Genomic DNA, 72,089 nt, shown 5'->3' with positions numbered 1-72,089 from the left:
ACTCGACCTGAATATATGTGATTATTCCCAACCTCTGGACTGCATTTGCTCAACTGGAACCCTAACTCAATTTCAAATCAGGTAGGAGTTTTTCAAACCTAAGCCGACACATTTGGTTTGACCTGAACCCAAGTTGCAGCCCTATTTGGTCTAGTCCCAGCCAAAACCATGCGGAAATAGGTCTTTAGCACATGGTCTGGAGGATGAAATGCTTCGGCCATGCCCATTTGCCACCATAGGAAGGGTGTCACATGGTCAGTGCTTTAGGGCGTGGCCTACTGTGTGCCATTTGTAGACTGAAACGTTAATTATGTAGGCTTTTCTGGGCCTAAAATTAGGGCTTGAAATCGGCCAGGTTTCGGCCAGACTAGCTTAGGCCCACCTCAGCCCCTAGACCAGTTCACCAGGTTCTACCACTGCAGGGTCCAATCACACTCAAAATCAGGGTTTGATCCTGGCTCAGAACGAACGCTAGCTATATGCTTAACAGATGCAAATCGAACGTTGTTGTCAGAGTGCAAGGCAAAAGGAAAAGAGGCTCCAAGCTAAGGGTAGCTTGTCTCGCCTGGCTTCAAAATGAAAGGGTGCGTTAGTGCGCTCAGACCTTTTGAAGCTTGGAACAATTGAGAACAAAGTGGCGAACAGGTGCGTAATGCGTGGGAATTCGCCAGACAGCTCGGGCCAAATCCTAAAGAAAGCTAAAAGGCATTGTTTGTTGAGAAAGTTTATTAAAGTACCTATTTTCCACTTGAATGTTCCTAATCTATTTGTTGACACATCAAAGTCAAGTTGGTTAGATAGGGTTAAAATGACTTAAAGTCCAAGTCCGAGAAATTTGAATGGGCCTTGGTGCGAGGCCCAACTCTGCAAACGGGACAAGCTAGTAGCTTTAGGCCCAGCCCGTATTGGGCTCATCTGGTGGGGGGCTACCTGGCCCGTTCTACCTTACCTGACATCTCATCCATATCTTGGAACCCAACCAAACTGGCCCCTGTAGGATTTCGAGGACATTTTTTGGTCATATACAGTACAATTAATGCATGGTGGGGCATTAAGGAACGGCTCAGATCTTGCACAAAAGTGGACAGCTGGGCTCGAGTTTGGCCAGACTCGGGCTTGGATCGTGTGTAACTATCATAGACGGGCCCGGTTGGAAAGACCTCAGCTGGCCCATTGACTAACCGAAATTCAAGATGTTTATTTTTGAGTACTCTCAATCACCTTGGGGCCCATCAAATAAACGGTCTAGATCATTGAAATGTGACCTGGATCAAACATCAAATAAAGTGTTGTTTTCCCATGACCGTTTATCCATAGGACGCACGTTGAAAGATTACCATCAAGCCTCAGATGACCAACTTAAAACCTCTGGATAATGTCCACGTAGGCACTTTGATCAGCACCATATGCAGTGAGAAACGGAGACGGATTGGCTACTCCCCCTGCCACCAGCCGGTCTGATGGTCGGTGCTCTGTGGGCCCCACCATGATGTATGTGCTTCATCCATTCCGTTCATCCATTTTTACAGATGATTTTAGTGCCTCATCCCAAAAATGAGAGAAATATAAATCTCAGTGAACCACACCACAGGAAAACAATAGTGATTGGATATCCACCATTAAAATCATCCTAAGGCCCACTGTAATTTTTATTTGACATCCAATCTGTTGATTAGGTCATACAGACCCAGATGAAGGTAAAAAACAAAGATCATCTTGATCCAAAACTTTTATGGACCCCAAAATTTTTTTAATGGTCGACGTTCATTCGACACTGTTTCCTGTAATGTGGTCCACTTGAGATTGGGATATAACTCATTTTTAGTCTCGTACCATAAAATGATCTAAAAAAATAGATGGACGTCATGGATGAAACACATACATAATAATGGGGTCCACAGAGCACCGACCACTAGCCATTGGCTGGTGGCAGGGGGAGTAGCCGAGTAGCCAATCCGTTTCGGTGAGAAACCATCAAAGCATGTACCAGCCTTTTCACTGGCATACACGTGTGAGACCAATCTCTCAGTCGGGCTGTAAATGGGAACTGGACCCGCAGGTAACCCGACTCAATTTGGATGGATCTGGGTTCAAATTTTTAGACCCATTAAGAATTTGAGTCGGGTAAAGGTTGGGTCTAGTCGGATTCGGGTCGGTTCACCAACTTAAATTAGGTTAAAATTAGGTCGAATCATACTAGAAAGGTTTGAGTTAGTTTTAATACTAACGTTATATATATTAGATGTATATTAGGTATTCTAGCAACTGAATTAGGTGTGCCAAGTCACGCACATGTAAGATGACCCATTTAGATATATGTCAAAGTGGCACACGTGTTTGTAATCTAATCCATTTATCTGATGGGCTCCAACATGCAAATGCTCTTATTTGACGTGGACCTGACTCGAAGTTCATGTACAAAGATGAGATGGGTAACAATGGATACTTGAGTCATGATCTGGCCGAGACCTAAGAAAGAGACTCGGACCTGTCAGGACCAGGAAACAGCTAGGATAGGAACCGATACTTTAGGACCTGAGCCAAACTCAACCCATTGATAGCCTTTAGCCCTGATTGTTAACTGATTACTCTTTGTTTAATGTTAGTTTTGGATGGGGTTGTACACGAGTCAGTTGCCCTATCCTACGGAGAATTTCTATGTGTGGTCATATAGTTACTAGTCCTGGAGTGATCAGTTGAAGCAGTCTGAAGCGGTTATATAAGATGCTCGGGATGAAAATTTGGAAGAGGGTGGGGTTGGGTGGAAGGAAATTGAGGCTAAGAGAAGGGTTGAAGATAGAATCATACTTTTTATTATAGATAGCCTCTCCCGATGCTTAAGCCCGCCTTTACATAATAAAAGTTAGGATACGGAATGCAATTCAGATCATAATGAGACATTTCTCTGGTTTCATTCGAAAAGGGAGGAGATAGGACGAAAAAAGAAGAAGAATAAATATCAACTATTCCAGTATTCCCAATTGCACAGGGAAAATGAGAGGGAGAGGGACATGTATATGTGGGATATATCCATCCATATTGACTTGTAGATACATCAATGATAGAATCATTTCCGATTGGACCAAATACTGGCCCACTGATAGAGATGAAAGAAGATAAGTAAGAAATAGGAGCAGACACTATTTCGATATAGGAACCAGTCGGCCACTGGCTACCCCAGTTTGAACTTGGCTCGGCTTGGTCTTCGAGCTTGAGGATAGCTTGGCTCAGCTCAATCAACATCTCGAGCCAGCTTGAGCTGAGTTCGAGCTGAGTTTGAGTTCATTCTTCCGAGCTGAGTTCGAGTTTAGATTTTATAGTTTTAATATATATAATATAAATGATATATAATATATATTATAATATAAATAATATATAATTTATTTAAATATATAAATATATATAAATTATTTATACTAAGTGAACCCGATCCAAGTCAAATTAATTTGAACCAAGTCAAGTTCGAGTCAAATTCTGAGCCGAGTCAAGTCCAATGATTTAAACGAGCTAACTCGGTTTGTGTACAGCTCTAGGTCTGAATAATAATCTCTAGGCAGCCAATGGGCTGGCCGAAGTACCACCTGTCTTGGGCTGGATTTAGGCTGAGGCTTTCTGCCATGGGTTTGACTTTGCCTGACTTTTAGGCAAATTATGGGCCCCACCTAAACCAACTTATTTAACATTCTTGATGGTGGGTCCAAACCCAAGTCAGGCCGGGTTTAGCCTAGGTTTGGGTTCTTTCATGCTTTTGTTTAGTCTCACTTGCCCATTTCCCACCCTAAATATTTCCTTTTCTTTAATGACTGTTACAAGATTCCTTTTGTGCTCACATGCCAATCTTGCATGAAAGTAGAAATAGGTTTTTTGCATGACGCCCATCAACTCATATTTTTACAATGATTTTCTCCAATAAAGGTTTTATGTGCCATTGGGTTTACCCCATATAATAACTTAAAAATGCGCCATATTCAACTATCATATTTTCTTAGAAGGTAATTAATTTTTTTATAGATTTTTTTTTCCTTTTTTTGTGAAAAATTTCTTCCGTGTGTTAATAATGCACCTTTTTTTTTATCTCTATAATTAAGTGAATTAAAAAAAAAAAGATTTACAATGAAAATTTAATTAAAGAAATTACGAAGTTTTTTTTCCCCTTTCAAAAACATCATCTTAAGACACCTTTGCCTATTTTGTATCTTTATAATTAAGTGAATAAAAAAAGATTTACAGTGAAAATTTAATTAAAAGAAATTACCATGTTTTTTTTATTCCTTTCAAAAACATTATCTTGAGATACTTTTGCATTTCACATTACATGGGATCATGGACCGGTTAGCTGTTGTGCACACATTACATGGGCCACACATCCACTTGGTACGACCATAACCTACAACTAGAGCAGACCCATTGCAATATCTTCGCTGGGAAGGAAATGCAGCAACAATTCATGCTAGTATGATTCATGACCGGCAGTGTCAGCTTGGGCTTTATATTAATGCTCCATTCCAATGCAGTCTATGAATCTCTTGCAGCGTATCACAGCTAATGATTCATTCTTTAAAATCCCAAAATAAAATTCAAAGTCTGGATGGGCTGTACGCTAATTTGGAATCATTTTTTTTAGACATGTTATATCTACAAAGGCCTTACCTTATCAACAGCCTGAATCACAAACCATGAACTTAGTCTACATTGTGGGATTGGATTGTCTCTGTGTGCTGTTTGCCTATGGTACAGCTAGCTGCATATAAGCAAATTAGATAAAATTTGAATGGATGGTGCACATCTGAACTTCGTATGAAATAAACAAAAAAATAATAATAATAAATCATCTAATTGAATTGAATAAGAAGAAATTTAGAGCCTTGCTAGTTATTTAAGACAATAATCTTTGCAATGTGTTGTATCGATCACAGCATCAGCTTCCCAAACTATTGCCTTTGCGGCGTTGAAATATTATCAAAAATAACTTAGAAAATCGTAATATTTAAAGTTAAATGGATTATCATTTTTTAAGGGCATATTAATATTTTCTTGGGTGTTGGAGAAAAATATGAAATAAAGTTAAAAATAGAAAATAATAAAATGTAAGAAAGCTATTTAAATACCTGAAACATTGATGAAATATGCTTTTAGAAGGGCATCTAAGTATTTTGGTTTAAGGAGTAGTATTGATTTGTGTTTAGTAGTTTTCAGATAAGTATGCAATAATAATATTAAATTAGAATTCTTTATTTTTCTACTATCACTTACATATTCTGAAAATTGTATACTTTTATTTCTATCATAGGGATACATATCAAAATATTTGGCATTAATTGGGATATTGAATTAAATTGAAAAAGGTAATATATTTGTCCTTCAAAATTTTATCTAAATATTTCTTTAAATTTTATGTATAAGTTTAAAATTACTTAGGTTTGAAGATTTTGGCTATTGAGGTTTGGCCTTTGGTGTGTGTGCACTTCTTTCTTTTTTTCGTTCATCCAATGTTCTATTTTCTTTGCTGAAACTTGCTTTTTAAGCTTGCGTGTACAAGGAATGTCATGTACACACTTCTACATATGCAATGTGACTAACATGTGTAACATCCAGGCATCCATCAAGTGGGTCCAACCAACCAAATAGATGTTTTTCACTTAAAATTATTTTGTAAGTAGATACACCATGTTAGAAACAGCTGGATGGATAATAAAACTTAAATGAAGTTTTTTTCTATTGTACATTCGTAAAAAACTCTATCAACTGAATAAATATCTCCTTAACATATATTTACTCGCACTAAAGAAATATGTTACTTTCTTTGAAAGACGAAGTCACTAATTCCACTGTTGAATTTTTCAGGTCATGATTATATAGGATATGAGTAACCTTCGAGGTGACCCTGCTAACATTCATACAAAGGTGGGTGAAAGTATAGAAGCTGTTGGTGCCAGGTTGGAGGTGGAAGCAAGTACGATTAGACCCGGATGCTTAAAGAGTATGACACCAATCTGACAAAGCTGGCGGAGGAGGTATTTGTGCTATGATATTGATGCGGGATGAACGTGATGTGTCCTATCACCATCTTCTTCAATGGGATAACTACTCCGGATCCACTGAGCTTCTTTGAACTCCTCAAAGAAATACCTCCAATCCACGAGGGAAAATAAAAAAAATAGAAATAAATTTTAGAAACTTGAAATTTATTTGATAATTGTCTAATGTCTATATATCTATTATACCATTAATATAGAAAGAAAAAAAAACCAATATTCATAATTAATAAAACTCTTTTAAAGTCTAATTTCTAAAAATAAAAATTCTAAATAAACTTTTGTTAGAAGAGTCCTAGCATGATTACAATATGTTTATATATATATAATCTAAAACTCTAAAAGTAAGAAAATATTAAAAAACTCAGAATTACTAAAAATAGTAAATTATCCTTAAAAATTCATTTTGAGTTGAAAGTGTGCGTTTTCTAATGAAACAGATGGATGTGACCCACTATGTGGGTTGGTTAACCTCGGATGGCCCATTTTCAGTAATTATTGATAGGTTACGCTCCCCAAACCGATACTCGAATCAAAAGTTATGATGAATTTACCATGCATGTTCTTTTGGTCCAACCATGCTGGGAATGTATTTGTGTCATGCTCTACATCAGACCCTTCCACTTGGAAAAAAACTCGTCCTCGAGTAACTCAAGGAATTTTGCTTATGGTACTAAAATAATTTTTGACGCCGGTGTTTTTCAGTATTTTCCTTGTACTTTGCATTAAGCTTTTGAGCTGACACAATAAATGTACGTAGAGTTGTACATGAACTAAGTTAGCTCAGTTAACTCGATCGACTAGACTAGAAAAAGCTCGATTTGACTCGGTTTGAAACTGAGCTTGAGCCGAGTCAAGTTGATTTTTGGAGCTTGAAAAAGTTTCAAGTCGAGTTTGAGCTTGTCAGTGCTCGAATCGACTCGAATCAAACCCCAACTCGAATCGAACTCAGATTGAACAAGTTCGGTGACTTGGTTATTTTGATATTGATGTTGCTCACCAAGTGTTTGATGAAATGACTTAACGAAGTTTTGGCTGGTGACTCGGTTATTTTGATATTGATGTTGCTCACCAGAGGAAGTAGGGGTGATCATATGGTTGACTACTCAGATTTGCATATATTTGGTTGTGAGACTTAGGCCCCGTTTGTTAAATCTGAAGTCTAAAGCCTGAATCTGAAATCTGAAGCTAAATCTGAAATCCGAAACCTGAATCTGAAATCTGAAGTCAAAAAACTTGTTTGGTAATTATGGCTGAAGTCTGAAAATTAAGTACTGAATTTGAAACAATCTGTTTGTTAACAAATTTATGAAATGTCTGAAATATGTTAATTTAACACATTTGCCCCTATTTCCTGTTTGGAAATATTTTATCTGTCGGGATACATGCAGAAAATAATGTTGAATGAGCTTTGTCCATTGAAAACATTTTGGGGGCCATAAAAGTTTTGAATGAAGTTGATTTTTGTTTTTTCACTTCATCTGGGCACATGTATGAACTAATCTACATATTGGAAGTCAAATAAACAGTACGGTGGGCCTTAGGAGGATTTTAATGGTGGATATCCAATCACTATTATTTTCCTATGGTGGGGTCCACCTGAGATTTATACCCATCTTATTTTTTGGATAGAGAAAAAAAATGATATATAAAAATGGATGAAATACATCCATCATGGGGCTACATAGCACTAACCATCACCCACTAGGCTGGGGAGTAGCCAATCCGTTTACGTATCACACACCAGCTATATCACTGGTGTAGATATGTGTCGTGCGCAAGACGCTCCTTGAGGTCTCAGTTTTAGGAATCAAAGGAGATCAAAGTTACATGGGCCCATAATAATGTATTTATAATATCTACACTGTTTATAAATTTTTTGAGATTATTTTAGAGCATTTTCCAAAAAAATGAATCATATCCGAAACTCAAATGGGCCACACCAAAAATAGCAGCGGGTAATGATTTTCACCGTTAAAAAATTTGCAGGCCCACTGTAACGTTTATTTTGCACCTAATCTATTCATAAGGTCAAAACTATCTGAATAAAGAGGAAAAACAAATTTTATATTGATCCGAAACTTTTGTGACCCCAAAAGGGTTTCAATGGTAGATGTTCAATCCCCTACTGCTTTTTGCAGTACTGTGGTCCAATTTATCTTTAGATCTATTTTATTTTTTGGCTCAAGTCTTACTACAAGCTCTCAAGATGAATGGACCGTTTGGATATAACAAATACATCATGATGCGACCCAAGTAACTTGCTGACGTCAATACACCAGCCAATCCACTGCCAATCCCGTCCCTGACTTGGAGACAGATTGGCTACTCCACGCTACACTAGCCGGCTGGTGGGTGGTGCTCTGTGGGCCCCACTATGATATACGTGTTTCATCCATTCCGTTCATCCATTTTTATAGATAATTTTAGGGCTTTTTACAAAAAATGATAGGGATATAAATCTTAGGTGGGCTACACCACAGGAAAAAAAAATGAATGGATATCCACCATTAAAATCCTTCTAAGGCCCACTGCACTGTTTATTTGACATCCAATCTGTTGATTAGTTCATAAAGACCCAAATGAAGGGAAATAATAAATATCAATCTTATCCAAAACTTTTATGGCCACTAAAACGTTTTTAATGGTCAATGTTCATTCAACACTATTTCTTGTAATGTGGTCCACCTGAGATCGATATATAGTTCATTTTTTCTTTAATACCATAACATGATATATAAAAATAGATGGATGGCATGGATGAAACACATACATCATGGTGGGGCCCACATAGCACCGATCAGAAGCCATTGGCCAGTGGCAGTGGGAGTAACCAATCCGTTGCCGTCTTCTGTCCAGGACGCGGATTGCGTACTGCCCCCACCCGTCCCTTGCTCTGAACGGGCAGTTCTGTGGGTGGGCCCACCGTGATGTATCTGTACATCCAAACCATCAATCCATTTTCTCATATTATTTTAAAGCATGAACACAAAAATGATGCGGATCGAATGCTCAAGTGGACCACACCAAAAATAGCAGCGGGATAATGATTTTCACCGTTAAAAAATTCTTGTATACATCCATTGTTGAAACCTTTCTAAGGGCCACTGAGATGTTTTTTTACCATCCAACCTATTCATTAGGTCATGTATACATGGATGAAGTGAAAACACAAATATCGGCTTGATCTGAAACCTCTACATCTCTTAAGAAGTTTTTAACGGTGGACGTTCAATCCCCAACTTATGGTCCAATTAATCATGGTGGGGCATAAAGAAGTTTCACAGGTTAAAGGTTGCCGTAGTAACTTGAGAAGGGATATTTTTGGAAGCAAAAAATTTTTGTTTAATGAAAAATCACGGAGCGTATTCCGCGTTCACCATTAAGCTAGACTCCTATCACGGAAAGAATTCAGTGAAAAACCACTTAGCGCATTCCGTCTTCCGCGTTAATAATGCGTTAACAAATACCACTAAACACGAAAAAATTTTCTCATTCCGTGTTAAGTGCAAAAATTCAGCGTTAACAAACACGGCCTTAATCTCATGTACCATCAGTTGAAAGAGATAAGCTTGACCATAGAGCCAAGAAGTACATCTTTATTAGTTATGGTGTTGGTGTGAAAAGTTACAAATAATATAACAAGATCACATATAAAATCATCACTAGCCATAACGTTAAGTTCGACAAAAGCTCCATATTCCACAAGAATAATTAAGAGGTGCAAAAAGAAGCAGAAAGGTTGGTTGTAGGTGTTCAGATTGATACAGGTGATACTCAGTAGAGATAAATGCATAGATAGATGTATATGTGTAATGACCCAGAATTTTGGTACACGTGCGTACACATACATGTATGTACAATTGCCTTCATTGGAGTATACACACATAGACCCATGCATACATCCACACACCCATGCACACATGCATCTATCGGCTCATGTAAATCGTGACAGTTGATGTGTGATCATTTTGCTTGGTGTGAACTATTAATTAATGTCATTAATGATTACATGATTTTGGTAGAATATATATAAGTTTATTTATAATGCACTCTCTCAACTCATATACTTAAGAACACGTGTTTAATTATTAACTAATCCAAATTTGGCCAACATCAACTATTAACTGTGCACTGAGATTAATTTGATCTTAACCACTAGATTGTTGTTAAAAAAAATAAAATAAAAATCGAGAACAACCCATTTTTTGTGGGAATCAACCCCACCGTCCGCTTGTGTGTGGCTCACCTGACTTTCGGATCAGCCTCATTTTTTGCCTTATATCTTCTCTTGGGCAGGCCGAGATGATGGACGGATTAGATCTAAATTATTGTTAGTGGGACCCACTATATCTTAAAAAAATAAAAAATAAAAAATAAAAAATGAAAGTTATATCTTCCGCACGACTAAACCACTTTCTCCACTTTCCTTCCGTTTTGTACGGTAATGGCCGCCGAACCTCCCACTAAATAAAACCGTCCCATAATTTTCACTCCTTCATTCCATTACGCATTCATTTATAAAAGAAAAAAAAAAGAGAGAGAGAATCGAAAGAATCAATCAAAAAAAAAAATGAGTGAAGGAGAGAAAGATCTCTGTAAATCAAGAGAGAGAGATTAAAGCGGGGCCGTATCATCAAACTTTAAGGTAGGTGATCTTAACATGAAATTTATCATTTTCAGTTATTATTATATTTATTTAATCCAAATTTTCATAGAAATATTATTGTTAGTTAAATTTTTTTATGTAGGGAATCTACTCATTTAGGAATTTCTATTTTACCTTTTTTTTTTAAAAAATATTTAATAATGAAATAAAATAAATTTACAAAATAAAATAAATGGTTTATTTAAGATTATTTTATTAATTCTTAAATTTTTTTGTTGAAAAAAAAAAATTATTAAACTAAATCTCAAATAAATTATAATATCTTATAATATTTTACAGTACAACAGAATATATAATTAATTATTTAAAGTATTGATGATTCATTATGGAAAATTGTGAATATAAGTGATGTAAGATTGATAAGTATATATAAGCAAATATGATTATGAAAAGAAAATAAAAATATATAATAATAATAACAAATTATAAATTATATAATTGTAATATGTAATCAGTATTAACATGATATATAATAAGATATATAATAAAATAAAATAAAATAAAAAGGTTTATAAGATCATTAAGGTATAGTAAAATATAAATGTTATGTTTTATAATAATATAGTAGTAATACAATATAATTATAGGTTACAAAAAAAAAAAAAAATAATGACAAAATATATAACATAATTAAAGTAAACATGTATAAGATAATATTATATTACATAATTAATACATAAGTATTTAATATTATTTATATGATTATGTTATAAGTAAAAAGGTTTTATCTGATAATATATATAAAAGTTGTAATAAATATAATTTATTATTTTAAAAAAAATTATGTAAATGATGATATTAACAATTTAACATAAAAGTAATATAATAATTATATTAAATGTATCAAACAAAAGTAAATTTATTAATTTAGATAGTCAATTATAAAATAAGGTTAATCATACTGACATAATATTGTAACAAATAATTTATATAATAATAATAGTACCTAAAGTCCAAATTAATATCTTCCTTAACTTTATTCAATTTAAATTTAAAAATAAATAATAATAAAATTCTGAATTTAGATTTAAATAGTTAGATAAAAAAATAATAATAATAATAAAATTTTAAATTATCAAATAATAATTTAATTACATTATTAATGTTATAATATAGAAATCAGTGTAATAATTTTTGTTCTGTAAGGATTAAAATCCAAATTTTAATTTTAAAATTTGAAGAGTTAATTAAATTAAATTTAAATGAACTTAAGTTTAAGAAAATTTTTAAAATTTTGGAATTAAAACTAAATTGATTAGATTTCTATATTTTGGAATTCTAATAATTAATGTGTATTTAAAACTTTATTAAATTAAAATTTTAATAAAATATAATATTATATTTTTAAACTTAAAATATATATATGTATATATATATTTTCCTTGTAGTTCAAAATTTTTGTTTAAATTAAAATTTAAATAATTTATCGATTAAACCTAGATATACATTCTCAATGAATTATCAAAAAGAAATTAAAATTTGTTATAAAATAATCAAGTTATTTCAATATGTGTGTGTATGCGTGTGTGTGTGTGTGTGTATTTGTTAAGTTGATGTGATAAATAAAATAAAAATTTTACTTTGAGAATTTAGTGAATAAAAATAATAAATATTTTTATGCTAATATTTAACATTATTTAAGTAAAAAAATTAATTTAATTAAAGTTAGAATTTAAATAAAATTTCTTGTACATTATTTCATTATAATTCATAAATTAAATAATAGTAAAAATAATATTTTATTTAAGTATTTGAATTATTAAAGTTTTAACAAAATGATATGTAGAATTATTAATTAGAAATAAAATTTATATTGTTGATATTTTCGATTGTAAAACAGTGATTCATCTTACATACCTTATCAGCCCAACAATACGGACAGTAGAAAACCTTAATTGGAAACAGCCATAACTAAATAGACTAACCTGAAATTCAAACCATTCATTAAATAGACCACTTAGGTGTTATTTTCTTTTGATAGATGGTGTCTTGAAACTCAACTTCTCACGCATCCAGCGAGTGTAGACAGCAAGTTAATGCTATGTGTTGCGTCAGCGGGAGAAACTCGCTAAGAGCGTAAGCGTGGGTCAGGTCTAGCATGCGACGCTAAGTAGGTCGTGGGCATATGGTTTAGTCCAGAAATTGACGGTCCAAATATCAGGTGGGTGATTCTCCTCCATTTATGAACTTTCTAATTTTATGTATTTTAGAAAATTTATTTATTTATTTATTTATTTATTTGACATAATGACTTTAAATTAATATTGTCAAATTCCTTTATACATAATATCTACTTTTCTAAATTTTAGCATTTACTGAATCTGATTAACTTGTAGAGTTAGATTTTGATCTAACTTTTATTTCTGAAATTTGGTGTTAAGATTTATACCTTAAATCTGTGTTAAAGTAATTGATTTAAATTAATTGGTTTAAAATAATATTAATTAATTTGATTCTAAATTTTGGTTTTCTTTTTAAAAAAAAAATGGGCAAAGAAAATAGCTTGATGTTTCAGTAAATTTCAGGAATTGAATTTCCACGGCATCGAATTTCAGCACATTTGTATAGAACTTGCATTGTTGTATCGGGATTTAAATAATTAAATTTGTTCACTACTGATTTTGGAATAATTCATGACATGCATTCATCTTTAATGATTACGGAATTATGGAAAAAGAAAGAAAAATGAGGAAATGATTGTGATATTAGCAAGTAGGGCAATCGTGTCCCTTGGGTGAGAGACCCTAAAGCTAGCAAGTAAGGCAATCGTGTCCCTTGGGTGAAAGACCCTAGAACCCGTTGGATCCTTCGGAGTCTCCTTTGTGTACGGCGTGTGAGTACAATTGCGTGCGCGGACATACGTCAGAGGTACAACTGGAGCAGTAGTCTGACTAGCTAACGTATAAATGAGTCCCTCACCATGAGGTACTGGTGTGTGGGCGTTAATGCAACGTGGTCATACACCTAGGTACGGTGTTGTAAGATGTGGTGATTATTTGATTTTATTCTTGAATTCATGATAGTGTGGCATTCAGTACGTCTTTATGATTCCAACATCACATTCATGTCATATGAAATATTTAATATTTTGATTCATGTTTTGAAATTTCAGAAAGTACTTTTATTATTTATTCGTTTGATATAAATTTAGAAATTTCAGATTTGGTTGGATAAGATCCCACGAGCGGTTGTGCTCATACCCAAAATAACAGTGTTTCAGGGCATCAGAGTTTAGTCAAGGGCAAAGTGGAGTGAAGATCCAATCATCAATTTATTTATCTTTTATTTGTACCGATGAAAAAAAAATGTATAATAAGAATTTAGAAGTGAGTTTAGGTTGTAATAGTTAAAGGTTGTATTTGATGAATGTTGTTATTGCAATGAGATTAATTAAGTGTGGTTGTGAATGTTTAATATTAAATCATGACCTGGGATTCGGAGTCGGGTCTGGCCAACTCGGGCACCGAATTTCAGGGCGTGACAATATGAGTGGTGGAATAGCCACATGTGAGAAGAAATCATCCATAAGATTACAAGTTATCGGCAAGATATATGGATGACTTTAATATCGCATATGCCTTCAATACAGATGAATGAGACCCATCTACTATTCAGGAAGCTCTTGATGAGCTTGATGTATAAAAGTGAAAGGCGATAATGGATGATGAGATAGACTCTTTGTACAAGAACAACACATCGGAGTTGGTGGAACTTCCAGTGGGCTGAAAAGTTATCGGATGCAAGTGGTTATTTAAAAGGAAATATGATAAATACAAAGCGAGGTTGATAGCAAAGAGTTATGCTCAGAGAGAAGGCATTGACTTCATAGAGATATTCGTGCCGGTTACAAAGCAAGTGTCTGTCATATTCGTGTTGGTACTGGTTGCTCAATACAATCTCGAGCTGCAACAGATGGACGTGAATACTGTATTCCTACATGAAAAATTGGAAGAGCATATATACATGAAGCAACTAGAAGGCTATGAAGTTAATTAGCCAAAGAACAAAGTTTACAGGTTAATAAGGTCGTTGTACCGCTTAAAACAATCGCCTAAGGTATGGTATAAAAAAATTTGATTCTTTCATATTGAGTAAAAAATTACTAGGAGTGAATACGATTAATGTGTCTATTACAAGAAACTGCGTGATGGTAAGTTCATCATCCTGTTATTCTATATTAATGATATTTTGATCATCAGTCATAACATGTCTGATATTGATGTACTGAAAACTTAGTTACTAGGAACATTCAAAATGAAAGATCTGAGGGCTTAAAAGAGAATTATCGGCATAAATATTCATCGAGACAGGAAGATGTAACACCCTGAACTTTTTAATACTTGAGTATTGAAAGTTTTCGAGTGTTATCAAGAAATTTAACTTAGCATGTATATATGTATGTTACCAATTTAGCTATCATAATCCTACATCTATTCTTCAACTTGAATCTGACCATTGTGAGTAATCTTCATCCATAAATCAAGTTATCCGATCGTTGATTTTCAAGAGCGAATCATTAAATAATTAAGTATTCTCACCTGTCCATCATAGTCAACCGTTCAATCAACTATTCGCCATTAGATAAATATATATGACCATCCATTTTGATTTTAGATCATTCAATCATAGTAAACTAACTATCTAATCTTTACATCTGTTCGTACATATATCGAACCGAGATTCGAATTTGTTCATATTATTTACCACTTATGAATATACTTAACGAACCATCAAAACTATAATCTGAGAAACTTACACATATGAACAAGTCACTTAAATCTAATGATAAATATATTATATTATATACACGATCAGAATACTAAGTATAAAGTTTTCTTATTTTTAACATGTCAGCTAACCGTCCATCAAGCTTGGATCCGCCAAACAGACTATCCAAATAATAGAACAACTGCCCACTGCAGATATTGTAAGGAACACACCAACGCTACCCGTTAACCTCTCCTTTAAATGTATAAAAATGACGTCTTAGGCCTTTGAACAATATGAACCATTGTGGACAAATCTTGATCATCCTTGGAAGATCAGGGTTCAAACTAGACCAATAGAAAGGGGATGAAAAATAAGAGATACCCACCAAATTTTGAGACATTTGGACGGTACACCCCAATGTACCAGATATCAAACTTCAATTGAAAAACAGATGGCAAATCTGTAAATAACAAGTGCATGGCAACATACGTGGAATTGTTTCAACGAGTGAACACCATCGAATGCTTCAGCTGTTCGTGTGGCCCGCTCAGAGGTCGGATCTACTTCAAACTTAAAACCATAGGCCCACACTGCGAGCTGAAGTAGGTGAAGGGGGCAGATTTCCTAAAATATCACCATAGTGGACCCCACCTATCACATGCGAAGAGAACCCAAAAAAAAAACCCGCAGTATGATAACGTCCGAAGCTATCGACCGCAATAAAACCTCCCAAAACTGAAATCGGACTGCGTACTCAATAGGCTTTCATCTTACTGAATAAACTTAATTGGGCCCACTGTGAATGTATGTGGTTTATCCACACTGTACATCCATTTTTTCGGCTAAATTTAGGGGTTGATCCAAATATTGGAGTAAATACAATGCTCAAGTGGACCATTCCATAGTAAACATTGCGGAATAATGATTTCCACGGTTGAAACCTTCCTAGGGCCCACAGTAATGTTTATTTGTCATCCAACCTGTTCATAAGATCACAAAGATATGGATTAAGAGAAACCACAAACATCATCTTGATCCAAAATTTCTGTAGCCAAAAAGAATTTTTCAATGGTAGAGGTTCAATCACACTGTTTCCTGTGGTGTGATCTACTTGAGCTTTGGATATGCTTCCGTTTTGAGATCAAGCCCTAATTTTATCTGTTAACATGTATGAACGGAGTGAATAAAATAAATAAATAACTGTGGACCCCACAGAGTTTACTCTGTACGCTAATGGTACTGAGTTACTCGGCACGCAATCCGCTATCCCAAAACTCTCGGACGCGGATTTCCTGCGAATGCCAGCGGAAGTTCCCGCGCGGGGCGCGGGGGGGTGGGGAAATTAGATGTTCGTGAGAAATCCAACCGCTCTATCTGTTTCAGCAATGCGGAGCTTAGGAAGGTTTCAACGGTGGGCATTCCTTTCCCCACTGTTTCATCTCATATGGTATACTTAAGTTTTGGATCCTCCTAGATTTTGGTAGCATGTCTGAAAATGAAGTCGAAAAACGGATGGACGGGTTTGATTTCTAACAAACATTGCAGTAGGACCCAGCCAGAATCCTTGCGTAGGAACTTCGGCTCTATCAGGAAATAACGAAATCCCCGTCCAAAACTCTCCTCAAAAATCTTGGAAACGAAATTGGCTACTCACTGACACGATCTGGTGGTCGGTGCTCTGTGGACTCCACCATGATCTATATATTTCATCCATTCCGTTCATCCATTTTTAAAGATCATTTTAGGGATTGATCCCAAAAATTAGAGGGATATATATCTCAGGTAGACCACACCACAGGAAAAAAAATATTGATTGGATATCCATCATTTAAATACTCCTAAGGCCCAATGTACTGTTTATTTGACATCCAATCTGTTGATTAGGTCATAAAGACCCAGATGAAGGGAAAAAACAAAGATCATCTTGATTCAATATTTTTATGGGCCTCAGAAAGTTTTTAATGGCCGACATTCATTTAACAATGTTTCCTTTAATGTGTACCACTTTGTGGATATAACTCATTTTTTGTTTAATACCATAAAATGATCTCGAAAAATAGATAAACGGCATGAATGAAACACATACATCAGGGTGGGGCCCACAGAGCACCGACCACCACCAGCGGGGGAGTAGCCAATCCGTTTCCAAAAATCTTCCACCGGAGGATTCCTGAGAGGACTGGAATCGGTGCGCCCTGCCCCGGCAATCCGTCCGGGCAGGGCTCTGTGGGGCCCAAAGTGATGTAATACTTTTATCAATGCCGTTCATCGTTTTTATCAGATCATTTTCAGATATTACCCAAAAAATTAGGTAGGTAAAGATCTTAAGCGGACCACAAAGTAGGGATTGAACGTACAACATTAAAAACTTCTTTAGAGCTGGAGAAGTTTCGGATCAATCTGATATTTGTGTTTTCACTTCATCCGTCTAAATGACCTTATGAATAGGTTGGCTAGTAAAAAAAACATCACGGTGGCGCTTAGAAAAATTTCAACGGTGGGTGTCATTATCACTACAGCCTCCTTTAGTGTGGTCCACTGGAGCTGTATACGTACTTCATTTTTAATGTAAAATATTAAAATTATCTGAGAAAAGTGATGAGCGGAGTGGATAAAAAAAATTACATCATGGTGGACCCACAGAGCCCTGCCCGGTAGGACGTAATCCGCCTCGTACAGAACCACCAAGAAGCGTGGAAATCCTATAAAATCCCACTGCTACCAGGAGAGGGAGAAACGAGAGAGAGAGAGAGAAACGAGAGAAAAAGAGAGAGAAAGAAAGAGGGATCAGAGACGTACGGGCATTGAGAACAGCGGCCAGACCCGCGGCCAGACCCGCTGAACTCCAGCAAAAGTGTGAAATTCCACCAATTTGTAGTTGTCGATGCTGGGGTTGGAGGCGGAAGCAGCGGCAATAAGATGCCGACGCTTGAGAAGTATGGCACCAATCTTACAAAGCTGGTGAAGGAGGTATTTGTGCTATAATATGATGTTTATAATCATATTATTGTGAAATGTCTTTTCTAAGCATGTTTCTCTTCTTTTCAGGGTAAATTAGATCCTGTTGTTGGAAGGAAACAACAAATAGAGCGGGTGACCCAAATTTTGGGCAGGCGGAGAAAGAACAACCCTCTCCTTATTGGAGAGCCTGGTGTTGGGAAGACAGCGATTGCAGAAGGGCTAGCTCAGCGCATTGCTAATGGGGATGTACCAGAGATTATTGAAGGAAAGAATGTGAGGGATAAAGTTCATTTGACAAATCAACTCGATCATAAATCAATTCTTCCATAATAAACTGAGCTTGCAGTATTTGCTTTTGATTCATAATTTCCCATGTTCATGAAATTGTTTCACGAGATGTACCCATGGTCTGCTGAATTGCTTTATTCTTTCAAAGGATCCCCTGGTTTAAATTTTTTATTTCCTCTTCATGGTCTTTTTACTTTGAAAACTTGCAATTACTCTTCATATAGATACAATGCTATATGTTTTGCAGTCTTACCTTCATTTTTTATTTCTTTGCAATCCAGGTGATTACCCTGGATATGGGGCTTCTTGTTGCTGGAACAAAATATCGTGGAGAGTTTGAGGAGAGATTAAAGAAGCTGATGGAGGAAATCAAACAAAGTGATGAGATAATACTATTTATTGATGAGGTACATACTCTGATTGGAGCAGGAAGAGGTCAGGGTGCAATTGATGCTGCAAACATCTTGAAACCAGCTCTCGCAAGAGGTGAACTTCAGGTAAATTAGGATTAATACATCCATGTGGGATTACCAGATCCCTTTGATCTTAAACATGTATTGACTTGTATTTGGGACTCTGATTCAACCTCAGCCCTCACCTTTGATCTTAAACATGTATTGACTTGTAAGGATCCACTTGTATTTTGCTAAGATCCTGATTTAATGTGGTGCAGTGTATTGGTGCCACGACACTTCATGAATACCGGAAGCACTTTGAGAAAGACCCAGCTCTGGAACGGCGATTCCAGCCAGTAAAAGTGCCTGAACCATCTGTAGATGAGACAATACAGATTCTGAAGGGGCTACGAGAAAGATATGAACTTCACCACAGACTCCGTTACACAGATGATGCTCTAGTTGCTGCTGCGCAGTTGTCATATCAATACATAAGGTTTGTGGTATCCTTTGTAGATCCCTCTGTTATCCTGGTTGTGTGCTTTTTTAATTCCTAAATGTCTTATTTCAGCTCGTCTGTTTGTATGCATTCAGTATCTTTTACTTCTAATAGATGTTTCCATGTGCTTCAGTGACCGTTTCCTCCCCGATAAAGCAATTGACTTGGTTGATGAGGCTGGTTCTCTTGTTCGTCTTCGTCATGCACAGGTATTGGTTCAATTTCTTTATCAAAATGCGTTTACACTGTTGCTACCATTTTATTTTATTTTTTGAAGGATTACAACTTTATTAAAGAATGGCAAAGCCTAAAAAACAGAAAAGCAACAGAACATAGCAAAAATTGCGAACAAGAAAACAAAAGAAAATTACACGGGCAATGCCCCCACCCCATTCAGCTACCATACATTAAGTTATTTACTTTCTTGGTGGCAGCTCCCTGAGGATGCTAGAGAGCTTGACAAAGAGCTGAGACAGATTACCAAGGAGAAAAATGAAGCTGTCCGCAGTCAAGACTTTAGAAAGGTACACTGCATTTTGTTGCTTATGCATCTGCAATTTACTTGATCTAATTTTAGAGAAGTGTCTGGTTGTATAATCTGGAACAGTTTCTTGATCCTTTCCTGTAAAATCCCTGCTATAGCTCCTAACAAAAGTAGGAACTCAAGTTCTATTCCCTACTCGTGCTGATATGAAATGTGTGTGGGATCCTGGCTGTTCATCAGATGTCCCCACCATGTGCCTGAAAAAATCAGGTCGATCCAGGGGGGATGCATCAACATGGATACATTATATGGACAGGTGGGATCCTGGCTGTTCATTAGACTATGGTTCAATCATCTGAGTCTGGTTTTTGGGCAATGGCACATACACACTGCCACTCATTTGATGCATGCCACATCTTGTATGTGGGGCACTATGTACTGTGGCCTGTGGGGGATAGTAAGATTCATAGTCCCATTATCATGTGTAGCCATCGCATTTCTCTTGAAGCAGCAAAACCACAATTACCATGTAGAACTATGGCAAGAAAACCACATTTATAATAACATCTCTTGGATATCCATGGTTAGATTGTCTGCCATCCTCTTGCATATCCATTATATGCTTACACTGGAGAATTTTTGGCAGGCTGGGGAACTGCGGGATCGGGAAATGGAACTGAAGACCCAGATCTCAGCCTTAATCAAGAAAGGCAAAGAGAAGAGTAAAGCAGAAAGCGAGGCAGGTAATGCAGGTCTAATTGTGACAGAAGTGGATATCCAGCATATTGTCTCTTCTTGGACTGGAATCCCTGTCGAGAAAGTCTCAAGCGACGAGTCGGACCGCCTCCTCAAAATGGAAGAGACTCTCCACAAGCGAGTCATCGGTCAGGACGAAGCTGTCAAAGCCATCAGCCGTGCCATCCGCCGCGCCCGTGTTGGCCTCAAGAACCCCAACCGCCCAATTGCCAGCTTTATCTTTTCTGGCCCGACTGGTGTTGGAAAATCGGAATTGGCAAAGGCACTAGCTGCTTGTTATTTCGGCTCTGAGGGAGCCATGATCACTCTCGACATGAGTGAGTTCATGGAGAGGCATACAGTCTCGAAGCTCATTGGTTCACCACCTGGCTATGTTGGGTACACAGAAGGTGGACAGCTGACAGAGGCTGTTAGCCGCCGTCCCTACACTGTTGTGCTCTTTGATGAGATTGAGAAGGCCCATCCAGATGTTTTTAATATGATGCTCCAGATTTTGGAAGATGGGAGGCTGACGGATAGCAAGGGCCGTACTGTGGATTTTAAGAACACCCTGTTGATCATGACATCCAACGTCGGAAGCAGTGTGATTGAAAAGGGTGGCTGTCGGATTGGATTCGACCTCAACTATGACGAGAAGGACAGCAGTTATAACCGGATAAAGAGCCTGGTAACTGAGGAGCTGAAGCAGTACTTCCGACCAGAGTTCCTGAACAGGCTGGACGAGATGATTGTCTTCCGGCAGCTGACGAAGCTTGAGGTGAAGGAGATTGCAGATATCATGCTAAAGGAGGTGTTCGAGAGGCTGAAGTCAAAGGATATCAAGCTTCAGGTGACGAAGAGATTCAGGGACCAGGTTGTCAATGAAGGTTACAGCCCAAGTTATGGGGCGCGTTCACTTAGGAGGGCGATCATGAGGCTTCTGGAGGACAGCTTGGCAGAGAAGATGCTTGCAGGGGAGATCAAAGAGGGGGATTCTGCAATTGTGGACGTTGATGCGGATGGGAATGTGACTGTGCTCAATGGAAGCAGTGGCATTCCACAGCCAGTGTCACAACGGTGCCATTCCACAGCTAGACCCATTGTGATGTGGACATTACTGACTGTTCCTTTAGAGTATACCAGAGGAGGGAAGTGGCTCCGACCAGAGAAGATGCTTGCAAGGGAGATCAAAGAGGAGGATTCTGCAATTGTGGACGTTGATGCTGATCGGAATGTGACTGTGCTCAATGGAAGCAGTGGCATTCCACGGCTAGTGCCACAATGGTGCCATTCCACAGCTAGAGCCATTGTGATATGGACATTAATGGCGCTTCCTTTAGAGTATACTAGAGGAGGGAAGTGGCTCCGACAAAGTACCGGGGCGGAGGAGTTGATGTGGATGTACGCCGGGTAAATCGGACTCATTTTTGGATGGATGCCGGGTATATCGGACTCATTTTCTGACACGTGCAGGGCGGTCATGGTACGCGGGTGTTTTAGTTTTAGGCATTTTTTTTTCTTTTCCTTATTTTTCTTTGTTATTTTTCTTGTTTTTAGGAGCTTTAGTGCAATTTTACTTTTTCCATGGCTTATATATACATTATAAGAAACTCCATTTTGTTATTATTGAATGAATAAAAATTTGTCTTTTATTTCTCTTTTATCAAAAGATTAGGTTTGAAGATTGTCCCTTGGGTATTGAGCATTACACCTTAGTTTTAGGTTTCATTCTTCCCAAGAAAAGGTAAGAAATTCACATTCTTTTCTTTTGATGATAAAGAACCCATAATTTCTTCATCTCAAAACCTCAATTTCTTCATCTCAAAACTTTCATTCTTTATCCCTTTTGTTCTTCTGGATATTCATTTTTTATTTAAACGGAAAATAGGGATGGCTAGTCACTAGAATCGGATTCAAACTTGTTTATTCTTTATCCCTTTTTCTTCTAGATATTCCTTTTTTTTTATTTAAACTGCTATATCCCTAGGTCCTCTCTTTTTACTATTTTTGTGATTTTATGCTAAGGGCGTGATCCTTACAGAATGATCTCATGTGTTGAAATTTACCACTAAAAAAAAAAAAAAAAAAAAAGGGCTACACCGACAGTTAAAAACCGCCGGTGATAGCTTTCTTTGACGGCCTTTAGCCGTCTGTCGGTTTAAGTCCATCGCCGACGGTTAAAAGCCGCCGGCGTTTATAATTTCCTACAACATGTCCGTAGCTTGGAATTATACATTACATTAATCTGAATATGCCTCTCCTTCTTTATACCAATCAAATATAATTTAAAAATCTAAAAAAAAAAAATGAATGAGAAAATGCACCGAGTTATGGAATTGAAAATCACAGAATGAGAAAAATATAAATAAAGTGTAGTTGGGCAAATTAGTGCATTAATATCTATCTCCAATCACTCTACAATCTTGCCATAAAGCTTCACTATTTCTCTATCCGCCTTACCTCCATGCCTCTAGACGAAGGCAACTCCTGAGCAGAATTAGTTTTCCCCAAGTATATGATACTCATTGTTATGCTCTTCATAATCTCTCCCCCTAATTTGTAATTTCTGGTTATCAGAATCAAAGCCAAAAGACTGAAAATGTAGTGTTTATATACAATACATATGAGCTCTAAGGAATTGAAGGATTTTTATCTTTCTAATCTGGGTTTGCCTGCATCTATGTAATTAAGTACTCATGGGGGGCATGTGGCAGATGGGTAAAAGATCTGGAGCAATCATTTTAAAGGTCATTCCATATACATGAACCACCACCTAAAAAAGTCATGCAAAATGCACAATACCAAGTTCTTAATTTGAGCTGAGAAATGGCCACATTGCATTTTTTGGGCTCAAATGGTGAGGAATGTCTAGTCTGCCTGATTTTGGGTCATAGCCCATCGGATGACTGGTCCAGATCTTATCTTATGCATGTCTTCCACCATGTGTTCCGCAGAAAATCACACAACTACCATTCCACATGTAAGATATCACTAGAAAGTATTAATTCTTGTTCTCTTCAATGATACTATGTCAGTTTTTAATCACTTATCTTATTAATCTCAACTTCCTGTTAAACAGAAAATCACACAACTACCATTCCACATGTAACATAACACTAGAAAGCTTTCATTTTGTTCTCTTCAATGATATTTTTCTAGTTTTTAATCACTTATCCTGTCCTATCGTGGTCTTTAAAAAATAGATGGACTGGGTGGATTTGTCAAGGACAGCTCTGTGGACCCCAAACAGCCCCAGGCACAGGTATATATATTTGTGTCTGGGTAACAAGCCATCCCAGCTTCCCAATTTAGACGGGTCTGGGTCCAAATTTTATAGACCCATTAAGAATTTGAGTCGGGTAAAGGTCTCACCTTTTTGGACCCGACTAAAATCATGTCTAAACCAAATCCAACCCGTTGACAGCCCCAGTGCTGAGTGTTGATTACTTACTTTACTGTCAGTTTCCTATAATAATCTCTAGGTAGATAATGGGCCTGGCCCAAGCACGGCCTACATTGGGCAGGATTTGGGCCAGGGCTCTATCCCCATGGATTTGACTGGGCCTGACATCTGGGCCTGAAATCAATTGCCTTGGATGTGGACCTACGTCTGCCTAAAGGCAAATTGCGGCCCCACCCAGACCAACTTATTTAACATTGTTGAGCTTGCATTTCAATGGTGGGCCTGAGCACTCCAAACCAGTTGAGCCTAGCACTACAACAAAGTGCGGCATTGCCGACCGATTTTTTTCGGCCGCCCAACATGCACTGCTGGCAAAGGGGGCCAAATATATCAATAACCCTAACCAGCCCCCTCATTTGCTCTCTCTCCACCCCTGTTCCCCTCTCTCCCTCTCCCCCCTCTCTCTCTCTCTCTCTCCCAATCTCTGCTCCCGATTCTCCTCTTTCCCTCTCTTTATCTCTCCCGATCTCCATTTCCCTCTCCTCTCTCTCTCTCTCTCACCTGCTCCATCTCTCTCATTCACCTCCCTCTCTCTCTGTCCAACGCATCTCCACCATCTCTTCTATCTCGCGTCATCTTTTTACTCGGATCTCCATTGGAGCAGCCGCCCGAAGGAGGCGTTTGAGCGTGAGATTCTTTTCAGATCTCTCTCTCTCTCTCTCTCTCTCTCTCTCTCTCTCTCATTTTCCCTACTCTGCATTTCATATTTTAAGGTCCGATTCTTTTAAGACATCTATCTCTCTCATTGTCCCTACTCTGCATTTTGTATTTCAAGATCCGATTCTTTTTAGATCTCTCTCTCTCTCTCTCTCTCTCTCTCTCTCTCTCTCTCTCTCTCTCTCTCAGATAATCCAAATGCACGATTTCATCAAACTACACAACCGTCCCAAGGTAAAAGAAAGATCTCTCCTTCCATCTATCCCTTTTCTGTAGTTATCATTTTCTTCATCATCAACATCATCATAATCACTCAGAAAGATCTACTGGACACGTTGAACTCAATCTGGTATTTTGGTTATTTTTATTCTCTCATTAACATAGTTACCCCATTTGTGCGCAGGTGGAAATCAGCTCTCCTCTTTTCTGGTTTCCGTGACTTTCTCCCTCGAAGGGTAAAATCCTCTCTGAAAGCCCTAAATTTCACTTTTTTGAATCCCTAGATCCATTATCTTGGATCTTCTTCTAAAGTTTCGAACCTTATAATCATCAGTCTTCGATACTCTGTGCTAGAATTCGTGTTTAATCTTATGGTAACTTGATGAAATTTCTGCTTCTTTTCGTTTGATTGTCGCATGCACTCATTTCCAACTGGAATTTTGACAGAAGTGCTATCCAGATGATCGATGAAATGCCAGATGATGATTTAGAGCCCCTAACTGCCCCCTCCAATGCAGTTAGGGGCTTTGTTTTAAGAGAGACCATCCTGGTAGAAAAATAACGCTCTTAGGATGCTACTGTTTAAATTCGTGACATCTTTGCTATTACAATCAGGCCCATATTGCATAGATGGGCATGCAATCAATTTTATCTCTAAGTTAACCAAAAAAAAAAACTAAACATTTGCTTCAAACTTTGAACCTTTAAAAGCTCTCCAAAAAGTTGGACTCGTAACTCTACCTCGTCAACTTCCAAGATCGGACACACATACCACCCTGAATCTCATTTTTCTACTTATTATTAAACACACACAAACACACACACACACACACCAAGGCTCAAAAGCTTAAAACCTATTTTCGTGAAAGATAAGCTGCCACTGGGGAACCATCACAAAATGGGTTCATCTCATTAACTAAAATAAGAACAAACCCATCTTGTGGCATCTACCAAACAGGCCCTGAACACAATGAGTTTTCAAAATCTGTGGATAGGTGGACTGTGTAAAGCTTTTAATACACTTCAGTTGTAAGAAATGGGAAATGCATCCACTTGCCTGGCATTTATCCTTTTTAAAATATTAACTTAGATCTATATTCTGAACATCTTTTGCAAGAAACCTTCTAATAAGTTAGCAAGCTTAGTTCAAAAGGGTACAATTACAAACTTCTTCGTTCTGTCTCTCTCTTACACTATGAAATCAGCCCTGCTGGTCATTTCCCCCATGACAAGGTTCCTGAGGTACATATTCAATCCTTAGTGAGGATTTAGGAATTGATGATTTGCTCCATATTGCTTTTAAGGTTTTCAGAAAAAATTTCTCGCAATTTTTTTCCTCGACTTCTCATCTAAAATTTATTGCTCATAGTGTTTGTAGATTTCATCTAATTCGCTTTGATTTGCGGCCTTGTTGTAGATTCCATCTTTGATAAGAGCCTTTTGCAGCCAGCTTCTGTTGGATGATTTTAGACTGACCCCATCTTGTGTGCAATATCAAACTGCAGGTTTTTGCCCACAAAAGATAACCTGAGGAGAAGGGAAATGGACAAAGAAGTGAAAGCTATTATGAGAAGAGGGAGACGGCCTCTTTTCTAAACTGAAAACACAAATACTAGCCTGGTCCAAAATTTATGTCCTCATGAATGTTTCAATGGTGGGTGTTCATTCTCCATTTTTGTTTTTTCCTGTTATGTGGCTTACTTGCATTTTGTATCTGCTCCATCAGCTAGACATCATCATGATTAGGAACTCAAATGGACCTTCATCAGTATGATGTAAGTATCCGTTCTTCCATTGTTTCTATTATTGTTTTTTAGTCTAGTCTATTAATCAGTAATAATTTTTCTAATTACTCTTGTTGATGAGGATGATGGTCAAGGTGGTCCTAGGTCCTTTTACAAGCATTTCCATATATACATTATATAATTTGGCATATCTATGCATCAATCTCTCTTTCATAACAATGTTCACTGACATGTGCTGCAGAAGATGTTCTCACTTTATGGGACCTAGACACAAATGTTCTTGTAGCTGTAATTGGAGATACTCTTACAGTGATTGTCTGAATATCATTATCTAATTGTGTTGTGTGTGTAAAGTAGACATTTGACGTGGATCATTGCTGAAAAATGATTGATGGTTATCATGCACATTAATTTGACATGGAAGCTTACCGAAAGAGATGAGGCCTTGGTGCAAAGCAAGAGTGCCATAGAAAAAGGTTTATTTTTTATTGTTTTTTTTTTTTTTTCATGCAGAATTCTCTGTTTTCATTGGCGATTTCATTGAATTGAAGTTGGGTTTCTTTGGAAATTGGTTTGGGATCTGTTTGCTAGTATTTTTATGTTTGTTGAGTTGAATTCTTGAAGAAACGATGACCAAGAAAAGGAGGCGGTTGATTGATAAACAGCCCGATGGCAGTAGTGGAGGTTATTCGCGTGGGATCCGTGATCTTGAAACACAACTCAAGCTTTATGGTACGGATTCCAAAGAACTCAAGTGGATTTTTCTTTTCTTTTCCTTTTTTCCTTCTTTCTGGAAGATGACTTTGAAATGGCATTTGGTTGTTTTTTTCCTTTGAATTTGGCTCTCCAATGTTAGAAAACGGTAACTTTCATTTTGGGTTTTTAAATTCCTAGGGCCTCAATTGCAGAAATTCAAAACCCAAATCCAATTTTTGATTTTTGGATTCAAAATTGTTTGGCATTTAGAGAGCCAATGTTTCTATGGCCTAAACATAGATGACTTGACCTTTTGTTGTGCAGATGTAGAAAGAAATAAAAGAGCTAATTCAACAATGAGATCTTGCTCAGTCTCCTCTCAAGGGCTCGTCTCTTTTCTCAACACTTTTCAGGTAAATTGGAACAAATGGTGAGATTGATGAATGAATGGTGGCCCACTTCATGTTATCTTTATATCGAAATTCTCACTAGTTACTTATGGCGGAGGATGATGATCCAGCCAAGTTTTCAATGGTGACTTTAAGATGGTCTATCAAGGCCAGATTGTGATCACTGGGTTTGTCATGTTCGCTTCTGACTCACTGCATCATGCTGGAGCCCAATTATGATTAAATTATGACAATATTCACCTGCCTAGAAAATTCCTGATGTTGGTTTTTTTTTTTTGGGTACCTAATATCTTACAATTTACGAAATATGGAATGATAAAGCTGTGGAATGAATATTCCTGCTTGCTGCATTAGTTGTGCTGGTAGTTCTAGTGCTTCTTTTCTGTTGATTTTAGGGTGACACTGCATGATTTTTTATTTTTTATTTTTGGCCATGAGAGATGATGCAAAGATGCTTGTGAAGCAGTTGCATGAGGATGCCAAGTGAACTCCTGCCCTTTGGAGAATATTGTGCGCCCTCTGGGTCCTCTAAAAGTATTGCATGATGATTGACCAATAGAATTAGAAAGGGCAAAGTTTCGGTGCGCCCAAGGATGGACACAAGGGATGTCCTTATTGTAAATCCTACCAATTCCAATCAAGTGGATCCTGATTACTCAGAATCTCAAAAGAGACTTGACAAGTGGATCCTGATTACTCAGATCGTCTGGTCAGTGTGATTTCAAGCTATGATCCATCCACAATGGGGACCTTCATTTGTCATTATACAGAATTCACAACAGCATGGCTTCTCAACTGCTAATTTCATTTCCTCAGGCGCATGCTTCATGAGGATATATAGTTGTTGCCATGGATTCCCGCTACCATGGTAAACAGGTCAGAAATACAACCACATACAGAGATGTATGTAATCATTTGCAAGTATCATGTGTTAGTTGAATAAGGAGATTTTCTTTTCATGCAGTCACAATCTTTAAAAAAAATAAAATCATAGAGGATAAACCAGTAAGTTCCTCAGACTTTTTACTCTTGGATGTCATAAGACAAAAATCATACCATCTGCTCATTGGCATGGAAATAAGTTTTATGTAGAATATTTTTAGTATCATTAATATTGAGGTATACATAAAGCTGGGATCTCAGCTTGTGGGGGCAGTTGAATCATACAAGCTGGGATGTTATACTTGGTTATGTGAAAAGTAGGACCCACCATTTTATAATCAATTCAGAAATCTGAGAATCGCTGATCTTAATTGGGCTCACATTTCTACCCAACTACAAGAATTTCATAGATTTTTTACTACCCAAAAAAAGGGTTTTTCATTCAAAGTTTCAAACTTTTCGATTCTTCAGGTCATGCTCTTATATAGCTTAGTGATGTTTTTGTGCCTGAAGTTTTTCAGCTTAGTTTCACTACTGGATATCTAACTGTAATCTCTGTTACATCTGAAACAAAGGTTTTAAATGCATGAGATGGTACAATCAAAAGAGTGATCTATGGATAATATTCTATTTTGAAGAAATTAACAAACAATAGTCATTTCCTTTCAGGGAAATATAATCCATGTGACTTGGGTTTGGCTTTGTTGGTATTTAGGACAAGCCAACCTCTCAAAAGGACACTTGATTGTTCAAAGTCCAAACTATACACAGATTAAAAGAGGAGATGATTATATGCAAGTAGGAGATTATTAAAAAAAAAAAATCCTCATAGGTTATTAACATAATTAATAGAACCAAATAAATGGGTTGGAATCATTTATACAGGTTGTGAGATTCAATAGCATTCTTGAGTTATTTATTATCACCATTATGTTAGCTCAACTTGCTTGCTTTTTCTACCTCAGCAATCACTACGGCCGTCACAATTGCAGAGATTCCGAAGAAAGAGGGCTGGCTATTAGAAGAGTAAGTCCAACTTGGGTTGTTGCCTATCATGTTCCCTTGTCGACGCTTGTGAATTAATAATAAGAATCTATTTTTCCATCATGAGCAGGGATTTTGATGTTACAGTTGACATGAAGGATGAATCCAAGGGCTGTCTCATTCCAAAAGCAAAGGTGGGAACTGTTAATGCTAGTTTTTAATATTTATCACGTCAGATTAATCATCCTTACAACCTTCTTTTTTTTTTCTCTTTTCTTTCTTTTTTCTCATTGGAAGTGATCAATTTTCTTTCTTCTTTCTTATTTGAAGTGATCAAAATCAAATACCCATGCTTTTTTAACCAGCATGGTTGATTATTTCTGTGATTTTATCAAACTGCCTCCATTTATTTCAGAAAGACACAAGCATATGCAATTCTTTTTTTTTGCCTACACTAGTTACATGATCTTTGAATCCAGACTCCCGTTTACTTTTTATTTTTGGGAGGTATACATATGCTTTTTTACTGTTTGTGTAGTATGTGGAAATCTCATTTTCTTCTTACAATACTCACCTTGTTTCTAGTGTCAAGAATCTAAGTTATGGAAAAGCAGAGTCCAATCCATCCTGTTTTGTGCTATCCAAACAACAAAAATCATCACATCAAAGGAAAACCCTCCAATCCATCTTGTTTTGTGCAGCTTAGGAAATGTGTGATTGGCCAAGATGATGCCGTCAATGCCATCTCTCCCGCATTGGGCTGAAGGACCCTGATAGACCCATTGCAGCAATGCTATTCTGTGGCCCAACTGGAGTTTCCATTTCAACCAGACCTCACTAACTAAACTTTGGTTTCCAAATTCCAAGCATACCATGAGAATTCCACTCACTCTCATGATTCTCTGCTGCTTCTAGACATGTCTCTATATAACAAGAAATGGGCTCAAATGGCCAAAACCATAATTTTAAAACTCGGAAGAAATCAACTCATTTGGCTGAGTCAACTTGACTAGACCAGATTTACCAAGACTTGGAAAAACTAGATCCAGTCACACCTTGGTTAAAACTTGAGAAAAACAGTAAAAATTCAGCAACACTGAACAAAAAATTTGACTCAACTCAGGCAACTCGACATTATTTATATATTCTTTAGACTCTTAATGTTGATGTTCATGGTAGTGTTATTTTGGATGGCAGTAATCCGTTTCCTTTCTATTCTTTCTTTCTTCCTTTGGCCTATGAAATATATGCTGAACCTAGTAGATCTTCAACAACATAGGGAAGACAAAAACCTTTAAACTAATGGAGTTTCAATGGTCCCATAGTCTCTCTAAATCAGCAGTCTTATATGTAGAGATAAAGGCAAGCAATTAGTTTTAAACCAAACACCATGTCACAATAGAACCAAACACCACTTCATTAAGAACATCAACAATATGCAGAAATCCTCTCAAATGACAGAGACTTGCTAATTAGATTAACCCTTAATGTTGGCTTTCCATTAAACCATCATCAAGATTCAGGCACCATTCTCAAAGTTCTACTTTGATATCATTCTCATTGCCTTCATTATCTTGATTGTTGATTGCCAGATTGAGCTTGCAAAAATGTTGTTGGCGGAGGGACAAAGTCATCTTTTTGTACATTGGCCTGAACAAGGTGTTGATGATGAAGAAAAGAAAAGTTTCTTTGATTAGGTTCATTTTCATGGCACTTTTTTTTTTTTGTTATTATTATTTTGGTTCTTACGAGTACAAGAACCTTGTATTCCATGCATTCTCAGTATATTTTTACAGCTCAGCTAACTATTAAATGGTCTCTGTTGATTTCCAAGTCCAAGCAACAAAAGTTTAACATCGGTTTCAACTTTTAACCTTCCATTTTCCTCACTCAAACATTTATTTTTGTTATTATTATGATTATTTTGAAATTTATCTTTGGAGGCCTTGCTGACCACAAATTTCTGGTAGAAGACCAAATTAATTTTGATGGGTTTTTGGAAACCTACATTGCTTTGTACCTGTCAGTAAGATTGTTACTACTCTTCACATATCTGCTTATTGATGTCAAGTAGCTTTTTCTATAGGTAACTCGGCTTAATTCAAGCTATCCAGTTGGGTTTGGTATCATATATTCGAAATGCTAGGAATCTATTAGCAGATTCAAAAGCAGGGAAAAATCCATTTAATGGCTTTACTCCTTCGGTAAGTGAATCCATTATTTTTGTTTTGCAATCTGTGTTTCTTGTACATTTCTGCCAGATTTTTGTCTTCAATTTCACTTCTTTTTTTAATGAGAAAGATTTGCTCTATGGCCACCGTTGCACTATGCTGCTAGTCATATTTAGCTACGGATTTTAACCGTAGCTTTTTACCAATTTTCGGGTAGTGTAGCAAAAACTGGAGATTTAGCGGCGTCCAGCACAATCATCAGTAAAGGTCCTGACCGCCGGTAAAACCTTTACCGACTGAGGCTTTACCGGCTGTTAGCTGACCGCGGGCAAAGGATTTTCCGGCAGTTTTCTGAGATTTTGCCGGCGGTTTTGACCGCCGGTAAATTCCAGTTTTCTTGTAGTGTAGCCTTGGGACCTTTCATGCTTCTTTGGTCTCACCCATTTCTCATCCTATATATATATACTGTTACAAGATTCCTCTTGCAGTCACAAGCCAATCTTGCATGGAAGTAGAAATAGTCTTTTTTCATGACACCCATCTACTCATATTTTTACAATGATTTTCTCCTATAAAGGTTTCATGTGCCATTGGATTAAACCCATGTAATAACTTTAAAATGAATCATATTCAACTTTCATGTTTTCCTAGAAGGTAATTATTTTTTGTGAAACATTTATTTTGTATGTTAATACGCCTTTTTTGTATCTCTATAATTAAGTGAACAAAAAAAAGATTTACATTGAAATTTTAATTAAAAGAAATTATTATGTTTGTTTTTGTCCTTTCAAAAACATTATCTTAAGATACTTTTGCCTTTTTTGTATCTCTATAATTAAATGAATAAAAAAATTTACATAGAAAATTTAATTAAAAGAAATTACCATGTTTTTCTCCTTTCAAAAACGTTATCTTAGGATACTTTTGCATTTCACATTACATGGGATATTAGACCCTTTAGCTGTTGTGCGCACATTACATGGGCCCCACATCTGCTTGGTACAAGCATAATCTACAAGTAGAGCACACCCATTGTAATATCTTCACTAGGAAGGAAATGCAGTAACAATTCATGCTTGTATGATTCACTGGCAGTGTCAGCTTTGGCTTGGTATTAATGCCCCCTTCCAATGCAGTCTATGAATCTCCTGCAGAGCGCACTACGGTCCATGATTCATTCTTTAAAATCCCAAAATGAAATTCAAAGTCTGAATGGGTTGTACTCTAATTTGGAATAATTTTTTAGACATGTTATATCTACAGAGGGCTTACCTTATCAATGGCCTAAATCACAAACCATGAGCTTGGACAGTTTACATCATGGGATTGGATTGTCTGTGTACAATGCAATAATTAGTACTGTTTGCCTACAGTACAACTAGCTGCATATAAGCAAATTAGATAAAATTTGAATGGATGGTCCACATCTAAACTTGGTATGAAATAAACAAAATAATAATAATAATAATAAATCATCTAACTGAATTGAATAAGAAGAAATTTAGAGCCTTGCCGGTTCATTGAGAGAGTAATGTTTGCAATATGTTGTATTGATCACAACATCAGTTTCTAAAATTATTGCCTCTCTGGACGTTGAAAAAATGATTAAAAAATAAATAACTTAGAAAATCGTAATATTTAAAGTTAAAGGGATTATCAGTTTTTAAGGGCATATTAATATTTTGATGGGTGTAGGAGAAAAATATGAAATAAAGTTAAAAATAGAAAATAATAAAATGTAAGAAAGATATTTAAATACCTGAAACATTGATGAAATATGCTTTTAGAAGGGCATCTAATTAGTATTTTGGTTTGAGTAGTATAGATTTGTGTTTGGTAGTTTTCAGATAAGTATATAATAATAATATTAAATTAGATTTCTTTTTCTACTATCACTCAGATATTCTAATTTTTATATACTTTTATTTCTATTGTAGGGATACATATCAAAATATTTGTCATTAATTGAGATATTGAAGTAAATTGAAAAAGGTAATATACTTGTCCTTCAAAATTTTATATAAATATTTCTTTAAATTTTATATATAAGTTTAAAATTACTCGGAATTGAAGATTTTGGCTATTAAGGTTTGGCCTTGGGTATGTGTGTGCCTTTTCTTTTCTTTTTTTTCTTCCCTTCATCCAGTGTTCTGTTTTCTTTGTTGTAACATGACTCTTTTTAAAGTTTGCATGTACAAGGAATTTCATGTACGTACACACCTCTACATGTGCAATGTGACTAACATGTGTAACATCCAAGCATCCATCAAGTGGGTCCAACCAACCAAATATATGTTTTTCACTTAAATTTAAAATTATTCTGTAAGTAGATACACCGTGTTAGAAACAGCTGGATGGATAATAAAACTTAAATGAAGTATTTTTTCTACTGTACATTCACCAACAAAAAAACTCTATCAATTGAATAAATATCTCCTTAACATTTATTTACTCGCGCTAAAGAAATTAGTTAATTTCTTTGAAAGACAAACTCACTAATTCGATCCACTGTTGAATTTTTCAGGTAATAATTATATAGGATCTGAGCACTTGCTCCTTGGCATGCAACATGAAGGTGAAGGTGTAGCGGCCAGATTACTTGATAACCTTAGAGGTGACTTTGCTAACATTCTTACAAAGGCAAGTTTGCAATATATATTCGTATCTGTTCACTCCCCAAGTATAGGGTTGTGATGTAGTAATAAACTCGGTAAGAACGAGGTCGAATCCACAGGGACCGATACCTGTACGTTATCTGAAACCAAGTAGAACTAGAACTAGACTAAGATGTGATCTAAACCAAATAAAATTTAAGAAATAATTGTGAAAGAATTATCTAAGACTTTAAGTAATTCAGAGGAAGGAAACTAGGGATTCAGAGGATCCACTTGTAGAGATCAGGGAGAAATTATGCCTGCATTAATATTTATGAAAATCAAACTGAACCTACCTGATCTGATTTTCAAGAGATGAAAGGTATATGAATTAGAATGGATTCCATCATCTAACCATGCCCAGGAGACAAAGCAAACAACAGAATTAAACTAATTACCAACCAATCAACCATGTATGAGGATCAGGAAGGGTACTGTCATCCGACCATGCCCATGGAGCAATGATGAACAACAGGGCTTCCTGACTTCATAAACATAAAAAGGGGAAAGGAACACTCAAGGCCATTGCAGATCCATTGTAATTTTAGTCATAACAGACCATTAAAGACAAAAAGAACATTCCCCGAATAAAATTAAATCAAAATCAATTCAGTCTAAACAAAGGCGCAAGCGAAGACTTATCCCATCACGCTACAAGCTTCACCTCTTAGCCCTAGCTAAGAAGTTTTAGCCTGACATGGATGGATTAATCTCCATATGATCCATCAGAAGATAAAAACTCAAAAAGAAAAAGCCCGGAAGGAAATAAGGAAATCCAGATTGAACATGTCAGCCTCCAGTCCAGCCAAACTGTCGACCTTCACGTTTCTTCTCCTCCCTTTCTTCTTTTCCTTCCTTCTTCTTTTCCTCTCCCAGCAGCAACCCACGTTGCAACCTCAAGACCCAGCCATGCACAGCAGCTGCACTCCTTCCTCCTTTTATCTTTCTTCTCATCTCCTGCTGTGAAGTCCTGGCCGGACTCTACTGCGAAAGCTGGAGCGGTTTGTGATAGGACTGGGCTCTGAATCATGCAGCAGAGAGACTTTCTGTGTCAGAATGTTTGGTGGGGCCCACTTTATCTATCATTTGATAGATCCATGCCGTCCAACAGCTTCTCCTCAGAATTTTGACCGATCATGGTCTGTTTTGATCCTCTGTTGATGCTGCCCATGGAAGAATTCCTGTTGTAATGATATTCGAACGGTCCTTTTGTGATCGTTGTAGCGGCCACGTATGCGTGAATGGCTGAAAACGGTCAGCATGGTTCTGACAACATTGAGTCCCTCTACATGATGGACGGACCGGATTGATGATTTGGTCCGTGATAATGGCCCACTAAGATCGTCCGCAGCCTCTGTTACGCAGCAGAGCGTGCGCGGTCGGGCGCTGTCAAGGCGGCGAGCCTCTGGTTGGTGCCGTGTGTAAGATCCACTCCGACCATTCGATTTGCGTCGAAAAACCAGTAAGATTTGACTGGTTTCATGTTGAATTCCGTGTGGCCCACTGATTCTTTCGCTCCACCGTTAATCATCCGTTTTAACAGTTGAAATCCACTCTCCATTATCTTCTGAGATTACGCCACCTAGGCGAGGGTCTACCCCAACCTCTCGTCACAATGGACGGTCCAGATCTCCGTAGTAAGTGCTGATTGGACAGCGAAAACGCTGTTTGCGTTTTTGAAGAGGACGCGGGTCAGCGGTGGCTGACCCTTTTGTAGGGATTCGGTGCACCGCAGGAGTGCACCGTCTATGCACTCGCATGCTCCTTGTGGGGTCCATCATGATGTATAAATGAAATCCGCTCCGTCCATCCATTCTGTCACATCATTCAGACCGTGGAAACCGGAGATGAAGCAGATCCAAACAACAGGTGGGCCCAGAATCATGATTCCGAGGGATGATCTATCCATTAGGCCACTTCCACCAGGATACAACGGCCGAAATTCTGCATGTACGGTTAATTTATGTTCTTCAGGCCGTGTATGAAATTTCGGGACAAACGGATGGTGAGAAACCTATGATCTTGCATTCTGGCCGACTTTTGGGCCACTTGAGCTTCAGTTTCTCGATTTTTTTCGGATCTCGGCTGTGTAAAATCGTCGATCCCAATCCCCAGGAGTCCGTCCCATGCTTTAGTGTCATCAGATCGGTAAATCCATGCTTTTTAGTGTCCTTTCCCAGTCCAAGCTCATGAAGACGCCCTACATCACAAATACAATTAAATTAGGCTATTAAACGGTGTCATGCTTGTAAATCCATACAATAAATGGGTCTGATATGCAATATTTGACCCTCAACACAACCCCCAACCAGCATTTTGCTAGTCCCGAGCAAAGTATGCGAAAAATAAATTGAGAATTACAGGAGAATTTCTATGAACTTGAGTGATTTTGGAAAACAATCTAGATATTCAGAATTCAACAATTCATGAATATTGGGCTTTACTTTCTCCTAAACTCAAACACACGGCAAACTTCATTCAAAGTATTAGTCCCTTAATTAGAAATAATCCTAAACATTGAGTTCCACAGATGTAAAGTGTAATCCCAACTTTCAACATTAATATTCAATTCTTTATTTCAGGATATCGTTGGTGATTAGTAAGAGAATTCATAATAACCAAAGCTTGCCTCAAAGATCATCTTTTCATTCCTTCAGTTTTTTTTTTTTTTTTCCCAGAAAATCAAGAAGGGGAATGAAGTCCACACTTATAGGGAGCAAACCTATAGTGAAGATTCTTTGCCTAACCTTTTTCAACGGTATCTCTTCCTTTTAATTGATCTTGACGGACAATTGTTCAAGTTGGTTCCTTCTATGCTTACTGATCACCAAATTAACCCTTCAGTTTCAAACTGAATCTTAATGTGTAAGCGAGATGTGACATGTGAAATTATGACTCAATCAATGTTTACAACTTCTAATCATGGATTAATAATTAAACTTAACTGTAAAATCTAACAAGCAACTGAATCCAAGAGCAGTAAATCACCAATATTCCATATCTTGTAATTCTAAATCAAAGATGGTCGTCAAATCACTTTGAATTCATCAGAAAGTCCAGAGAAAATTTAAAAATTTTCACAATTTTTGCTCAAGAAAATACTGATTAGGTAACCTAATCTCCCACCCCCAACTTAAAAGCTACATTGTCCTCAATGTAAAGGATATGAGTATGGAACGCGCATAGGACAACAAAAGGAAAGAAAGAGTGAAGGGAAGATAGTACCTGGATGATGAAACGTGAGAGACTTTCCAAGAGATCGCAGCATGGAATCCGGTCAGCACGAGAGAGAAAGTGACACAAAACTAACAAAAATAAAATCCTACCTATACCACTTCCGCAGGTGCTCTCGATTGCATTTAGCGCATGCAACAAGCCTTTAAACCCCTAGGTTACCCCTAGTGGACGAGTTGTAGTCTCGTGAGGGTTTGCAGTAATGCTACCCACAAACATTGAACTAATGAATGAGAAAAGTGAAATGGAATGAAAATTTGGGTTGCGTCCTAGGAGCGCTAAGTTTAACGTCTTCAACTAGACAAGAATGGACCATGAATTAATCAATCTTGATAACCTGGCTATACCTCCATCGGACTAGGAGATCAATACACAAGATCAATCGGAGGCATGGACATGTCCTCTGAATCAAATTTCTCGACAAATGGTTTCAATCGATGGCCATTGACTTTAAACTCCTTGCCATTGTCGGAATCTCTTATCTCAACGGCCCCATGAGGAAAAACAGTAACAACAATGTAAGGGCCGGTCCAACGAGATCGAAGCTTACCCGGAAAGAGATGTAATCGAGACTTGTACAAACGGACCGTCTGGCCAGGCGTGAATGCGTTCCGCACACTGGGTTGAACATGAAATGCATGCATCTTGTCCGGGGAAATTCTCGAAGTATCGTACGCATTTAGGATTTCTTCAAGTTCATTCAATTGAAGGTTGCGTAGCGAGCCAGCGTAGTCCAGATTGAAATTCATATTTTTGATCACCCTGTATGCTTTATGTTCCAACTCCACAGGCAAGTGACCAGCCTTCCTATAGACAAGTCTAAAGGGAGACATTCCAATAGGGGTTTTAAAAGCAGTACGATAAGCCCATAAGGCATCGGTCAATCGGATTGACCAATCCTTACGGTCAGGGTTAACTGTTTTTTCCAAAATGTGTTTAATCTCCCTATTGAAAATCTCAGCTTACCCACTTGTCTGTGGGTGGTATGGGGTGCTTACCTTATGAGAGATACCGTATTTCTTCATTAAACTCTTAAATGGCCTATTACAAAAGTGTGAGTCCCCATCACTAATGATGGCTCGAGGCGTTCCGAATTGGGAAAGGATGTTTTCTTTGAGGAATTTAATGACCGTGCGATGTTCATTCTTTCGACACGGAATCGCTTCAACCCATTTAGTGACATAATCCACGGCGAGCAAAATATACAGATTTCCAAATGATTGGGGAAATGGTCCCATGAAATCGATGCCCCAACAATCGAATGCTTCAATGATCAGGATGAGATTCAAAGGCATCATATTTCGATGGGACAACGCTTCCAATTTCTGACAACGCTCACAAGCTTTGCAAAACTCATGAGTGTCCCTGAACATAGTGGGCCAGTAAAAGCCACACTGCAGAATCTTGGCCGTGGTCTTTTTAGCAGAAAAGTGACCTCCACAGGCCTCTGAGTGACAGAAGGAGATGACGCTCTGATGCTCATCATCTGGTACACATCTCCTTAGAATTTGGTCTGGGCAATATTTAAATAAGTAAGGATCATCCCAGAAAAGTTGCGCACCTCGGTGAAAAATTTCTTCTTATCTTCTGCTTATGTCGGTATGGCACTGTAGCAAGATAATTAGCAATATCGGCGAACCAAGGTGAATGGGAGACTCGAACAATTGTTCATCGGGGAACATGTCATTGATATGGGTCGTCTCAAGGGAATCGGAGGTATTAAGGCGAGAAAGGTGATCGGCCACTCGTTCTCTACTCCCTTTTTATCTTTAATTTCCAAATCAAATTCTTGGAGTAGAAGGATCCATCTTATCAAGCGGGGCTTAGAATCATTCTTAGAAAGAAGATACTTGAGTGCCGCATGATCTGTGTACATAATGATCTTGGATCCGATCAGTAGGACCTAAATTTGTCCGAGGCGAACACTACGGCTAAGAGTTCCTTTTCCGTAGTCGAGTAGTTCACTTGGGCAGGATTTAGAGTCCTACTTGCGTAGTGAATGACGTAGGGCTTCTTATCTTTTCTCTTGCCTACGACCGCCCCAAGAGCATAATCAGAAGCGTCGCACATAAGCTCAAAAGGAAGGTTCCAGTCGGGTGGCTGCATGATAGGTGCAGTGGTTAATGTGCCTTTAAGCTTAGTGAAAGCTTCCTGGCATTGCTCAGTCCACTCGTACGGAACACCCTTTTGAAGAAGATTACATAATGGACGAGAGAGGAGACTAAAGTCCTTTATGAATCGCCTGTAAAACCCTGCGTGTCCTAAGAAGGATCGCACGTCTCTGATATTCTTGGGTGGAGGTAGGTTAGAGATAAGATCGATTTTTGCCTTATCTACCTCGATTCCTTTGGACGAAATGATATGCCCAAGGACAATTCCCTTCTGAACCATGAAATGACACTTCTCCCAATTAAGTACCAGGTTCTTTTCTTCACATCTTTTCAGCACACATTTAAGACTTTCCAAGCACTTGCTGAAAGATGGACCGTAAACAGAGAAATCGTCCATTAAGACCTCTAGATATTGCCCCACCATATCAGAAAAGATACTAAGCATACATCGCTGAAAGGTGGCAGGGGCATTACATAGTCCGAATGGCATCCTTCGATAGGCAAAGGTGCCGTAGGGACATGTAAATGTGGTCTTTTCCTGGTCTTCAGGGGCTATCTCTATCTGGTTGTAGCCCGAATACCCGTGGAAACAGTATTAGGAATGACCAGCTAACCTTTATAGGATCTGATCAATGAATAGTAAAGGAAAGTGGTCTTTCCTCGTGACGGTATTCAACTTCCTGTAGTCAATACACATTCTCCAACCAATAGTGACTCTAGTTGGCACGAGTTCATTATTAGCATTGGCTACGGTGGTGATTCCGGACTTCTTAGGGACTACTTGAGTTGGACTCACCCATTGACTATCGGATATAGGGTATATAATACCCACATCCAATAGTTTAAGAACCTCGGCCTTAACCACTTCCTTCATGTTTGGATTTAGTCTACGTTGTGGTTGCCGAGAGGTTTTTGCATTATCCTCAATATATATGCGGTGAGTACAAATCGAGGGATCGATTCAATTGAGGTCCGCTATCGTCCATCACAGGGCTCCTTTATGCTCAATGAGAGTAGATATAAGCATACTCTCCTGTTCTTTCTCCAGGTGGGCCGAGATCACCACCGGGTATGTCTCATCTTGACCCAAATATGCATATTTCAAATCAGAGGGCACAGGTTGTAGGTCAAGCGTCGGCGGCTTGAGGGTAGACGGTAGAGGCACTACATCGGTTTGTGGTAATTCTTCAAATTGTGGGCCTCCATCGGTTAACTTCAAGTCCCGGTGCAGTATCAAGCAAGGCGCATGTCTCCTAATCATGTCATCATCAAAATCATGGGAGTGGGCCAGCACGTCTCTAGATGGTCGGAGGATAAGGTCGGAGGTGTCGTATCTTCCACGAAAGAGTCAATCATGTTAATGTCGTGGAAATCATCATCATCCTCCGACTTTTTTGCCGTTATTGAAAAAAATGTTTGACTCGATGTCAAATTTCCAAAAGACATAGTCATGATACCATTCTGCAATTGATAATTGCATTTGGCGTGGCAAGGAATGGGCGACCAAGAATGACGAGGATTCCGAGTGCTCATGTTATTGATGGGTTCGGTGTCCGGGATGATAAAATTACCGGGTAGTAAAATCTATCAAATTGGACCAACACATCCTTAATTATCCCTCTTGGTACACGAACAAAGTGATCAGCAAGTTGTAGTGTGGTTAGGGTGGGTTTTAATTCACCCAAACCTAACTGTTTGTATACCGAGTAAGGAATCAAATTGACGCTCGCTCCTAAGTCAAGAAGTGCATGATCAATTCGATGGTCCCTGATTACACATGATATGGTTGGGCTACCGGGATCCTTGAATTTCTGCGGCACGTCTTGCTTCAGGATGGCACTCACTTTCTCAGTCACGAAGATTTTCTTTTGAATAATTTTCCGTCGCTTGGTCGTGCATAAGTCTTTTAGGAATTTGGCATATGAAGGTATCTGTTTAACGACATCAAGTAGAGGAATGTTGACTTTCACTTGTTTAACACCTCTAGGATATCCCGAGAGTTAGAGAGAGGTTTTGGTGAAACCAACCGTTGGGGAATGGAGCAACTGGCTTCTCTAGAAGTTCCGGTTCCACTTTTTGTGGGGCATCAGTGGATCCATCATTGTTGTCCTCTTGGTTCTTGAGGCTTTTCGGGCCTAACCAGGAAGAGTTTTATCAATGATCTTCCCACTCTAAGAGTGGTGATGGATTTAGCATGCCCCATCGGATTTGAAGAGCCGGGATCATTATTCTCGTCTTGCGGTTTAGGATTGGGGATAGGTTGTGCAGAAGCATCCCCTTTTCTATAACCGTCATACGAGAATCTATCTTTGGCATAAAATCTGTTCCACGCATTGCCTGAGCCGGCTCTTGTATGGGATTTTGAACCGGTTCCTCTTGAGGTTTCACTTGATTTGGATTTTGATTGAAGAAACCTGGAGGAGTAGCCGTTTGTCCATTCCTCCAACTAAAGTTTGGATGATTTTTCCAGCCAGAATTGTATGTGTTGGAGTTAGGTCCAGTTAAAGGTCTTTGATAATTATTTACGGCATTGGCTTGTTCATTCAACACTCCTCGAAAGGCGGGTATTGTAGGACAATTTTCAGTTGTGTGAATGTTGCAATCACAGATGCCGAAAACAATTTCATTGACCTTATCCTTCTTTCCTTCCATGGCCTCAACTTTCCTTATGAGCGTAGTCACTTTACACTTGAGATCATCCTCTTCTTTCAAGAGATATAATCCACCTTTCTCCTTTAATTGAGTTGGCCTAGACGTGGTGTTCGACTTTGGGTAATAGTCCCAAGATTGTGTTTTTTCAGCCAAACTATCGAGGTAGTCCCATACCTCGTCGATATCTTTATTAATGAACTCTCCATTACACATTGTCTCGACCATTTGGCGCATGGAAGATGTCAGTCCATCATAGAAAAAATTTGTAATGCGCCATGTTTCAAATCCGTGTTGTGGGCATGAACTGACCAAATCTTTGAACCTTTCCCAACATTGAAAGAATGTTTCATCTTCCTTTTGGGCAAAGTTCATGATCGCTTTTCTGAGGGTAATCGTTTTATGATGTGGGAAGAATTTTTTAAGTATTATTCCATTAATTAGAAAAATTCTAACTATTGAGATCTATAAATGTAGAGTCTAATCTCGACTTGTCAACATTAAGATTCACCTCGATATTTAAGGATACATTAGGAAAACATAATGTAGCTATTATTTCATCAAACTCTTTCAAATGTAAATATGGACTTTCAGATTCAAGTCCATGGAATTTGGGAAGGAGTTGGATAACTCCTGGCTTGATGTCCATTTGTCCTGTGTTTTCAGGAAAAATCATGCATGAGGGCGTACTCACTCCCGCCGGTTGTAGATAATCTCGTAAAGTACGAGGCGGGGGTGCTGTTGCACCTCATTCTCATCTTGGGTATCCTCCACCCTGGGTGGAAGTAGAGGAGATTGGTCTTCAGCCATAACTTTACTTAACTCAGGGGATTTCGAGTGGTGTCTAGTCCTGCAATGGATAGTCAACCCCTTAACCAATCTTCCTTCAGTCAAGATACGTCGAGTATTGTTAGGGGCCCACTTGGGCATGAAAACACTCGCAGCCCTCAGTTAAAAACTTAACCCTAGGAAAGAAAATCTAGAAAGAAAGAGAGAGTTGGAAAGAAATTACCAAATTGAAGTCCTAGGTTAAAACCCTGCAAAATAAAACAAAATAAGTTAGATTTTTACAAAGAAAAATAGCAGTAAATTAATTTCTAAAAGGAGGAATTCTTAAAAGAAAGTGGAAATTTCTAAAGTAAATTAGGAAAGATCTAAACTAGAGAGTAGATTATTAAAAGAGAACTGAAAGATAGGAAGTAGGGAAAGAGCTTACCAAATTAGAAATTTCTATCTTAAAGGCCTACAAAATAAGAAGGTTAGTTCCTAAAAAAATATTCTAAAATAAATTAGGAAAATAAATTAGATTCTAAAAGTGCTAGAATTAGAAAATTTCTAAAATTTAAACCCTAATTCTAAAAATATGAAAAAGGAGAGAGATTAGGAAGGAATTACCAATTGAGAAACTTATGTCCAGATCCTACAAAATAGGAAACAAGTTAGTTTTGAACTCAAATAGAAATAAATAAATAAATAAATAAAACTAAGGTCAGTAAAATCCTAATCTTAAACTAATCCTAAAAAAAGTAACCATCATTCCCTGGCAACGGCGCCAAAAACTTGTTCACTCCCCAAGTATAGGGTTGTGATGTAGTAATAAACTCGGTAAGAACGAGGTCGAATCCACAGGGACCGATACCTGTACGTTATCTGAAACCAAGTAGAACTAGAACTAGACTAAGATGTGATCTAAACCAAATAAAATTTAAGAAATAATTGTGAAAGAATTATCTAAGACTTTAAATAATTCAGAGGAAGGAAACTAGGGATTCAGAGGATCCACTTGTAGAGATCAGGGAGAAATTATGCCTGCATTAATATTTATGAAAATCAAACTGAACCTACCTGATCTGATTTTCAAGAGATGAAAGGTATATGAATTAGAATGGATTCCATCATCTAACCATGCCCAGGAGACAAAGCAAACAACAGAATTAAACTAATTACCAACCAATCAACCATGTATGAGGATCAGGAAGGGTACTGTCATCCGACCATGCCCATGGAGCAATGATGAACAACAGGGCTTCCTGACTTCATAAACAAAAAAAAGGGAAAGGAACACTCAAGGCCATTGCAGATCCATTGTAATTTTAGTCATAACAGACCATTAAAGACAAAAAGAACATTCCCCGAATAAAATTAAATCAAAATCAATTCAGTCTAAACAAAGGCGCAAGCGAAGACTTATCCCATCACGCTACAAGCTTCACCTCTTAGCCCTAGCTAAGAAGTTTTAGCCTGACATGGATGGATTAATCTCCATATGATCCATCAGAAGATAAAAACTCAAAAAGAAAAAGCCCGGAAGGAAATAAGGAAATCCAGATTGAACATGTCAGCCTCCAGTCCAGCCAAACTGTCGACCTTCACGTTTCTTCTCCTCCCTTTCTTCTTTTCCTTCCTTCTTCTTTTCCTCTCCCAGCAGCAACCCACGTTGCAACCTCAAGACCCAGCCATGCACAGCAGCTGCACTCCTTCCTCCTTTTATCTTTCTTCTCATCTCCTGCTGTGAAGTCCTGGCCGGACTCTACTGCGAAAGCTGGAGCGGTTTGTGATAGGACTGGGCTCTGAATCATGCAGCAGAGAGACTTTCTGCGTCAGAATGTTTGGTGGGGCCCACTTTATCTATCATTTGATAGATCCATGCCGTCCAACAGCTTCTCCTCAGAATTTCGACCGATCATGGTCTGTTTTGATCCTCTGTTGATGCTGCCCATGGAAGAATTCCTGTTGTAATGATATTCGAACGGTCCTTTTGTGATCGTTGTAGCGGCCACGTATGCGTGAATGGCTGAAAACGGTCAGCATGGTTCTGACAACATTGAGTCCCTCTACATGATGGACGGACCGGATTGATGATTTGGTCCGTGATAATGGCCCACTAAGATCGTCCGCAGCCTCTATTACGCAGCAGAGCGTGCGCGGTCGGGCGCTGTCAAGGCGGCGAGCCTCTGGTTGGTGCCGTGTGTAAGATCCACTCCGACCATTCGATTTGCGTCGAAAAACCAGTAAGATTTGACTGGTTTCATGTTGAATTCCGTGTGGCCCACTGATTCTTTCGCTCCACCGTTAATCATCCGTTTTAACAGTTGAAATCCACTCTCCATTATCTTCTGAGATTACGCCACCTAGGCGATGTTCACGCCCACCCTCTTGATACAATGGACGGTTCGGATCATCACTTCAGGTGTCGAGTGGGCCCCACTGAGGAGGATCGGCGGACGACAGCGAAAACGCTGTTTGCGTTTTTGAAGAGGACGCGGGTCAGCGGTGGCTGACCCTTTTGTAGGGATTCGGTGCACCGCAGGAGTGCACCGTCTATGCACTCGCATGCTCCTTGTGGGGTCCATCATGATGTATAAATGAAATCCGCTCCGTCCATCCATTCTGTCACATCATTCAGACCGTGGAAACCGGAGATGAAGCAGATCCAAACAACAGGTGGGCCCAGAATCATGATTCCGAGGGATGATCTATCCATTAGGCCACTTCCACCAGGATACAACGGCCGAAATTCTGCATGTACGGTTAATTTATGTTCTTCAGGCCGTGTATGAAATTTCGGGACAAACGGATGGTGAGAAACCTATGATCTTGCATTCTGGCCGACTTTTGGGCCACTTGAGCTTCAGTTTCTCGATTTTTTCCGGATCTCGGCTGTGTAAAATCGTCGATCCCAATCCCCAGGAGTCCGTCCCATGCTTTAGTGTCATCAGATCGGTAAATCCATGCTTTTTAGTGTCCTTTCCCAGTCCAAGCTCATGAAGACGCCCTACATCACAAATACAATTAAATTAGGCTATTAAACGGTGTCATGCTTGTAAATCCATACAATAAATGGGTCTGATATGCAATATTTGACCCTCAACAGTATCCTATGTGTGCATATAACACATGCAATGTTCTCATTTCATTACTAGACTTTATTGGCGAAAGCAGGTCATCTGCACTGTGGTTGAAAGTACAGAAGCTGTTGGTGCTGGGTTGGAGGTGGAAGCAACGACGATAAGACAACGCTTAAGGAGTATGACACCATTCTAACAAAGCTGGCGGAGGAGGTATTTGTGCTATGATATTGACATAGGAATGAACGTGATGAGATCGATCACCATCTTCCTCAATCGGATAACTACTCTGAATCCACAGAGCTTCTCCAGAGTCCTCACAGAGTTACCTAGAATCCACTGGGGAAAATAAAAAAATAGAAATAAATTTTAGAAATTTGAAATTTGATTGATAATTTTCTAATGTGTATATATCTATATAGAAAAAAAAAATCATAATTACTAAAAATAGCAAAATTCAAACTCTAATAAAAATCAGAATTCTAGTAAATCTCTTCTAAATCTTAATTCCTAAAAATAAAAATTTCAAATAAACTTTTGTTAGAAGAGTCCTAGCATGATTACAATTTGTTTTTTTTTAAAAAGAAAATCTAAAACTCCAAAAATAAGAAAATATTAAAAAATTCAGAATTACTAAAAATAGTGAAATTATCCTTAAAATTTCAGTTTGAGATGAAAGTGTGCGTTTTCTGACAAAACGGACAAACGCGACTTACTTTGTGGGTTGGTTAACCTCGGATGGCTTGTTTCAATAAAGATTGATAGGTTATACGCCCCATAACGATATTCAGATCAAAAGTTATGATCAATTTACGGTCCACCTTCTTTTGGTCCAACCATGTTAGGAATGTATTTGTGTCGTGTTCTACATCAAACCTCTCCACTTGGAAATAATAATTAAAAAAAAAAACTCGTCCTTGAGTTACTCAAGGGATTTCGCTTATGGTACTCAAATAATTTCTGACGCTGATGTTTTTCAGCCTTTTCCTTATACTTTGCATTAGGCTTTTGAGCTGACACAATACATGTACGTAGAGCAATACACGAACTGAGTTAGCTCTCGACTCGAAAAAGCTCGATTCGACTCGGTTCAAAACTGAGTTCGAGCCGAGTCGAGCTGATTTTTGGAGCTCGAAAAAGTTTCAAGCCGAGTTCTATCTCGTCAATGATTAAATTGACTCGGATCGAACCCCAACTCGAATCGAACTCAGATCGAACAAGTTCGGTGACACGGTTATTTTGATATTGATGTTGCTCACTAGAGGAAGTGTGGAGTGATCATAAGGTTGACTACTCAGATTTGTACATATTTGGATGTGATGCTTATTCTCATATACCGTCAGTTGTAAGAGATAAGCTAGACTATAGAGCCAAGAAATACATATTTATTAGCTATGGTGTTGGTGTGAAAGATTACAGGTTATATGACCAGATCACATCTAAAATCATTACTAGCCGTGACGTTAGGTTTTACGAAAGCTCCATATTCCACAAGAATAATGAGGAGGTGTAAAAGGAAGCAGAGAGGTTGGTTGTAGATGTCCAAATTGATACAGGTGATACTCAGGTAGAGACGAATGCGCAGACAGAGGTACGGGAGCAGGTGGAGCAATCACCTATGAGAAGAAATCCTCTCCGAGATTGTAGGTTACCGACAAGATACAAGGACAACTGTAATATCGCATATGCCTTCATTATAGATGAATGAGACCTGTCTACTATTAAGGAGGCTCTTGATGAGCCCGATGCATAAAAGTGAAAGGTGACAATGGACGATGAGATGGACTCTTTGTACAAAATCAACATATGGGAGCTGGTGGAACTTCCAATGGGCTAAAAAATGATCAGATGCATATGATTATTTAAAAGAAAATAAGATAGATACAAAATGAGATTGGTAGCGAAGGATTAAGATTAGAGAGAATGCATTGAGTTCATAGAGATATTCACACCAGTTGCAAAACAAGTATTTATCAGATTCGTGTTAGCACTGGTTGCTCAATACGATCTTGAACTAGAACAGATAAACATGAATACTGCATTCCTGCATGGGAAATCGGAAGAGTATATCTATATGAAGCAACTAGAAGGCTACGAAGTTAAAGAAGCAAAGAACAAAGTTTGCAGGTTAACAAAGTCGTTGTACCACTGAAAACAATCGCCTAAGCAGTGATATAAAAAAATTGATTCTTTCATGTTGAGTAAGAAATTACTAGGAGTGAATACGATCACTGTGTCTATTACAAGACACTGAGTGATAGTAAGTTTATCATCATGTTATTGTATGTTGATGATATTTTGATCGCTAGTCATAATATGTCTGATATTGATGTATTGAAGACTTGGTTACTAGGAACATTCGATATAAAAGATCTGAGGCTGAAAAGAGGGTTATCGGCATAGATATGCATAGAGATAGGACAATGTAACACCCTGAAATTTTTAATACTTAAGTATTGAAAGTTCTCGAGTGTTATCATAAAATTTAACTTAGCATGTATATGTGTACAATACCAATTTAGCTATCCTAACCCAACATCTATTCTCCAACATGAATCTGACCGTTGAGAGTAATCTTCATCCATAAATTAAGTTATCTGACTGTTGATTTTCAAGAACGGACCATTAAATAATCAAGTATTCTCACATGTCCATCATAGCCAACCGTTCAGTCAACTATTCACCATTATATAAATATATATAACCATCCACTTTGATTTTGGACCACCTGATCATAGTAAACCAACTATCTAGTCTCTACATCTGTCTGTACATGTATCGAATCGAGATTCTAATCTGTTCATCTTATTCACTACTTATGAATATACTTAACCCACCATCAGAACTACAATATGAGGAACTTACACATGTGAACAAGTCACTTGAACCTAACGATAAATATAGTATATCCCTTGATCACTCCAAAAACCTACTTATGTTCATTCATTTACAAAATTAACCATACACCCAACTACATAAATGATCATAGTAGTAACTATCGAGTTTTTCTATTTTTAATATATCATTTGACCATTCATCAAAGTTGGATCCACCTAACGGACCATCCAAACAATAGAACAACTGCCCAATATGAATATCGTAAGGAACACACCAACACTACCCCTTAACTTCTCCTTTAAATGTATAAAAATGACATCTAAGGCCTTTGAACAATATGAACCATTAGGAACACATCTTCGTTGTCCTTTGGAGATCGGGGTTCAAACCAGGCCAACATAAAGAGGATAGAAAATAAGGGATACCCATCAAATTTCAGGACATTTGGACGGTACACCCCAATGCAACGGATATCAAGAGTCAATTGAAAAACAGATGGTAAATCCATAAATAACAAGTGCAGTGCAACATAAGTAGAATTGTTTCAACGAGTGAACACCATCAAATGCTTTAGCGGTTTGTGTGACCCACCCAAAAATTGGATCTACTTCAAACTCGGAATCATGGGCCCACACGGCGAGCTGAAGTCGGTGAAGGGGGCAGATTTCCTGAAAGATCACCATTGGACCCCACCTATCACATGCGAAGATAACAAAAAAAAATCCGTGGGTGTGATAAGCCATCGACGGCAATAAAACCCCCCGAACAGAAATCGGATTGCGTACTTAGTTACTCAATTAACATTTATCTTACTGAGTAAACTCAGTTGGGCCCATTGTGAATGTATGTGGTTTATCCCCACCGTCCATCCATTTTTCCTGCTAATTTTAAGGGTTGATCTCAAAATTTAAATAAATCCAAAGCTCAATTGGACCATTCCATAGTAAACAGTGTGGAATAATGATTTCCACTGTTGAAACCTTTTAGGGCCCACAGTAATGTTTATTTGTCATCCAACCTCTTCATAAGATCACAAAGATATGGATGAAGAGAAACCACAAACATCATCTTGATCCAAAACTTCCGTAGCTAAAAAAAAATTTTCAACGGTAGATGTTCAATCACACTATTTCATGTGGTGTTGTCCACTTGAGCTTTGGATATGCTTCCGTTTTGGGATCAAGCCCTAAATTATCTGTTAACATGTATGAACGGAGTAGATAAAATAAATAAATGTGGACCTAACGGAGTTTACTCAGTACGCTAATGGTACCGAGTTACGGCCGCCGATTGGATACTGACAAGGTCAGTAGCCAATGACGTCACCAGTGGACCCCACCATGATGCATGTGTTGTATCCATACCGTCCAACCATTTTTAGAGATCATTTTATGGCATTACAAAGAGAATAAGGTAGATCTAAAGTTCAAGCCGACCCCACCAGAGAAAATAGTGGGGACAGTGACATCCACCGTTCAAAACTTCTTAGGGGCCACAGTAGTTTCCAATCAAGATGATATTTTTGTTTTCACTTCATCTATCTATATGTTAACTTATGAATAGGTTGTATCCCAAGACTACATAACGGTGGGCCCCTATAAATGTTTCAACGGTGGGTGTGACTGCTCACACGGTTTTCTGTGGTGGGTCCACTTGAAACTTAGATCATTATCATTTTCTATGTAATGCCATAAAATGATCTCTAAAAATGGTTGGACGGTATAGATACAACACATGCTTCATGGCGGAGTTCACAGAGCTTAGTGACGTCAGTAGCGCTTTTGCTAAAGGTCAGTATCCAAATCGCGCCCCTGAGTTACTCGGTACGCAATCCGCTACCCCTAAACTCTCGGACGCGGATTTCCTGTTAAAGCCAGCTGAAGCTCCCGCAGAAGGATTCTGTGTGGGGCGTAATCCGATGTTTGTGAGAAATCCAACCCCTCTATCTATTTTTGAAGCTCATTTTATGATGTTAGATAAAAAATGAGGAGGATCCAAAACTCAAGTAGGTCACACGAGAGGAAATAGTAGAGATTTAATGACTACCGTTGAAACATTTATATGGCCATAAAAGTTTATGTGAGTGAAAATGACATTATAAACGGTTGAGATGGCATATAATCAGCAAGGCAGAGCCTAGGAACGTTTCAACAGTGGGCATTCCTTTCCCACTATTTGGTTTCCCATGGCCCACTTAAGTTTTGGATCCTACACGTTTTTTTGTAGCATATATTAAAATGAGGTCGAAAAAGGGATGTACAAGTTTGATTGCTCACAAACCCCCGCCAGAATCCTTGTGCAGCAACTTCATGCAAAAGGCTTTCGGAGGAAATCCACGTCAAAACTCTCCTCTAAAAATTGGGAACGGATTGGCTGCTCCCCTGCACCAGCCAATGGCTGATGGTTGGTGCTATGTGAGCCCATCATGATGTATTTATTTCATCTATGTTGTCAATCTATTTTTAAAGATCATTTTCCAGTATGAGACAAAAAATGAAGTATATCCCAATCTCAAGTGGACCACATTATAGGAAACAGTGTGGAATGAGCGTCGACCATTAAAAACATTTTGGGGCCATAAAAACTTTGGATCAAACTTATTTTTGTTTTTTCCCTTCATCTGGGCTTGTATGACATAATCAACAGATTGGATATCAAATAAACAGTACAGTGGGCCTTAGGAGGATTTTAATGGTGGATATCCAATCACTATTGTTTTCATGTGGTGTGGACCACCTGAGATTTATATACCTCTAATTTTAGCATCAAGACTTAAAATGATCTTTAAAAATGGATGAACTGAATGGATGAAACATATACATCATGGTACGGCCCACGGAGCACCGACAACCAGCCACGGGTTGGTTGCAGGAGTAGCCAATCCGTTTCCAATCTTCCACCGAAAACTTAGAATCTATCTGGACCGTCCAAACTAGGACGGAGTAAATTCCGACCCTCGCTAGGAATGTCAGGAAGACTAAAGAGTTCCACCACGCTGCTGGAAGTGTCTGAGTTTATACTAGCATTGTTACGAGCTGCGGAAAGACCACCGCAACCCCACTCTACAAAAACCACCAATCTACATGATCGAAACCTTGGAATTGTGGGACCCACAAGCCCCTATGGACCTTCCTAACCACCCACAACCGTCGAATCAAAGATAGATGCTGGCATATTTTTGAAATCCAAAACCACCATTCGCCAGCCCATTAGTATTAAAACAAAATATTACATTAAGATCCATACGAAACCTAAACGACCTGAGAGTACTGGAATCGGTGAAATCACAATCTACGTTATATTTTGTTTTAAAATAATATTAAAATTTGAATTTTCAAATTTTTGGTGATTTCCCTCCATTTTTGAAAAGTTGTGGTACTTTTGAGTTGTGGGTTTTGCCCCACATCGGATTTGACAAAGTAAACTATCTTGTATATAAGATAGTCTTTTTGCCTAGGGCTTGAGCCACTTTCACGGGGCATGTCTCTAATCTATGCCATTGACCATACACACGCGCACGCCGAGTCGAGCCGAGCCGTGCCGTGCCGAGCCAAGTCCGTGTGCGTGTGCGTGTGCGCATGCGCGTGCGCGATGCGACGCGACGCGACGGGACGAGCTGGGCTGGGCATGGGCGCGGGTGCGGGTGCGGTGTGAGTGTACTCGTGTGGGTGTGTGTATGGGTACTCGCAAGACTGTATGTGTGAGAGTGTACTCGCACTTGCGCTTGTTTGTTTTAAACCAGAGAGATGCATCCCTTCCGGTTGGTCGCCCCTATTGGGTTTAAACCCAACGGACTTAACTTTTTGTAAAGGGTGCTTATGCACCACTTCGGAGTCTATATAAAGACTACCAATTTCAGTTTCAATATACGAAAAATTCTTCTATTATAAAACGCTCTCTGATATTAGGTTTTAAGCATTTTTCTACTGAGTTCATCGCTGAGTCAACTCAGCACTTTCGGATTAAACTGCAAGTGGTTCGAGCCCGTGTACAGTGAGTGCACCGCTGGGACCGGGTCATAGTCGTTGTATCCTCGAGGTCGATTGCTCTTGAAACCTGTTGCACTTGGGACGCTGTCTAAGGGGAGCAAATTCGATTTCAAGCCGAGTGACTCAGTCACGCCTCGACTCAATTCAATAAGTTATTCTTTCTTAAAATTTTATTTTCCTTTTTTGGTTCTCGATTTTAATAGTTAATTCAACTAAATATTCCAACAATCTTGAAATCGAATTTGTTGAATTACATATACTATGGCTATAGTATCAGTAAATGCTTCTACTGAGTTAGCCAAAATCGAACCGTTCACTGGACAATCATTTAAACGATGGAAACAGAAGCTGATGTTCGCTCTGACCACCTTGAAAGTTTCATACATTTTATCTGAATCATTTACTATAGATCCAGCAAATCAAACTGAAGTAACAGATGAAAATAATTGTAAAAATTATATTCTAAACTATTTATCTAACGAACTATATGACGTGTATGCTTCTTACGTGTCTGCTAAAGACATATTGACTGCTTTGGAAAAGAAATACATATTAGAAGATGCAGGCGCTAAGAAACATGCAATTGCTAATTTCCTTCATTATGAAATGACAGACGATATACCTATTACAAATCAGATTCACGATTTTCAAAGTCTAGTTCACGAACTATCAACAGAAGGAATTAAGTTGGATGAAGTGTTTCTGTCAGGAGTACTAATAGAAAAGTTACCGCCCTCCTGGAAAGAATATAAGAATAGAATGAAACATAAAAAGAACGATGTTTCTTTGGAAACCACTATCGTACACATACGAATAGAGGAGGCCAATAGAATCAGGGACCAAAAAGAAAATAAAAATGAGATAGATTCAAAGACGAATCTTGTGGAATCAAGTCGGGCAAATAATAAGAAAAAAGGCAACTGTCATAACTATGAAAAACCTGAACATTACGCAAATGAATGCAGGCTCAAAAAGAAGAATGCAAACAATCAATTCAAGAAAAAAGGAAACTGCTACAACTGTGGAAAGTCTGGGCATCATGTCAAAACCTATAAACTTAAGAAAAACAAAGATAAGCCGCAGGCTAATCTTACAGAAACAGACAATAAGTCTGACATGGTAGTAGTTGTGGTGTCAGAAGTCTTCATTGCAAACAACTTAGAGTTGGTGCTAGACACTGGTGCAACTAGGCACGTGTACAAGGATCGTAGCATGTTTATCTTCTACCAAGTATCAGGAGATGATGAACAGGTGTTCATGGGTAATGCTAGAACGTCTCCAGTGGTAGGGAAAGGGAAAGTACTTCTGAAACTCACTTATGGAAAGACTCTGATGTTGAATGATGTCCTACATGTGCCCGACATTAGACGAAACTTGGTCTCTAGTTCGCTCCTCAATAAGGCTGGTGTCAAGTTAGTATTTGATTCAGATAAGTTTGTAATGACTAAGAATGAAACCTTTGTTGGTAAGGAGTACTGTAGCGATGGTTTATTCATTATAAATGTATCCAATGATAATAATAAGAAGACATTCAGTTTTGTTTATATCGTTGAACCTTTTTATCTATGACATAGTAGATTATGTTATGTGAATATAGTATCTTTAAAGAAAATGAAAAGATTAGGTTTATTACCTAATATATCTAATGAATGATTCGATAAATGTGAAACATGTGTCGAATCAAAATTCATTAGAAAACCCTTTAAACAAATAGAAAGATCATCTGTTCTATTAGAGTTAATACACGGTAACTTAGGTGATTTTAGAAATCACATGTCTAGAGGTGGAAAAAGATATTATATAACTTTTGTAGATGACTACTCTATGTTCACTAGAGTATATTTGTTAAGAAACAAAGATAAAGCTTTAGATGCTCTTTCTAAATATAAACTTGAAGTTGAAAATCAGTTAAATATAAAAATTAAAAGACTTAGAACAGATAGAGGAGGTGAATATGAATTTTCTCAATTTAGAAAATTATGTGAAAAAAATTTGAATAGTTCACGAAACTACAGCTCCTTATACACCAGAACAGAATGGAATAACAGAACATAAGAATCGAACTTTAAAAGAGATGATGAATGTCATGTTAAACAGTTCAGGCTTACCCTCAAATATGTGGGGAGAAGCAATTTTATTTGCTTGTTATATCTTAAATAAGATTCATTCTAAATCTTCTAAACTAACACCATATGAACTTTGGAAGAATCATGTTCCTAGTTATAAATATATTAAAGTGTGGGGGTGTCTTGCTAAAGTAGGATTGTCTGAAACTAAGAAAAGAAAGTTAGGTCCTAAAACGACTGACTGTGTATTTATAGGGCACGCACAAAACAGTGCGGCCTACAGGTTTCTAGTTTTAAAATCTAAGGATAATATTATAGATCTTAATACAATTATAGAAGCTAGGGATGCAGAGTTCTTTGAGAACGTATTCCATATGAAATCTAAATCTATAGGAATAGAGGAAGTCAATGAATCAGATATTGCGTCTACTAGTAAAAATGCTTACGAGAAAGTAGTAGAAAAGATACAACCAAGAAAAAGTACTAGGGTTAGAAGAGAAACTAACCTAGGAGATGATTTTTTCACCTTCTTAGTAAAAGATTCTACAACTTATATAGAAGCAATTAACTCTTTAGATGCAACCTTTTGGAAGGAAGCAATAAATGATGAGCTAGAATGTATTATATTTAATAACACTTGGGAACTTGTAAACCTACTACCTAGAAACAAACCAATATGCTGTAAATGGGTGTTCAGAAAGAAATTAAAACCAGATGGAACTATTGATAAGTTTAAAGATAGGTTGCTAGCGAAAGGTTTTAAACAAAAGGAAGGAATAGATTACTTTGATACATATTCCCCTGTAACTAGGATTACAACTATTAGAGTCTTAATAACGATAGCCTTCATATATAAATTAGTGGTACACCAGTTGGACGTTAAGACGGCTTTCTTAAATGGAGACTTAGAAGAAGAAATATATATGGAGTAACCTGAGGGTTAGAAGATCTCAGGTAAAGAAAATAAAGTATGTAGACTAATTAAATCACTATAGGGTTTAAAATAAGCTCCTAAACAATGACATGAAAAATTTGATGGTATTTTAAAATCAAATGGTTATCATATAAATGATGTAGATAGATATGTATATAGTAAAATTTTTAGTAATGATTATGTTATTATATGCCTTTATGTTGATGACATGCTTATTTTTGAAACTAATATTAAATTAGTTAATGCAACTAAGAAATTCTTGTTATCTAAGTTTGACATGAAAGACTTAAGAGAGGCCAGTATAATCTTCGGTATTGAAGTAACCATGAAAAATGATATTATTATATTATCACAATCTCATTACATTGAGAAGATATTGAGAAAGTTTAACCATTTGGACATTTACCTGTCAGTACTCCTTAGTGTGACTCTCATGAAGAATACAGAAAATAGTGTGTCTCAATTGGAATATTCCAGAATAATTAGTAGCCTTATGTATCTAACAAACTGCATTAGACCAGACATAGCTTTTGCAGTAGGAATGCTAAGTAGATATACACATAACCCTGAAAAAGAGCATTGGAATGTTTTGTTTAGGATTTTGAGATACCTAAAATGCAATATAGCCTATGGTTTACATTATAATGGTTTTCCTCCTGTATTAGAAGGATACAGTGATGCTAACTGGATTAGTGATTCAGATGAGACAAAATTCACGAGTGGATATGTCTTCACTTTGGTGGAGGAGCAGTCTCTTGGAAGTCTACCAAGCAGACATGTATCGCTCGGTCTACTATGGATCCGAGTTTATTGCCTTAGAAAAGGCTAGATCAGAAGCCGAGTGGCTTAGAAATCTCTTAACTGATATACCATTGTGGCCAAAGCCTGTATTGGCCGTGTCTATTCATTGTGACTGTCAAGCAACTATAGCGAAAGCAAAAGGTAAAATATATAATGGCAAAAGCAGACATATTAGACTCAGACATAACATAGTGAAACACATGTTGCGTGATGGAGTCATATCTATTGACCTTTTGAGGTCAGAAAAGAATCTAGCAGATCCTCTGATCAAAGGACTATATAAAAGGTTAGTCAATGATACATCGAAGGGAATGGGGCTGAGCCTAATATATGAGCTACCAGTGTCGGTAACCCAACTTTTACAAGTGGAGATCCCATGAGATAGGTTCAATGGGTAAACAACAAGACACGAGGTAGACGATTGCACTGAGTTATATGAGCTACTTTTATGGTGTACAGTGCGAGCAGAAATGCAAAAAGATGAGTTTTTAGAACTCTTAATGAATCCATAGCCATATATTTGGTGGTGTATACAGTTGCTGCATACACTTGATGGAATTCACCTATATGAGTGTGGAGGTGGATGCCGCTTCCTATGAGAATCTAGGCGAATTCTCTAGAGCACTCATGAAATCCAGGTAATGGTGTATGGCTGAAACGCACCGAACCGCAGAATCACTTGCAGAGGAAGAGTTGTGTGAGTGGCATGTACTTGCGATCTATATTAAAAGGATTCATGTTCAAGACTATGGTGTCACCTGATTCCTGTAGACCTATCTTGCTTACTATAATGTCGGTTCAAGTCTATGGTGACGCCGGCACCATTGCACAACTATTACGCTTTAATCCGAAAGAGTTTTATTTTAAAACATGTGGGGGATTGTTATATTTTGTTTTAAAATAATATTAAAATTTAAATTTTCAAATTTTCAGTGATTTTCCTCCATTTTTGAAAAGTTGTGGGTTTTATCCCACATCGGATTTGACAAAGTAAACTATCTTGTATATAAGATAGTCTTTTTGCTTAGGGCTTGAGCCTCTTTCAGGGGGCATATCTCTAATCTATGCCATTGACCACACACGCGGGCGCCCGCGCCGAGCCGTGCCGAGCCAAGTCTGAGTCCGAGTCCGAGTCTGTGTGCGTGTGCGCATGCGCGTGGGCGACGCGACGGGACGGGACGAGCTGGGCTGGGCGTGGGCCCGGGTGTGGGTGCGGTGTGAGTGTATTCGCGTGGGTGTGTGTATGGATACTAGCAGGACTGTATGTGCAAGAGTGTACTCGCACTTGCGCTTTTTCGTTTTAAACCAGAGAGATGCATCCCTTCCGGTTGGTCGCCTCTATTGGGTTTAAACCCAACGGACTTAACCTTTTGTAAAGGGTGCTTATGCACCACTTTAGAGTCTATATAAAGACTACCGATTTCAGTTTCAATATACGGAAAATTCTTCTCTTATAAAACGCTCTCTGATATTCGGTTTTAAGCATTTTTCTACTGAGTTCATTGCCGAGTCAACTCAGTACTTTCGGATTAAACTGCAAGTGGTTCGAGCCGTGTACAGTGAGCGTACCGCTGGGACCGGGTCATAGTCGTTGTATCCTAGAGGTTAATTGCTCTGGAAACCTATTGCACTTGGGACGCTGTCCAAGGGGATCAAATTCGATTTCAAGTCGAGTGACTCAATCACGCCTCGACTCAATTCAATAAGTTTTTCTTTCTTAAAATTTTATTTTCCTTTTTTGATTCTCGATTTTAATAGTCTATTTAATTCAACCAAATATTTCAACAATCTACACTTGCACCATTCCTTCTACACGCCACATCCATAGTGGAGAACCGGACGCGGATTGCGTCCTACCCCTGCCCGGACAGTGATCTATTCAGGCAGGGCTCTATGGGGGCCAAAGTGATGTAAGTGTTTTATCCACGCCATTCATTGTTTTCATTTTCAGATATTATCCAAAAAATTAGGTAGTTACAGGTCTTAAGTGGACCACAAAGTTGGGATTGAACGTACGCCATTAAAAACTTCTTGGGAGTTGGAGAAGTTTTGGATCAATCAATATTTGTGTTTTCACTTCATCTACGTCTAAGTTACCTTATGAATAGGTTGGATGGTAAAAAAACATCACGGTGGCCCTTAGAAAAGTTTCAATGGTGGGTGTCATTATCACTACAGCTTCCTTTGGTGTGGTCCAGTGGAGCTGTATACGTGCTTCATTTTCAGTGTTACATCTTAAAATTATCTGAGAAAAGCAATGAACGGAGTGGATAAAACAATTACATCATGGTGGGCCCCACAGAGCCCTGCCCAGTAGGACGTAATCCGCCTTGTACAGAACCACCGAGAAGCGTGGAAATCCTATAAAATCCCACTCCTACCACTGGGAGAGGTAGACTTCAAAGAGAGAGAGAGAGAGAGAGAGAGAGAGGGATCAGAGACGGCCGGTCAGGCATTGAGAACAGTGGCCAGACCCGTTGAACTCCAGCAAGAGTCTGGGTTCAGCCAAAGAAGCTCCTGCCAATCGCCGACAGCAAAGAAGAGAGAAAGAGAAGCTACCACATGTGCAGCAACTTGATGAGTTGTTGATTCAGAATCTAGGTTCGAACGGTTGCAAACTGTTAAATCTTTTCTTCTTCTTTCCCTTCTCTTTCTTATTTCCCCACACTACCCCATGAAACATATGTACGGAATGGATCCAGCGAAGGACCATTACAAGTAGCCCACACAGAATCAACAACCAAACCAAAAAACATCAAAGCTTCCGCTCGCTGTGACAGAAACCAAACAAACCACGACGGCGAGACCTTCTCTTGCCAAAACTTCCGGGATCGACGGTTCTGACGTGATCCGAATCCTTCAACCCTCATCAAGGGAGCATCCGACCACGACCTAGAAATTCAGTGACTCCCTGCGACGCCAGGAATCCCAGGAGATTCGGCAGTGATTTGCGAAACCGCGTTAGGAAGGCGGTTACACGTTTTCGCTGGACTTCTCAAAGAAACGATCGGGACCTTCAATCCAAGGCCCACCCAAGTTTCCTTAAACTAATCCGAACCAACAGAAAGAAAGAACACGAAAGAAAAGAAATCAGAAGAAAACTTACCATTAAAGCGAAGGTATCTTCCCCATCGGAAGATCGACCGTCCACCCCTCACTGACCATTCGTTCCATGATCCAAAAACAATCATTCAATGGACCGTTAGGATTAATGCAAAGTTAGAAGAAATGAGCGGAGGAGATCAGCTATGGGAAGAAAAGAAGAGCTTTAACCGCATCGTGCGCACGAAACCTGCGTAACTCGTTCGCACAAGAAAACGTTCCGCTGGAACGTTCCGGAGGGTGCAAGATAAAATAAATCTATCACACCCGATGCTGGAGAGAAAAGAAAGAAAGAAGAAGAAAAGAGAGAGAGAAAGATAGAAGGAGAGAGAAGAAGCAAAGGCAGCAACGGCTACCAGCTACTGACGAAGTGTTGGTGCTGCAACCACGGTCGACTGAGTCGTTGACTCGGGTTCAAAGATCGGGCTGAGTCCAGCAATGAGTCAGGGTCACGCACGGGTTCAGATCCTGCGATTGTTAAGTAAGATCATCCGAATCCCTAATTACTTATGAAGATCAAAGGCATTAATCTTAAAATTTTATATTAACTTAAAAGGATTAATGAAAACAGAGCTTGATCGGTTGCTTAATCCAATATAATGACCCCCCCCCCCCCTGGCCATTTCTATTTTTGTGCCTTATAGTTTTTGGTTTCTGAAGGCATTAATTCTTTCAGCTTAATCTAATGTTGCTATGTGAATGAGGTTTTGATTTTTCTGACTTTGAAGTTAGTACTTTGACAAATTCATGTATGGCTATTTCGTACACTTTCAGGTATAAGCTTCATCACTAATCCTGTATATATGCATTGTCAGCAGGCTATTTGGTCACTTAGAGTTGCTTCTTGTTGGTGGGAATCATGACTGGGGCTCTAATTCACGCAGCAATCCCCCCTGTTGCCATCGTGATTGAGAATCATAGACGACTTCGAGGAAAGACTGCCAGAATGATGTGCAATGTGAGAGCACACACCCCATGTGTGAAAATGATGTGCAATGTGAGAGCACACATCCCATGTGTGAGAGGTTTCACTGGACTGAGGGAATCAAATGCTTTGGATATGATGCGAATAGCAGACCAAGATTTTAATGCTACAGTTGCAGCTGCTATCTCTTTCCCAAGGGGAAAGGCTAGCCGAGGAGTAGCTGTGGCTATATTTGGGCGCTTCACAGACAAGGCCATGAAAGTTATTTTACTTGCACAAGAAGAGGCCAGACGGCTAGGACACAATTTTGTTGGCACAGAACAGATCCTGTTAGGCCTTATTGGTGAACAGACTGGTATTGCTGCTAAAGTTCTGAAATCCATGGGAATTAATCTCAGGGATGCCCGGTTGGAAGTGGAGAAGATTGTTGGAAGGGGCAGTGGATTTCTTGCTGTGGAGATACTATTTACACATCGTGCAAAGCGTGTTTTGGAAATTTCTCTAGAAGAAGCCCGTCAACTTGGTAATTTTTTTTTCACACGCAAGCTATTGATAAATGTGTCTTCAATTCATTGCTCAATATTACATTGATATACTTTTGAATGCAGCCACTTTTATTATTATTATTATTATTATTATTATTATTATTATTATTTTTTAACACACTCACGCCGTAGTGGGATTTCACCATCTATGGGTACTCGAACCGTTGACCAGGTGTTGAAACTCCTGAGAGTCTACCACTGGAGCAAGAGTAAGGACCGTTTTGAATGCAGCCACTTATATTTTAGTTACATGGTTTGTAAATCGATTTCCATGTACCTTATCAGTTACCAGTGATAGAGCCCATTTTAGTCCCCTTGTATCAGGTTGCTTTGGGCTGCGGGTGTATTGTTCTTGTTCATGGGAGATACCAGTACAGATCGGGCAATATGTACCGGTTTTGGATAATACAACCAACCATGGTTAGCAAGCCTTGTGACTTTAGCTCTCCCACTGGACACATTTTCATTGTCTTTTCTTGTTGCTTCTTGTTTGTTTTTTGTCTTGATTCTTTTTGTTTTCATTTTCTTTATACATCTTTTTCACTAGCAAAAAACTGTATCAACTGAATAAATATCTCCTTAACATTTATTTACTGACACTAAAGAAATATGTTACTTTCTTTGAAAGACGAACTCACTAATTCCACTGTTGAAATTTTCAGGTCATAATTATATAGGATCTGAGCACTTGCTCCTTGGCCTGCTTCGTGAAGGTGAAGGTGTTGCTGATCGAGTCCTTGATAACCTTGGAGCTGACCCTGCTAACATCCGTAAACAGGCAAGTTTGCAATATATATTCAGATCCTGTGTGCATATAACACATTCCATGTTCTCATTTCATTACTAAGCTTTGTTGGCATCAGCAGATCATTCGCATGGTGGGTGAAAGTACAGAAGTTTTTGGTGCTGGGGTTGGAGGTGGAAGCAGCGGCAATAAGATGCTGACGCTTGAGGAGTATGGTACCAATCTAACAAAGTTGGCGGAGGAGGTATTCGTGATGCTTATAATCATATTATTGTATTTGGTGAAATGTCTTTTCTAAGCATGTTTATCTTTTCAGGGTAAATTAGATCCTGTGGTTGGAAGGAAACAACAAATAGAGCGGGTGACCCAAATTTTGGGCAGGCGGACAAAGAACAACCCTCTCCTTATTGGAGAGCCTGGTGTCGGGAAGACAGCGATTGCAGAAGGGCTAGCTCAGCGCATTGCTAATGGGGATGTACCAGAGACTATTGAAGGAAAGAATGTGAGGGATAAAGTTCATTTGGCAAATCAACTCGATCATAAATCAATACTTCCATAATAAACTGAGCTTGCTGTATTTGCTTTTGATTCATAATTTCCCATGTTCATGAAATTGTTTCACGAGATGTACCCATGGTCTGCTGAATTGCTTTATTCTTTCAAAGGATCCCCTGGTTTAAATTTTTTATTTCCTCTTCATGGTCTTTTTACTTTGAAAACTTGCAATTACTCTTCATATAGATACAATGCTGTATGTTTTGCAGTCTTCCCTTCATTTTTTATTTCTTTGCAATCCAGGTGATTACCCTGGATATGGGGCTTCTTGTTGCTGGAACAAAATATCGTGGAGAGTTTGAGGAGAGATTAAAGAAGCTGATGGAGGAAATCAAACAAAGTGATGAGATAATACTATTTATTGATGAGGTACATACTCTGATTGGAGCAGGAGCAGCTGAGGGTGCAATTGATGCTGCAAACATCTTGAAACCAGCTCTGGCAAGAGGTGAACTTCAGGTAAATTAGGATTAATACATCCATGTGGGATTACCAGATGTCTTTGATCTTAAACATGTATTGACTTGTATTTGGGACTCTGATTCAAACCTCAGCCCTCACCTTTGATCTTAAACATGTATTGACTTGTAAGGATCCACTTGTATTTTGCTAAGATCCTGATTTAATGTGGTGTAGTGTATCGGTGCCACGACACTTGATGAATACCGGAAGCACATTGAGAAAGACCCAGCTCTGGAACGGCGATTCCAGCCAGTAAAAGTGCCTGAACCATCTGTAGATGAGACAATACAAATTCTGAAGGGGCTACGAGAAAGATATGAACTTCACCACAAACTCCGTTACACAGATGATGCTCTAGTTGCTGCTACACAGTTGTCATATCAATACATAAGGTTTGTGGTATTGAAGATTTACGCCCACCACATTCAATCCCATCATATCTTTACCTTAAAATATGTATCAAAAGGATCTTAATAAGGAGACCAATAAAACAATCCTTTGTAGATCCCTCTGTTATCCTGGTTGTGTGCTTTTTTAATTCCTAAATGTCTTATTTCTGCTCGTCTGTTTGTATGCATTCAGAGTCTCTTTTACTTCTATTAGATGTTTCCATGTGCTTCAGTGACCGCTTCCTCCCCGATAAAGCAATTGACTTGGTTGATGAGGCTGGTTCTCGTATTCGGCTTCGTCATGCACAGGTATTGGTTCAATTTCTTTACCAAAATGCGTTTACGCCGTTGCTACCTTTTTTTTTTTTGAAGGATCACAACTTTATTAAAGAAGGGCAAAGCCCAAAAAACAGAAAAGCAACAGAACAGAGCAAAACTTGCAAACAAGAAAACAAAAGAAAATTACACAGGCAATGCCCCCACCCCATTCAGCTACCATACATTAAGTTATTTACTTTCTTGGTGGCAGCTTCCTGAGGATGCTAGAGAGCTTGACAAAGAGCTCAGACAGATTGCCAAGGAGAAAAATGAAGCTGTCCGCAGTCAAGACTTTGGAAAGGTACACTGCATTTTGTTGCTTATGCATCTGTAACTGCAATTTACTTATTCTAATTTTACAGTAGTGTCTGGTTGTATAATCTGGAACAGTTTCATGATCCTTTATTTCCGGTAAGATTCCTACTATTGCCCCTAACAAGAGTAGGAACCCAAGTTCTATTCCCCACTTATGCTGATATGAAATGTGTGTGGGATCCTGGATGTTCATCAGATGTCCCCACCATGTGCCTGAAAAAACCAGGTCGATCAGGGGGGGGATGCATCAACATGGATGCATTATATGGATGTCACAGGTGGGATCCTGGCTGTTCATTAAACTATGGTTCAATCATCTGAGTCTGGTTTTTGGGCAATGCCACATACACCCTGCCACTCATTTGATGGATGCCACATCTTGTATGTGGGGCGTTATGTACTGTGGCCTGTGGGGGATAGTAAGATTCATAGTCCCATTATCATGTGTAGCCATTACATTTCTCTTGAAGCAGCAAAACCACAATTACCACAATTACCATGTAGAACTATGGCAAGAAAACCATATTTATAATAACATCTCTTGCATATCCATGGTTAGATTGTCTGCTATCCTCTTGCATACCCATTATATGCTTACACTGGAGAATTTTTGGCAGGCTGGTGAACTGCGTGATCGGGAAATGGAACTAAAGATCCAGATCTCAGCCTTAATCAAGAAAGGCAAAGAGAAGAGTAAAGCAGAAAGCGAGGCAGGTAATGCAGGTCCAATTGTGACAGAAGTGGATATCCAGCATATTGTCTCTTCTTGGACTGGAATCCATGTCGAGAAAGTCTCAAGCGACGAGTCAGACTGCCTCCTCAAAATGGAAGAGACTCTCCACAAGCGAGTCATCGGTCAGGACGAAGCTGTCAAATCCATCAGTCGCACCATCCGCCGCGCCCGTGTTGGCCTCAAGAACCCCAACCGCCCAATTGCCAGCTTTATCTTTTCTGGCCCGACTGGTGTTGGAAAATCAGAATTGGTAAAGGCACTAGCTGCTTCTTATTTCGGCTCTGAGGAAGCCATGATCCGTCTCGACATGAGTGAGTTCATGGAGAGGCATACAGTCTCGAAGCTCATTGGTTCACCACCTGGCTATGTTGGGTACACAGAAGGTGGACAGCTGACGGAGGCTGTTCGCCGCCGTCCCTACACTGTTGTGCTCTTTGATGAGATTGAGAAGGCCCATCCAGATGTTTTCAACATGATGCTCCAGATTTTGGAAGATGGGAGGCTGACGGATAGCAAGGGCCGCACTGTTGATTTTAAGAATACCCTCTTGATCATGACATCCAACGTCGGAAGCAGTGTGATTGAAAAGGGTGGCCGTCGGATTGGATTCGATGTCGACTATGACGAGAAGGACAACAGTTACAACCGGATAAAGAGCCTGGTAACTGAGGAGCTGAAGCAGTACTTCCGACCAGAGTTCTTGAACAGGTTGGACGAGATAATTGTCTTCCGGCAGCTAACAAAGCTTGAGGTGAAGGAGATTGCAGATACCATGCTAAAGGAGGTGTTCGAGAGGCTGAAGTCAAAGGATATCGAGCTTAAGGTGACGAAGAGATTCAGGGACCGGGTTGTCGATGAAGGTTACAACCCAAGTTATGGGGCGCGTCCACTTAGGAGGGCGATCATGAGGCTTCTGGAGGACAGCTTGGCAGAGAAGATGCTTACAAGGGAGATCAAAGAGGGGGATTCTGCAATTGTGGACGTTGATGCGGATGGAAATGTAACTGTGCTCAATGGAAGCATTGGCATTCCACAGCTAGAGCCATTGTGATGTGCATCTTTAGAGTATACCAAAGGAGGAGGGGTCGCCAACAGAATACCGGAGCGGATATGTTGATGTGGATGGACGCTGGTACATCGGACTCATTTTTTGACACATGCAAGAGCGGCATAATCCACCCCGGCATAACCCACCATGGGGTGGATTTCACACCTTGTCGCGAGTGTTTTAGTTTTAGGTCTTTTTTTTTCCTGGTCTTTTCGTTATTTTCAGGGCTTTAATTTTTTATTTTTTTTATTTTTATTTTTATTTTTGTTTTTAGGGACTTTAGTGCAATTTTACTTTTTTCATGGCTTACATATACATTGTGAGAAACCTTATTTTGTTATTATTGAATGAATAATAATTTGTATATTTTATTTCTCTTTTATCAAGAGATTAGGTTTTAGAATTGTCTCTTAGGTGTTGAGGATTACACTCCGATTTTAAGTTTCATTCTTCCTAAATCTTTAGGAAAATGTAAGAAATCCACATTCTTTTCTTTTGATGATAAATAACTCGTAATTTCTTCATCTCAAAGCCTCCATTCTTTATCCATTTCATGCTCCTGGATACTCCCTTTTGATTTAAATGAAAAATAGGGATGGTTAATTACTAAAATCATATTCAAACTTAATCGTGGATTGACTTATGCTAGATATGGGATATCCTCATATTTGTAGGTTCTTCCTTTTTATTGTTTATGTGATTTTATATTAAAGGGCATGATTTTTACAGAATATAATCTCTTCAATGTTGAGATTTACCGCTAACAAAAAATAAGGCTACGCTGACAGCTAAAAACCGTCGGCAATAGCTTTCCTTAACAGCTTTTAGCCACTAGAAGGACCATCAAGAAAGGGGGCATGGGCTTTGCTCGCCAACGCCGTTAACCATTGGAAATTCTGACCACCATTGCCGACTGTTACAGCTGTCAGTGTAAGTCCATCGCCGACGCCTATAAGCCGTCAGCGTTTATTAAGAAAATTAAAAAATAAATAAAAATTATTGGTAGCGGATTGCCTATGGCTTGTCCGTAGCTTGGAATTATACATTACATTAATCTGAATGTACATTACATTAATCTGAATATTCCTCTCCCAACTTTATACCAATCAAATATAATTTAAAATTTTGTAAAAAAAAATGAATGAAAAAATGCACTAAAAGTTAATGGAATTGAAAATCACATGGTGAGAAAATATTCAGCAAAATAAAGTGTAGCCGGACGAATTAGTGCATTAATATCTATCTCCAATCACTCCACGATCTCACTACAAATCTACACTATTTCTCTATCCGCCGTACCTCCATGCCTCTAGACGAAGTCAACTCATGAGCGGAACTGGTTTTCCCTAAGTGTATGATACTCATTGTTATGCCCTTCATAATCTCTCCCCCTAATTTGTAATTTCTGGTTATCAGAATCAGAGCCAAAAGACTGAAAATGTAATATTTATATACCATATATGAGCTGTAAGGAATTGAAGGGTTTTTGTCTTTCTAATCTGGGTTTGCCTGCATCTATGTAATTAAGTACTCATTGGGGGCATGTGGCGGATGGGTAAAAGATCTGGAGCAATCATTAAAGGTCATACCATGTATGAACCACTACCTAAAAAGTAATGCAAAATGCACAATACCAAGCTCTTAATTTGAGCTGAGAAATGGCTATATTGCATTTTTTGGGCCATGTCCTGATCAAATGGTGAGGAATGTCTGCCTGATTTTGGGTCATAGCCCATCGGATGACTGGTCCAGATCTTATACATGTCTTCCACCATGTGTTCCACAGAAAATCACACAATTACCATTCTACATGTAAGATATCACTAGAAAGCATTAATTCTTGTTCTCTTCAATGATACTTTGTCAGTTTTTAATCACTTATCCTATTAATCTCAACTTCCTGTTAAATCATGGTGTTCTGCAGAAAATCACATATCACTAGAAAGCTTTAATTCTTTTTATCTCTTTAATGATATTTTTCCAGTTTTTAATCACTTAATCCTCTTCTATTGTGGTTTTTAGAATATGGATGGACAGAGTGGATTTGTCAAGGACATTTCTGTGGACCCCCAAACAGCCCAGGCACAGGTATATATCTGTGTCCGGGTAACAGGCCATCCGCTTCCCAAATTAGACGGGTCTGGGTCCAAATTTTTAGACCCATTAAGAATTTGAGTCGGGTAAAGGTCTAACCTTTTTGGACCCAACTAAAATCATGTCTAAGCCACGTACGGATACTCCAGTACCTGAATCAAATCAAACCCGCTGACAGCCCTATCGCTGAGTGCTGATTACTTATTTTACTGTCAGTTTCCTATAATAATCTGTAGGCTGATAATGGGCCTACATTGGGCCGGATTTGGGCCAGGGCTCTATACCCATGATTTGATTGGGCCTGACATCTAGGCCTGAAATTAATTGCCTTGGATGTGGACCTACATCTGCCTAAAGGCAAATTGTGGGCCCCACCTAAACCAACATATTTAACATTGTTGGGCTTGCATATATATATATATATATATATATATAGAGATATATAGATATATATATATATATATATATATATATATATATATATATATATATATATTCTTTCTTTAATGACTGTTACAAGATTCCTTTTGTGGTCTCACAAGCCAATCTTGCATGGAAGTAGAAAAACGTCTTTTTGCATGACACCCATCTACTCATATTTTTACAATGATTTTCTCTTATAAAGGTTTCATGTGCCGATGGGTTAACCCCACATAATAACTTAAAAATGAGCCATATTCAACTTTTATATTTTCTTAGAAGGTAAATGTTTTTTTAATGTAAAATTTATTTATTTATTTTTGTAAAACGGTTATTTTGTTTGTTAACACACCTTTTTTAGTATCTCTATAATTAAGTAAACCCAAAAAAAAAAAAAAAAGAATTACATTGAAATTTTAATTAAGTTAAGAGAAATTACTACGTTTTTTTTTTTAAAAAAAATTTCTTTCAAAAACATTATCTTAAGAAACTTTTGCATTTCATGGGCATCCCAACTATTTATTTCTTTGTGATTGAAGAGTCCAAACGCACTCAAACACATGGGATAGTGGACCGTTTAGATGTTGTGCACACATTATGTGGGCCCCACATCTACTTAATTGGTACCACCGTAAGCTACAACTAGAGCGCACTCCATTGCAATATCTTTGTTGGAAAGGAAACGCCGCAACAATTCATGTTCTCATGATTAATTGGCAATGTCAGCTTGAGCTTTATGCTATTGGCACGCACTGCCTCCTAACAATGCGGTCTATATCACAGCATCAGTTTCTATAACTATTGCCTCTCTGGACGTCAAAAATGATTTAAAAAAAAAAGCTTAGAAAATCATAATATTTAAAGTTAAAAGGGATTATCATTTTTTAAGGGCATATTAATATTTGGAGAATATTATGAAATAAAGTTAAAAATAGAAAATAATAAAATGAAAGAAAGCTATTTAAATACCTGAAACATTGATGAACTATGCTTTTAGAATGGCATCTTAGTATTTTGGTTTAAGTAGTATAGATTTGTGTTTAGTAGTTTTCAGATAAGAATATAATAATAATATTAAATTAGAATTCTTTTTCTATTATCACTTAGATATTCTGATTTTTATATACTTTTATTTCTATCGTAGGGATACATATCAAAATATTTGTCATTGATTGAGATAATGAAGTAAATTGAAAAAGGTAATATATTTGCCCTTCAAAATTTTATCTAAATATTTCTTTAAATTTTATGTACAAGTTAAAAATTATTACTCAGATTCAAAGATTTTGGCTTTGAGGTTTGGCTGGTGATTCAGTGCCAAATAATAATATTTTTGTTGAGAGCATTGGCGTTTTCTGGTGTAGAGGGCGTCATAGTTGAGGTCTGGTAGGGGATCGTTGAAAGAGGTGCTCCCGGATTTTATGATTGGACCGGGTATTTCAACATTGTTCAGTTGGCGCAGCGGTTTGGGCTGAAGGTGCTCGTGATGATGGCTTTCCATCAGTGTGCTTGTAAGTATTCGAACATTCTCTTGATTTCTTGCTTGAAATTCTGGTTCTTGTTATGTTTATTGCTTTCTTGAATTATTATGTTGCGGAAGTTGTCTTTACCGTCCAAAATGTGGGCCCCACCATGGGCCCCAATATTTAATTTTTGTTAAAAATTTTTAGAGAATGTTTAGAATTTGATTGAATTTGTAATTTTGTTTTTTAACTCCCTTTAAGTAAGCTTCTTCTTTTTTTTGCCAAGAAGGTTTGAAATCTTTTCCCGAAATCTATATGTATATTGGTTGTATACCTGAATGAATGTTATTAATGTTTATTCTTTTTATTGTTAATATTGCAGAAGGATGGGTGGGGTTGGAAAGTGTACATCATATAATCATGATGATCAAATTTGTCGACAAGTAACAATACCATAACCATATTCACACTTAAAAAATGTGTTTTTAACCAATAAAAAAATATGTTGAAGAGACAATATTTGAACACATGAACTCGAGGTTATGAGCCTTGCGAGATACCAAAGTACTATAATTTACGCTGAAGCCCATTAATTAATTTCTAAATGCTTGATTGTATCTTGAAGATATACCACTTATTCATGAAATTATTTTGAATTGGGATCTTTCGCCCAACTTTATCTCAGTTTTGTCAATGGAACAATCCGAGTGTTGTTTTTATCTATTATTATTTAAAAATAATGAAGTTATTAATGACAAAATGAAACTAAGAAATGACAATATGTAGCGTGTAATTAGATGGTTATAAGCATTTTTTTTGTACAAATGGCTATTTCACATTATGAGTCTTTGTTTAATAGTTATATGGATATTTCTTAGGTATTATATAATTTAATATTGTATTTTTAATATATATGATAATATATTATGTTTATACTACACTTAAAATAAGGGAGGGTTGGTCCAGTGACGCAAGGATGAACGTGATGAGGTCGATCACCGTCTTCCTCAAGGATTACGGAGCTTATTTGGACTCCTCACAAAGACTTCTCGAATCCATGAGAAAAATAAATAAAAATAATTTTAAAATAGATGAAAGAAATTTATTGATTGATTGATAGCTAAAATAAACTAGTCTACAATCCTTTAAATAAAGATACTAAGACTAGAAAGAAGTTTAAGAATTAAACTATAACTAAATTTTTTTAAAATTCATTACTTACTGTAAATTTTCTATTTATAGTAATTGTCCTATGTAGCTTAAGCACGTTATTCTCCTAATTTTTTTAAACACTTTTCAGGGTGCAACTCCTAAAGTCTAACGGATGAAGAGTTATAATCAAACTAAAACTTACTATTTATAATAAAAACAGAATTAAACATGGAATTCAGCCATCGATATGATGGAATCTCCCAAATTTAGCGTGGGCAACCCAGCATAGTGGGGTTGGTTGGCTAAAGTTGCTCATCCTATCCCAAAATCATATATGGTACGTTGAATAACTCATTCCAATTTGTGAGATATGTCTGTTTTTAAGGTTTTAATGGTCTTGACGACTTCTGCTTTGATCAAGCCTTTTCTCCATCTTGGACATGAAAGTGTCTGTGACCCGCTCTACATCATCTGATTAATTTGATTTTAAAATAATATTCTAATTCCACTAGCCTTTAAAAATTGTACCAGGTGATTTGAGTTAAATATATAACTTTTTAGTTGTCCATTAAAAAATCGCCAAGAATTTTACAATGCTCCTTTCCTAAGAAATAAAAAATAAAAATAAAAATAAAAAACTTTAATATCTATGCCAAGTGTAATTGTTGTATGTAACTACTAAAAAAAAAAAACAGA

At 38.0% G+C, this 72,089-nt stretch overlaps 3 protein-coding genes, 1 long non-coding RNA gene and 1 other non-coding gene across 9 annotated transcripts; all 5 read left to right on the top strand.

The window, feature by feature from the left end:
* Positions 1 to 18,296: 18,296 nt before the first annotated feature.
* On the top strand, positions 18,297 to 22,190 carry LOC131238584 (chaperone protein ClpC1, chloroplastic-like). The gene is made up of 7 exons (XM_058236250.1): positions 18,297 to 18,384; positions 18,463 to 18,648; positions 18,945 to 19,160; positions 19,337 to 19,554; positions 19,691 to 19,766; positions 19,992 to 20,081; positions 20,688 to 22,190. The coding sequence occupies exons 1-7, from the start codon at positions 18,334 to 18,336 to the stop codon at positions 22,188 to 22,190; spliced, it is 2,340 nt and encodes a 779-aa protein (XP_058092233.1). The 5' UTR covers positions 18,297 to 18,333.
* A 1,817-nt stretch (positions 22,191 to 24,007) lies between these two features.
* Positions 24,008 to 70,280, top strand: LOC131239367 (uncharacterized). Its single transcript, XR_009168144.1, has 3 exons — positions 24,008 to 24,038; positions 69,923 to 69,977; positions 70,054 to 70,280. It is a non-coding gene; the product is annotated as an uncharacterized LOC131239367 (long non-coding RNA).
* On the top strand, positions 26,638 to 31,614 carry LOC131239365 (uncharacterized). 5 transcript variants are annotated; one of them, XM_058237045.1, is made up of 5 exons: positions 26,652 to 26,890; positions 27,218 to 27,336; positions 27,485 to 27,592; positions 27,881 to 27,969; positions 30,534 to 30,650. In XM_058237045.1, exons 2-5 carry the CDS (start codon positions 27,252 to 27,254, stop codon positions 30,594 to 30,596), a joined length of 345 nt encoding a protein of 114 aa, XP_058093028.1. In that variant the 5' UTR covers positions 26,652 to 26,890; positions 27,218 to 27,251; the 3' UTR covers positions 30,597 to 30,650. The 5 variants fall into 5 exon arrangements, 4 of the variants coding, with proteins under 4 accessions (XP_058093029.1, XP_058093028.1, XP_058093026.1 ...); XM_058237043.1 differs by having other exon boundaries at positions 26,680 to 26,890; positions 27,102 to 27,336; XM_058237046.1 differs by lacking the exon at positions 27,218 to 27,336 and having other exon boundaries at positions 26,638 to 26,890; positions 27,471 to 27,592.
* On the top strand, positions 42,938 to 43,044 carry LOC131241808 (small nucleolar RNA R71). The gene has a single exon (XR_009169377.1). It is a non-coding gene; the product is annotated as a small nucleolar RNA R71 (small nucleolar RNA).
* On the top strand, positions 61,076 to 66,267 carry LOC131239366 (chaperone protein ClpC1, chloroplastic-like). The gene is made up of 9 exons (XM_058237047.1): positions 61,076 to 61,677; positions 62,362 to 62,477; positions 62,566 to 62,688; positions 62,761 to 62,946; positions 63,243 to 63,458; positions 63,636 to 63,853; positions 64,084 to 64,159; positions 64,380 to 64,469; positions 65,101 to 66,267. The coding sequence occupies exons 1-9, from the start codon at positions 61,089 to 61,091 to the stop codon at positions 66,265 to 66,267; spliced, it is 2,781 nt and encodes a 926-aa protein (XP_058093030.1). The 5' UTR covers positions 61,076 to 61,088.
* Positions 70,281 to 72,089: the final 1,809 nt, after the last annotated feature.

This window comes from Magnolia sinica, chromosome 3 (assembly GCF_029962835.1).
Source record: "Magnolia sinica isolate HGM2019 chromosome 3, MsV1, whole genome shotgun sequence".
Taxonomy (NCBI): domain Eukaryota; kingdom Viridiplantae; phylum Streptophyta; class Magnoliopsida; order Magnoliales; family Magnoliaceae; genus Magnolia; species Magnolia sinica.
This window is presented reverse-complemented; position numbering and strand designations above follow the sequence as displayed.

Coding starts and splice junctions, on each gene's coding strand:
- LOC131238584 (XM_058236250.1), top strand. CDS start 18,334: ATGCCGACGCTTGAGAAGTATGGCACCAATCTTACAAAGCTGGTGAAG. Junction 19,767..19,991: donor TTCGTCTTCGTCATGCACAG/GTATTGGTTCAA, acceptor TCTTGGTGGCAG/CTCCCTGAGGATGCTAGAGA. Junction 20,082..20,687: donor GCAGTCAAGACTTTAGAAAG/GTACACTGCATT, acceptor AATTTTTGGCAG/GCTGGGGAACTGCGGGATCG.
- LOC131239365 (XM_058237045.1), top strand. CDS start 27,252: ATGGTTATCATGCACATTAATTTGACATGGAAGCTTACCGAAAGAGAT. Junction 27,337..27,484: donor CAAGAGTGCCATAGAAAAAG/GTTTATTTTTTA, acceptor GAATTCTTGAAG/AAACGATGACCAAGAAAAGG. Junction 27,593..27,880: donor AACACAACTCAAGCTTTATG/GTACGGATTCCA, acceptor TTTGTTGTGCAG/ATGTAGAAAGAAATAAAAGA.
- LOC131239366 (XM_058237047.1), top strand. CDS start 61,089: ATGACTGGGGCTCTAATTCACGCAGCAATCCCCCCTGTTGCCATCGTG. Junction 63,459..63,635: donor TGGCAAGAGGTGAACTTCAG/GTAAATTAGGAT, acceptor AATGTGGTGTAG/TGTATCGGTGCCACGACACT. Junction 64,470..65,100: donor GCAGTCAAGACTTTGGAAAG/GTACACTGCATT, acceptor AATTTTTGGCAG/GCTGGTGAACTGCGTGATCG.